We start from the raw sequence: 72,089 nt of genomic DNA, 5'->3' as shown, positions 1-72,089 counted from the left end.
TTGGTAGATTTAAATGGTCTAACTTTAGTGCAATTTCAAAAAAAGTTTCCAAATCTGGGGATCTACTGAACGATTTTTGACATTGAGTGGTAGCCATACTTACTTAATTAAAACCCTTCACGCTTTTACCTTTTTACATTTACTCAAGTATTGATTAAATGTTTTAACGTAGAGGGGGGAATCGAGACGAGGGTCTGGTGAATGTGTGTGTGTGTGTAGAGCGATTCAGAGAAAACTACTGGACCGATCTTCATGAAACTTGACATGAGAGATCCTGAGTATGGTATCTCCAGAATTTTTTTTCATTTTTTGGATAAATGTCTTTGATGACGTCATATCCGGCTTTTCGTGAAAGTTGAGGCGGCACTGTCACGCTCTCATTTTTCAACCAAATTGGTTGAAATTTTTGTCAAATAATCTTCGACGAAGCCCGGACTTTGGTATTGCATTTCAGCTTGGAGGTTTAAAAATTAATTAATGAGTTTGCTCATTAAAGTTGTCATTAAAATCGATTTTTCGCAAACAGATTTAAAAATGATTGCATCCATGGGTGTTACTCTTCCGGCTTTTGCCGGATTTCCGTTTTTTTAAAAAATCTGAAGTCAGAAATTCCGGTTTTCCGGGTTTTCAAAAAATAAAATAAAATAAAAGCTTCGTTTTGCTAAGTTGAAATAACGAGCAGCGGTTCCGATCCGACTTTTGACACCGGTTCGCGTGCTTTCTCGGTTCGCTCCCTTGGATTTGCCGCCATCTTGCTTATTATGATTTGGTTTTGTCGGTGTCCAGAAACTTTCTTTCAAACTTGAGCATTTTGGACCCCTGCCTTTCAGGTTTTTTGATTTTTCCCAGTAACACCCATGTTGCATCGTATTCTTCATCACATTCTGAATCTAAAAATATATACATATATAGCTATTCTGATGAACACGTGGGGGAATTCGGGGGCTGTGATTGGATGGTCTCTCCAGATCATCAATGCATATTGCTGCCGAAGTCCGCCATTTTACTCAATATCCAAAAGCATATTGAGAAAAATGGCCGACGCATGTTCCGGTTTACACATCTGTACCACGCGGCGATGTTTCTATCGACAACAGCATACACTGACAACTTAAAAAGCTGTTTCAACAACTGTGTTGTAAAATCGAATGCACTTGGAGTCAGTTTTTCTTCCAAAGTCAGAAAGCGTGTAGCGGTGTGCATGTCTGCGCGAACATGATGCGCGTAAGAAGTTTGTCTGCTATCAAAACCTGAGATCAACGCATCGACGCAAAAACTGTCATTTTGTAAGTTTGGAACAACAAATCAAGGTCATAACAGCTATATAATCGCTATTATGTTTTCAGCGTAGCAATAGGGTCCGATATTTAGACTCGAACAAGTATAATGCGACTCGTCGCATTATACTTGTCTCGTCTAAATATCGGACCCTATTGCTACGCTGAAAACACAATAGCTGGTAATATTATGTTTACTCTTAAAATGTGATCACAATTAACGAAAACAGATTAATTAGTCTTACGATTAAAATTTCATAAATCGATCCAAAAATGATTACATCTTATTCTTTATCATTTCCAGATTCCAAAAACATATAGATATGATAGGTTGTATTCAAAACAAGCTCAGAAAGTTAACAAGAATACAGAAAAGTGCGCTTTCCTGCTTAGCACAATACGCCACCGCGCTATTCTGGCGTGTCAATATCACTACGTTTTGCACGTGGGAGGTGAGCGATTTCCTTCACGCGGGGATTGACGAAGCTTTACTGTCTTGGTGAAAAAATACAGTGCGTTCAGTTTCATCCCGTGAGTTCGACAGCTTGACTAAATGTAGTAATTTCGCCTTACGCGACTTGTTGATTATTTTGAATGTCTAACTATATATAATCATCCCCTTGACCTAGCAGATTATCGATGACCTGACGAAATGAGGCAGTTACAGCTAGATTTAGGGAAATCCCCACACTCAAAAGCGTCAGTGTCATTGACAATTTCAAATTTGTTATTTGGAACACATTTTGGACAGACAGAAAATGTCTGACTATTTATACAAACTGGATTATGCGTACAACAAATATAAAAATATTTTTCTCTCAACTAAAATGACTGGAAAATGCCCATCTTACTCATAGTTATAAAATTACACTTGCGACATGGCACGCATAATTCATCAAGGAGATGAACGCATTCCTCCAGTATGTTATTTTAATAGAATAATGGTATACTAGGGTCTTTGAATAACCACAAAGGTAAAAATCTGGAGGGCAAAAACTACCACCACTCAATTTCAAATATCGTACTGTTGAGTCGATCCCCGTATTATTTTTTTTAAATGACACAAAAGTCAGAACATTTGAGACGACCTAAAAATTGGCCACTGTGTGAACTGGTCATGCATAAACTCAAGTTTACGTGTGCTAAATATGAAGTTATCCAGTCAACTGATGTTATTTGTATTTTTGTCTGTTTTCAGTATTTACACATCTCTAAAGGAAAGTCTCACATATCCAAACATTTTGACAGAACAAATAGATGATTTTTGTGGTTACTCTTAGCTTCTCAGTCCTGCCTAGGAAATTAATTCAAAGTATGCTTTCAAAATAACTCCTATTCTAATTCACTTTGGATCACCCATCTCTCAGAATAAGCATTCATTTTTAAAACATGAAATATCTTCTACCAGAAAGCTCTCCTGGTTTGATTCTGCATTATTTTTGCATAATTTTAACACATATAATGATGAGTAAACTGATAAAAAAATAACCCAAGCTAATGATCTCCCATTTGTCCATAATGTTTCACTTGGATATTTATGAGGGAATATTAGTCAAGGAATTTAGAACAAGAAGGGCAAAGCCCATACGACTCACATGCTTGACCTCGACCTTTAGGGTAACTAAACCTAGCAATGACATCATACACTAAGAACTGCTTTACACATTTTTCCTACCAAAATACATGTGACCTTGACCCAAGGTCAAGGTCATCCAAGGTCATGCAACACAAAGCTGTTAATTCAAGACATAGGAAGTACAATGGTGCTTATTGGCTCTTTCTACCATGAGATATGGTCACTTTTAGTGGTTCACTACCTTATTTTGGTCACATTTCATAAGGGTCAAAGTGACCTTGACCTTGATCATATGTGACCAAATGTGTCTCATGATGAAAGCATAACATGTGCCCCACATAATTTTTAAGTTTGAAACAGTTATCTTCCATAGTTCAGGGTCAAGGTCACTTCAAAATATGTATACAATCCAACTTTGAAGAGCTCCCGTGACCTTGACCTTGAAGCAAGGTAAACCAAACTGGTATCAAAAGATGGGGCTTACTTTGCCCTATATATCATATGTAGGTGAGGTATTCAATCTCAAAAACTTCAGAGAAAATGGGAAAAATGTGAAATATAGCTGTTTTTTAGGCAACATTTATGGCCCCTGCGACCTTGACCTTGAAGCAAGGTCAAGATGCTATGTATGTTTTTTGGGGCCTCGTCATCATACACCATCTTGCCAAATTTGGTACTGATAGACTGAATAGTGTCCAAGAAATATCCAACGTTAAAGTTTTCCGGACGTCCGGACGTCCGGACGGACGGACGGACGGACGACTCGGGTGAGTACATAGACTCACTTTTGCTTCGCATGTGAGTCAAAAAGGGGGGAGGGGGAACATTTTTGGACAAGACTTTCATGGAAGCCAAGGAAGAATATATCGCTGATGTATGTTTACGGCATATTGATAATTACTAACCAAAAAGAATCAAAGAAAGTTTCGCTAAATCGATTGACTTAAGAAAATAAGCAATATTTTTTTCTGAACCATGAAATAAACTAAAAAAACTCTGTTTCATCTTCTATTTTGATAGACTAAGGATAAGAGCATAAAGTAAAGGTGCCAGATAACATTCAAGTGCATTAATAAGGTAAATCAATAAGATTATCGTTCCTGGCTTTGCAGGTTCGTTTAACGGTGAAATACCATGTGAAACATATATTATTTTTCTCAGTTCGAAAGTATTTTAACCCTTAGGCTGGTTGTCGCGACATATGTCGCGCTACTTTACGTATACAGTCTCCTGGTTGTCACGACATATGTCGCGCTACTTTACGTATACAGTCTCCTGGTTGTCACGACATATGTCGCGCTACTGGCTCAGTCTGTTTGGTCGGTTCCGATTACCTCCCATGGATGTGAAAACCTATATGACCGTTTTTCTTTATTTTTCTCTCTGTTAATTCACCAGTGGCTATGTAACATGTGTTACAGAATTGCACCAGTGTAAAGGTTAAGCCATATTTTATATCAAATGATAAGTTTGCTGAATGATTTATTTTTTATTTTTGCTTGTAATTACTCTTTTATGTGTCGGAGCTACCTTAAAATACACTGTTTTTCTTTTCAAGTCATTTGACCACAACATTCATGAAACAGAATTGTTTGTGTTAAAATTTGGTGTGCATTTGCTTCATGTAATCTACTTTATCCTACATACGTGAGAGAGACACCCGTGAGATAATAATCGTTCAAATCACACGTGTGTATATCATGTAAATGAGGTCATGTCAAGCAAGTCTGGCAGGGACCTGTTTTTCCACTGCTTATGATGCCAAAGTCACCGAGACAAACGTCATTATAGAAACACAAATTGCGCTCGCTAATTACCCTCGATGAATCTTTAGAACTAACACGTCACGCCACACTTTCAGAGTGACGTTTCTTTGCTTTGACGTAATAGATTGCACGAGGCTTTAGAAGAGATCGAGGTTCTAAAACAAGCGTCTTCAATTTAGCTGCCTCGAATGCAGGACATTTTCAGTAAAATACATGGAAGTACAGTATGTAGGATAAACAGAATACTACATGGCTTGCTGTTCCGAACCAGATTTACACTCGTTGCTTTTTCAAATAGTGAACAGCTCGCTTTCGCTCGCAGTTCAATATTTAAAAAAACAACTCGTGTAAATCTGGTACGACACAGCAAGCCATGTAGTATTCTCTATGTGGATAGTCTTTTCAGATTGTGTATGCTCATTTTCGAATTTAAGATAGCTTAGCATCAGTGCCAGGCATCAGTATTCTGTAAATCTAGGATACGGATACACATAAGATTTTTTTAACAGCTATTCTGTTTTCAGCGTAGCAATAGGGTCAGATATTTAGACGAGACAATGAACCTAATTTTTCAACCTCAGTTATAAACGACTACATGAATGTTAGTGCCATGGGTTGTACATCAATACTTCAGAGGGGAAGTGGGGTATTTAGTGCGGAGTTACGAGATAAGAAAAGCCGAATGCGAACATTTGTGTCAGTCGGCAACTGTGAACTAAGCTCACAGGCACAAAAAAATGGATGTTCCGTTGTACTCCCCTGTTTGTACTACATCTTTCGACTTTGGGCATTTTGTGGTGTTTAGGGACAGAAAATAATAGGTTTAGTCCTGTTTCATCAGGAAGTTAGCAGAAAAGGGTATGCTATCGACATTTGTAAAGCTGAAAAACATTCCCGAGAAGAATTTCAAGTTGTCGGTGTATGCTGTTGTCGATCAGTGAAACATCGTGTGGTACAGGTGGGTAAACCGGAACCATGCGTCTTTGTTATTGACAATATGCTTTTGGATATTGAGAAAAATGGCCGACTTCCGTAGCATTATGCTTTGATGATCGGAAGAGACCATCCAATCACAGCCCCCGAATTCCCCCACGTGTTCATCAAAATAGCTATATATAGTCCTGTGAGGTTACCCTCATGGAAATTTGGGCTGCTTCCTCAATGGGAAAAGCGAGCTGCTATACGGCGCTACACAATTAACTGTCAATTTGGGTTCTTTAGCGTGCACACAGGGGTGTTCAGACACCGAGGAGAGTGCACAAAGGTGAAGGTCATAGTGACTTAAATGTGAAGACATACCTGTGCAAAAAGAATCGTTTCCAGCTCGCGAATGGCCAGGCACTTCAGCGGCCACCAGGGGTATTGAGACATGATGAGTAGGAATGTTGTGCCTGGAAGACGTTTTCGACGTGTCAAGAAAAGACCCTGCCAGGCGCAGGATTCCTTTTTTGTCAGGGATTATTTCAAAGGGTATATCTGCTGGCTGTTCGAGTTCTCTGATGTGCTGAAATATAACGAGAGCAATCTGCCATAGTAATGTACAAACAGACAGTGTTTGTGAATATATGTGCACATGTGGAGTGTAAACATATGTGCGTACATGCAATGACAAGGATGCTGGCTGTTTGTGTGCTTGCAGGATTTAGCGAGTGGAACATCCTTTTCACTGGTAAATAACTAGTTGATAGATACATTCTGTCGGCTGTTTTTAGCACATGCAATTCAGTAAGTAAGCTACCTTTAAGGGACACGCTGCGCGATTTTCCTCCAGTTAATAAGGAATCTGAATAATCTAACACTTATTTACACATTCATACACAAGAGACTGCTTGCATTCCTCAATACAGTCAATGGAATACAACTAGTGTTTGCAAATAAAATCAAAAGTACAAACATTGTTACCATTTTTTATCGATAGTATTAGTTAGCACAAAATCAAACGGGGCAGAGCTCTATAAATCAGAAATAAAATACAAAGGACATTACCGCTGTAAACATTACATGTTACTTGGTCCTATGGCTCATGACATATGTATTATTAGAGCGTAACGGGGGCGCAACTCGTGTGCGACCCTGACACACCTTTAACCTGCCTCTAGTATTGTTTGTTTTTGTGACTGGTGAGACTCTTTTGCAAGTGCTGCGAATGTAGGTAAGGATGGCTGCTACCTGTTTTGTGAGTCTTGTGGTGTTGTGTTTAGTATTGAGACCAGTGGAAGCGATTCTTGATTCGGCGACAGGGACAGGTGTGTTCTGCCATGGTCCCGCCATTACTCCGCTCGAGTACAGCCGTTAGTTTTTGCTGAGTTTGAACAGTGACCTGCCAGTGTACATTATTGATCGAGTGAGGGCTCTTTGCAGTTTACACATCCTAATCTGTGATATTCCTAATGTGATTGCTCTGCTGTGAAACTCAACTCTTGTGATATGAGAGGGTAAATTTACATAGTGCAATATAATATTTGATTGTGAATGTGATAGACGTTTGACCTTATTTAGATTGTATCTGTAATTTATTCAATTTAAAGATGACACAGAAAGCACCTTAGGTCAGTATTATTGGAAATATGATAAATATGCTTGTTGTTACATACGTGAACCTATGTGTCATGTGTGTTGTCCTATACAATTGTTGTTATAGGCAGGCAGAGTGTGCCGAAGAAAAATGTCCATTTTTATATATTTTAATGGACAATAAAGTGCTGTTATTGTTATTGTTATTAAAGAAGCGCTTACCTCCCTTTTTTGAGTCACTTGAGAAAAAGTGACTCTATGTAATCGGTCAGTGTTAGTCTGTCCGGCCGGCCGTCCGGCCGTCCGTAGACACCACCTTAACGTTGGACTTTTCTCGGAAACTATCAAAGCGATCCGGCTCATATTTTGTTTAGTCGTGACCTCCAATGACCTCTACACTTTAACGATGGTTTCGTTGACCTTTGACCTTTTTCAAGGTCACAGGTCAGCGTCAAAGGAAAAATTAGACATTTTATATCTTTGACAAAGTTCATCGGATGTGATTGAAACTTTGTAGGATTATTCTTTACATCAAAGTATTTACATCTGTAGCCTTTTACGAACGTTATCAGAAAAACAAGGGAGATAACTAGCCTTTTCTGTTCGGCAACACACAACTTAACGTTGGGCTTTTCTCGGAAACTATAAAAGTGACCGGGCTCAAATTTTATGTGAACGTGACTCCCAGTGACCTCTACACTTTGACGTCTGCTTTGGTGACCTTTGACCTTTTTCAAGGTCACAGGTATGTCTTGAAGGAAAAAAATTGAAATATCATATCTCTGAAACTATTCATCGGATTTGATTCAAACTTTATAGGATTATTCTTTACATCAAATTATTTACATCTGTATTGTGTTGTGAATAGCAATTTCTTCCTGTCCATCTGATGCCTCATATAATATTCAGAACTGCGAAAGTGACTCGATCGAGCGTTTGCTCTTCTTGTTCTCAAATGTTATTGTAATGCTTAGTCTAATTTGTTTATGATTCTCGTGTAACATATTGAGGCAAATCTGTAACAATGTTTGTATTTATGTGTTCATTCGTTATAACCAGTATTGATTCGAGGGCTATGTTCAGTCAGTGATAAAAGCAGTTTCTTCTCTGTGACTGTGTACGTTATTAGTGTTGGACTGCCTTGGAGACTGACAAACATACTAGCTTGCAACAATCATCTTGAGTTTCGCTACAAATTCGCCTTTTCATTGCTATGTTTGATAATATTTCATGTGCCAGGATATGTGTTTCATACAACCATGATGTATACTTGTTATACATTTAGAGCGATTACGTTTCAAACTTCATTGTTCTTGTGTTGATATGTTATCAGCAAAAAACTTTTTCAACAACAACAAAATAAATAAAAAATAAAAATCTCTACCTGCAACGTCCATAGTCAGATCCACTACCTTTTCTTCCATCACTTCTTCCATCATCGTAAAAGCATTGGAACAATCTGGAAATGTAACATGAATTGTAATGTTGATTCAACACTACAAAACTATAAAAGACAATATAAACAAATTTGAAAACGTTATGACGATTTATGATACTATGTATCGATTGAACACTGGATTTCCCTTCTTTGAGCCATGTCAAAAATACAAATGACGTTAAATATTTCTGAATATATTTATATATAAATAAACTATGCAAAAAAAGTAATTCACCCTTGTTAGTACCACAACTAAATCATTCATGGCTGTGTTAATTCATTCAGACGTTCAACGCCATTAAAGGTGCTCCTCTTGGCTATCTGGAATATTTTAAATAAAAGATCTATTTCTTTTACAGGGGTCAAGTGACAGCTGCCCAAATAAAGGTACCCCCAAAATAAACCTCACAAAAAAGTAACGTACCACTTTAAAAATAAAATACAACTCATATTATGTACAACGTGTTATCCTACATACGTGAGAGAGACACTCGTGAAATAATATTCGTTCAAATCACACGTGTGTATATCATGTAAATGAGGTTATGTCAAGCAAGTCTGGCATGGACCTGTTTTTCCACTGCTTATGATGCCAAAGTCACCGAGACAAACGTCATTATAGAAAAAAAATTGCGCTCGCTAATTACCCTCGATGAAATTTTAGAAGTAACACGTCCCGCCACAATTTCAGAGTGACGTTTCTTTACTTTGACGTAATAGATTGCACAAGGCTTTAGAAGAGATCGAGGTTCCAAAACCAAGCGTTTTCAATTTAGCTGCCTCGACTGCAGGACATTTTCAGTAAAATACACGTACGTACAGTATATAGGATAAACAGAATACTACATGGCTTGCTGTGTCGTACCAGATTTACACTCGTTGCTTTTTCAAATAGTAAACAGCTCGCTTTCGCTCGCAGTTCAATATTTAAAAGAAAAAATCGTGTAAATCTTATACAAAACAGCAAGCCATGTAGTATTCTCTGTGTATGTTTAACAACATACGAGAAGAAAGCCAAATCAATTGCCTATGCAGAAAAAATTGTTTTATTTCTATATCTTGTGTATTTCTCTTGTAATCTCTTTGGAACTGATGCATGCGTCTATCACATAATCAGTAAAATAAAATAAAATGTGGGAGATTGATTTGGGGGGAACCCTTTTATTGGCCTGCGGTCAAGTGACCTCTGTAAAATACACATATAACTCCGAAAAGTGAATGAGACAGCCAAATGGACAGCATTTTATGGCGTACAAAGTCTGAGTGAATTTACACAGAAATGAATGCTTTATTTGGGTTGAGAAAATTGATTTTTTGCCGATAATATGTATGCATAATCAGATGCGATAATGTTGACATTTGTTGTAAATTGTGAGAAAAAAATGCTAACATGATCTTATGTAACGCTATGAAAAATAAGACTTTCATCAGGTAATTAATACCAGATGTCAGTAACAAACTTCATGACAAAATGAATTATTTATTATTCATTGAATAATTTTCTTGAATAATTTCCAATCTTTATTAATCCACATGATTATATTCAAATTTGTTGTTTTTTGAGAAAGAAGAATATAAAAATACTAAGAAGTGTTTGTGTTTATGATTTTGTTCATCATTATTATGATTGAGATATATCCATGACCTTCGCTTACCGAACGACGTATCATATTTATGATTGAGATATATCCATGACCTTCGCTCACCGAACGACGTATCATGAAGGAATGCATCTTCTGCCTGCTGTTCAAATTCACTGATGTCAGTGGCATCTGAAATAAAATAACAATATGATAAAACCTACAGAAACAGACCATATGTGCACTCACACCTGGGGCATCTGCAGATGTCTTGAATATGGTGTTGCAGAATCTGAAAATGTTTTATTCAATTGAATTTGTGCAAATATAAGGACAACAATATTATCACATGAATTGGTCTGGTGATTAAAAACGTTCTCATTCGCAGTAGCGAACATCATAGTGTCCAGGTTCACCGTTTGCCTGTTCATCGTATGCATTCACAAAAATGTACTGTCAAATGGTGCCCCCTTCCCCCCCCTCCCCCCCCTCCCCCCTCCCCTCCCCTCCCCTCCCCCATATAATCACACTGACATGACATGCGCACAAACAAAATGATTGAGTATATGGCTGTGCTAGCCACTAGACTACTTGTACTAAAACGATAACATCAAACTGACTCGTAATATTATTTTGTAAAATGTTTGTAAAAATCATGTCTTCATCAATGGTGTTTATCAAAGGAACAGAACAAAATTCTCAAGGCAATGAACGCACTCACCGTGACTGAACAGGCATCATACAAAAGCAGCCACACAAATACATACAGAGGCACGCATGTGTGTGCAGATTCTTTGCAACACATGCTTTGCAGGAATAACCATTCAAAACCTGTTGTAAATAAAACCCTGCAGATTGAGCCGCATGTCAGTCCGCATGTCTTCTCAGTTCAAGTGTGACTTTGTTGAATGCTGTCCAATCTTGTGGCAGTGACTTTTCACTCTCCAGCTGGAAATGCCATGCATCCCTGTTCACAACACCAAACTCCCTACCCCAAGCAAGCCATGACCACTGAACCTTGGGAGAGTTCGCCTTTTCATTTATGTCCTGGGCTCTTCCACTTCCAGCCGACGCCAGCACCCCGCTGAGTTTAGCCAGCTCAGCCTTCCTCCACCCCCCACCCCCATCCCCCTGCTACTGCCTGTGAGCAGAGAGGTGTCAACTTGAGGCCACCTGCACTGTTCGATTATGTCAGCTTTCCGCCTCTGTCACCTTTCCGATTCGGCCTCGTTGATCAATTGACGCTTTTGTTGTTTACGTCCGACAGACAAGAAAAAATAGCATAGTGCAGTTTCATGTTGCTCTGAATACAAGAAAGTGTACTCTACCCCTGGGTACATGTGCACTCAAGTTAACACGATACTGACATCACGTACTCCTATTACGCACTGCAGCAGTGGTGACCATAGTACCAAGCAATGCAGAAGCACTGCGGCTAATGCGTTCGGCGGAGACTAAATTAATACTGTGAAACGGAAAAGGGGGGAAAATGCCAACAGACTAGGATTAAGTTTGGTCAGAGAGATTCTATCTAGTTTGGTATAACTTTAACTGTAACATGTCATTCATGCATACCAGTTGTGCCGTTGCCGATCCCAGGTTGAGTTTTCGGACCACCGTCAGTCCGAACAGCCCGCTTACACCCGATTCAGAGCCACCTTGAAATATATTAACAACTTGATAATTACACAAATGTAAGTGGATAATTAGTAAACAAAAATAAAATACTCATCGAAGATCACATGCACCAGTACCCGGTTTCAAGTTAAAGTTATATATCTGCCCTGACGACTGCATCCTAAAAGCTACCATCTGACAGAAACTACTATGTAGGTAGGAATCCAAACACATTTTTCTTCTGCATAATTCACCACACAAGTAATATAGGACTAACATAATACTATATATACACGCGATTCTCAAATTGAATCAGTCCATACAAAGTATAACATGACTCAAACGGGTCAATATTGCGAAGATTTAATTTTTGTTTTTGTGCACCAACGTCACATTACAACACAAGAAGGCTTCGGCGTCACATAAACGAAGAGATTTTGTTCTCATTACAATATTTAAAAAAGTCGCGTTAATGTGTTATCACACATCATTTCAGGTAGTATTTTCCTTTCATATAACTGAAACCTTGTACTGTTGTAAACAATCGTTTTTCTTCCTTTGTGTCTTTCTAGTATGTCAAGTGTTTATGATAATCTTTTCAATTAAGAACTAAACGTGGGGTTGTGGACAGCACATTTTGTCACTTACGCGTTCAAGTTCTTGGTAAGTTATGTTCTGGTATATATATGTAAACAACTAATGCAGTGTTTTTTGTTTTTCTTTCATTCAGTGTCCGTAAGGTCTGTAGTCTAGTGTTTACTTACTGTTTTGATTTTAAAGCAGACTTACTGTTTTGATTTTAAAGCAGACAGGATACGTGCTTGTGTCATGTATCCATGAGTCTTAGCACTTAAAAAAGATAGATGTAGGGAGGCAGTTTAGGCACTCTTTAATTGCAAAATATGTCGAATCCAATCGTACTTTTGAGGCGATTCAAAGTAATTGTTGAATCAGGCCATACACAATGCAACGTGACTCAAAAGGGTCAATGTCGCCAAGAATTACTTTGGTGTTTTTTTGCACCAACGTCACAGTACGACGCAAGAAGGCTTCGACGTCACATGAACGAGTAAATCAAGAGCAACTCGCGAAGATTTAGAATAACACCCAACCCCAAGAATGCTGAGGGTAAACAACACCCTGTAAATTCAACAAATCAAGGGAATCATCTACGGGGCACTCAAACATATGTGTTCTATAGATTCTTTTATAACAACCTCTGAGTTTGTACGATAACGTGAGTGTGTGTGTGTGTGCGTGTGCGTGTGCGTGTTTGTTTTTTGCAGTTTCAAGCTCACCTTCAACACCGTCCAAGATAGGAGAATCTCTCCCTATAACGTGGTCGATGACGGTATCGTAATACCACAATTTTGTCTTCCCCTTTCTGTTGCCAGTCGGAGGGTTTTTCTGGAACCGTAGCCACGATTTCGCGCTAGACTTCATATCGCTTATCTTCTTTTTTAGCGACTTTATTGTCCTCAGTGAACCTTGTCCGCAGGCGTTAACGGCTGTGCACAATTTCTGCCAAGCAGCCGCTTTCTTGACTTCCTTCGCTGCCGGACAGTGACGCCGTTCGAACAGGTCTATGTTGTCGATGTAGGCCATCAACAAGGCCCTTAATTCGGCATCCGAAAATGCACAGCTCCCCGATTGTAAATGATTTTCTTCCTCATAATCAAGTGAGTCTTCGTACTCGGCCATCTTGCACGTGCACGTGCATTTACCGGAAGTAACAATTCGGATTACTGTTCAGTCAGTCGACTGCGGTCGTCCGCGGATGACCGTGATTCGCCCATGAAACCCGCTTTACAGTGACCCGGCGATCAACCACAGTCGATCGACTGGGCAGTCGATCGACTGTCAGTCGGTTCACTGCTATCTTATGAAACTGGCCCCTGTAGCAGAGAGGGGGGGAAGGGAAGCATTTCGAAGAACAATCACAAGGTTTGGCCAGAGACTATAGAGTATTTGTAGGCCTATACTCTATGGAGGTCTCCCTATTGACGTCATCACTTCGTGCGCACCGGGGCTTGGAGGGCAAGAAGCCACCGCGCCGCTTTGCGAAAACATGGAAGCGTGGTGCCGATCGCGAAGTTTCGCTGCGGCGATTCCGTATTTGCGTCGACGATTTGGCTAAATTTCATTCAAGATGGTGAATACTTGTTGCATAATCGGTTGCACAAGCCGAAGCAACAAGGAAAATGCTCTTGCATTTTTCAGAATTCCGAAAGTCGACGCTGGAGGAAGACACCGAGATTTACTCAACAGCAGTATTAATTTTGCTAATGATTGAAACACCGATTCACTCGCTTTTTGACTGAAATGTGCAGTTTGAAACAAGATTCAACACTGCTTATGTTAATGCCATAGCTTTTTGACTCAAGTGTGTGCCTTAATCAATGCTGGTTAGCATGTCTGTATAGTTTATTGACAAGTGTGTGATTTAAAACAGAAACAAAACTGTTTGTGTGGATGCCAAACCTGAAACACAGTATTGATTTGACTTGTGTACAGTATCTGTATGACTTGTGCTGGCTGGCATGAGTGTAGTTCCTTTGCTTCCTGACTCAAGTGTGTATAATTCAAAGCATTTTCAAGACTCAACACTTTTCCTTATTTGATTTTGAGATCTGATGCCAAGTGTGTGTGTGTACAGTTCTTTTCTTTTTTTTTCACTTTTTTTTCAGTTTTTATATGTAAACAGTTACCGTTCATTGATTGGAAACACTAATTCACTCATTGTCAGACATGTGATTTTTGACTGAAGTGTGCAATTTGAAACAGATTCAACACTGCATATGTTGATGCCATAGCTTTTTGACTGAAGTGTGCAATTTGAAACAGATTCAACACTGCTTATGTTGATGCCATAGCTTTTTGACTCCAAGTGTGTGCCTTAATCAGTGCTGGTTAGCATGTCTGTACAGTTTATGCTCTTTTTTTTTATTGAAGCATGTGATTTTAGTAAGAACTAATAAATACATTGTTGTTGCAGTAACGTTTTTGTTCTTAAGACTTTTTTTTTAAGCTTGCGTGTGTCTTATCTGAGAAATTTCTTAATTGTGAAGAATCTGGTGAGTGATTGTCAGAATGAATGTGTATCTGTGTAATGGCTCCTTTGTTTAGTCAACAAAGTTAATATGTTGAGCCCAGCTGTCCTAAACGGAAAAATATGTGTCTGGTTTGTCTCAAAACAGTAACGTTTCACAAAATTGAACAAAACTGTTGAAAACACACCTACTGGAGCTAACATAGGCAGAGATTAGGTACAAATCAAAAGTAATGTGTTAAATATCACACTCACACCAGCTTCACATTCACAGAGTGACAGATTGGTAAAAATTAAAATACATATAATGTGTTCAACGCTTTATTTAACTGAACTGTCATTGTCAACATATATATAAAAATTAAAAACAAAAAACACGTAACACTGAATTCAGGGAAATTTTTAGTTACTGTCTTCCGCAGCACTAAAGTAAAAAGAAATAGAAAAAATAAACCCCTCGATGTTAAAATATTTAGTCAAAACTTGACTAAATATAAAAAGAACAAAAAACACACACACACATTACACATTTACAGGTTCACAATAAATGTTCTAAGGTAATATCAAAGTAAGCACTAAAGCAGACACCAGACTTGATCCGGCCCAAAAAGGAAAAAAGAATCGCTTCTCCAAACATAAACATACAAAGTTAGAAATACCATTTCTCGAATAACAATGAAATGAAAACTCACACACACTGAAGCAGAAATAATAGGTAATCTAAAACTAAAGAGCTTCACACATAAACATACAAAGTTAGAAATAGAACTACAAGTTCTTGAATAATAACAAAATGAAAACTCATGCACACACACTGAAGCAGAAATTATATGTAGTCTGAAACTAAAGAGCTTCGGTCAATTTCTCCAAGTATCGCACTTTAGCAACGTCACTCAATGATGTAATGTACTTCTCTTTTGGCTGGTCGACCGTTTTTGTTCCTGATTTTGACATTATTCAATTAAAACACTCCCGAATCATCGAGCGGCGCACTGACGCTACTAGCCGTTCCGCTTCTTGCCCTCCAACCCATTTCTGCGTATCACGTGACACCGCTCCGAAGTACGCAAAAGGGAGACCTCCATAGTCTCTGGTTTGGCTCACAATCCAAAAAAGTGTGAGCATTCTGCCATTGACTGTGCGGATAATTACATTTATTTTCGGTTTACCGCAGTAAGCCGAACACAGTGTTGGGCATTTAGGAACCTACGCTAATTATGATGACGCGAGCTTCCATTCAAATTAATTTATTTGAATGGAAGCTCGCGTCATCATAATTAGCGTAGGTTCCTAAATGGGGAGAGCATCACCGTGTTTGGCCGACTTCCGGTGAGACGACCCGCAGTCGGCCGACTGAAATTTTGTTCGTGAAACCCGATAACGTCGGATTACTGTGGTTCTCTCGGACAACTGCAGTTGGTCGACTGTGTTTCTGGCTTATTATGAAACTGGCCCCAGATCACTCAGCCACCTTGATATGAGTTTTGCAGACGTCATCGTCTAAAAATAGAACAGCAGAGCAAAAGCACCACAAAAACCCAGGATTTTTTGCTGTTTTTCAGGATAGTGGTCGCTTTCCTTTACACGCTAGATTAAAGGCACAGCTAGTAAACCTCCCGTAAACCATCAAAGATACGGTCAGGATTTTACACACAGTACAAACACCCTTTCATTTAAACACTCACCGATTGAAAACATCCTAGGTGCCCTCCGTAAAGAGCGAACAATTTTCAAAGAATTTATTTTTGCGTGGTTTATATTACCCCTGAGCCATCGTGAACCCGTGTGATCCAGTTTCCCTTTTTCACAATGTAGTCGTCAGTTAGTCATTTGAATGCGACTCGATGTGAGCTTATCTACAATAGCACGTTTTTATGCACGAAACAAACGGCTGTGGTTCACAAGAACTCTAGCGATGGCTTTTGACTGTTGAGAGCCGCATAAACCGTCGTCCGCCACGACCCTTGCGTGACCCTGCTTCCGGGCTTTTCTTTTTTTCAAACTTTCACATCTTCGAATTGCGCTGATCTTGTCTTGATGAAAAAAGAATTCTTTTATGATTAAAGAATGTTTGTGTAACAAGCTGTCAATTTATTATTTAGATTTTAAAAGTTAGGTCTAGCGCAAAAACGCACCACGGTCCAAAAACATTCTGATAATCATCGATCCACGGCTATCGCCAGTTTAAGGGAAGTAATTCATTTTTGACCTGAGTTCAGGATGGGTCCAAAAAGTGTTCGAGACAATCTGCAAAATTAATTCTTTAAAAATTGCTCGCTCTTTACGTAGGGCACCTAGGATGTTCCCGTTTGGTGAGCGTTCAAATGGAAGGGTGTTTGTACTGTGTGTAAAAGCCTGACAGTATCTGTGACGGTTTACGGGAGGCTTACTGTCCGGGCGTGATTTTCTGGGATATTCATAACAGCCGTCCAGCACTCCAAAACGAGGCGCCATTGTTGTAAAGGGCCAAGTCCACGAAAAAAATTCTTTGAAAAGTTCTCACGCTCGACAGAAAGCAGCCTGGATGTTCCCGTTCGGTGAGCGTTTAAATGAAAGTATGCTTGTACTGTATGTAGACGCTCGGGGAGTTCTGTGATGGTTTACGGGAGGCTTACTGTGCCTTTAAGCCTGACTGCGCGACGGATTTGAACGAACTTTGTATGACTTGTTAGGTAAGACACCAAATAAACATTTTGGTGTAAAAAATGCAAAATATCGTTCAGTTTAAGTCGCCGTTTTGACTGTTGATGGTGAATCATGCCGTCAAAAAACGCCATTTTTGAGGGTAGGCATGGTCACGAACATGTGACGTCATGCCCAAATATTGCTCAGATTCCTGAAAGGCATTTTTGAGCAGAAGAAAGACATATCTTAAAATACACGTTAATTTCTGACCCAAAAACTGCTGTTTAACATCTGGGGTATACCACTGAAAAAATATCCTGAACTTTTTGGGCTCAGTGTACAAAGAATCAAATGTAGCATGGGGCAACCCTTTTTTTTCAAAAATAAAAATACCTTTTTTTATTCTACGGTAATTTTGAATGATGCGAATACAAAAATGAACCTTTTTTTTTTGCAATTAGAAGAAAACCATGAATTATTACTTTTTTTTCGAAAATAAAGAGTGAGCAAATTTGGGAAGAATTATCAAAAATCTGGTTGTCGTCTCCATGAGCATGTAATGTGGAAAAGTTTAAAAAAAAAAATCTCAATGCGAAGTATTGGAAAGAGCTTTCTTGTCAAAAGCGCCACATATGTGAACATTTTCTTGTTAAAGATGTCTGCAAAGGAGCAAAGCTAACTTCTAAGCTTTGTGGGCAAAATACCAATGTATCCTTGAGTGAGATCACTCATGAGATAAAAAAAAATATCGTTCAAACCACACGTGTGTATATCATGTAATGAGTATGGCAGGGACCTACTTTTCGACTGATTATGATGCATGCATGGAAGGGCGCTGGTTCTGTGCGACGCTTAGTTCTCGAGATAGGTGTGACCACATGACGTCATTTATAATTTCGTCATCGAATATCTTTCGTATTCCAATCAGTGTAGTTTCCCAGTTCTGTGTTCTGCGGTCGTTTTGACAAGTTGAGAAAACAATGACATTTTATTTTTGCGAAGCAACTGATTACGAAAAGAAAAGCAAGCGTGGAGAAGTATGTTTGGGTCCTGCAAGACTTTATGACCAACGAGTTCTCCCATGTAAGTAAATGAAGATGTCTGCTTTTCGTCTGCTTTGAAGGTAGGGAGATTTTACAGCGCACACGGCAAAATGCAAGTCGTATTGGACAAGAAAGTTGTTATTCTTCTTTCTTCGAAGTACCGTAGATTTGTTCTTAGTCATATTTTCGAGTTGTGCATTGTTATGTTATGGGAAAAACACGTTTAAACGCAAATTCGCTAAGAAACTTGGATCGTTTGCTCCGGAACTGCAACGTCGATTTGCCGAAACAATTTTTTGGGGCTCAATATGCGAAAACAGGCAGGTAGTGTCATATTTGTTTTATGGGTTTTGAAGAACTGCTCATTATTTACATAGCACTCCGGCCCTGTTCTTTTTTTCGTCACACCCAAAACCATTATTTGTTTTGGGCAACGCAGCATTAACAAACGTAATTTGGAATAGATGAGGTTCCAAAAGAAGCGTCTTCAATTTGGACGCCTCCACTGCGGGACGTTTTGAGTAAAATACACGTAAGTACAGTATGTATGATAAACAGAATACTACATGGCTTGCTGTGTCGCACCAGATTTACACGAGTTACTTTCTTCAAATAGTGAACAGCTCGCTTTCGCTCGCATTTCAATAATAAAAAAAATTAAATCGTGTATATCTGGTACGACACAGCCAGCCCGGTTATGTTCTCTATATATCTCAGTGGTGCACTCTTTCTAAAGCAAAAAGGTTTTCTTGCCAAAAGTTAACAGGATTTTCTCTTGGATTTCTGACTTCTTCTCTTCTTTTCGATCGCCGATCACACTTGGAGTCCAGATCTTGAGATATAATTAGTGGTCCTCTGCAGCGCAGCCACTGGCCCGTACAGCTTGTTGTGCAGGGACTCCGGCAATGGCCAGATTTCCTCTCTCAGCACCTGGTGGTTCCTGCAGTCTCGTAGGATGTGGGCCGTGACCTGCTCTGCTTCTCCACAAGAACACATGGGGAAGGGCACAACATGCAGCTTCCCGTGGAGATGCTGGTTAAGTCTGTTGTGTCCCGTTCTCAGGCGGAAGATGACCACCTGCTGTGGTCTGGATAGCAGGTGGTAGCTGTCCTGTGGCTGGGGCGTCCTGTGCAGAGACTTAATGATAGTCTTCATCTCTGTCAGGCTCACAGGGTTGTTCTCTTGCTCATCTTCTGCACCCAGCTTTGCCATCCTGTCCGCCTCTTCGTTTCCTTGTACACCACAGTGGGAGGGGATCCATTGCAGTACTGTCCACAGGCTCTTGATGTTGTGTAGAGCGTGTTCCAGCTGAGGCAGTTTGCTACTGGTCATTGCTTGTAGTACTGACAGAGCGTCAGTCAGGAAGACCACCTGGTTGTCATGGTTGACTCTGTCGTTGATGGTGTATGCTGCATGGATCAGTGCTTGTACCTCAGCTCTGTAGTTTGTACAGTGGAGGCCTGTTGGTATAGCCTATGCTTGCCTCTCTCCACTGGGGTACTGGACATACACCAACGCTTTTGACGGCCTCTGGGGCTGACCCATCAGTATACACCCGTATCCATGCTTCTTGGGGGTACCTTTCTTCAAGCATGGCAAGAGTCAGGGCTTTTTTCGTCGCATTGCTCTGCTGGTCCTTTGTTGTGAGGTAGGGGACACTGTTCTGTATGTCCAGGTTTCCTTGTCTGTCTTCCCAGGGTGGGGCGTCAAGGGAGAAAGATGGTGGCTCCACTAGCTCTGGCATCTCTGTCTGATGTTTCTTCTGCAAAGCCCTTTCCTCAAGAGCGAAGCTTGATCTTTTCAGCCTGCCTAAGGACATCTTCTTGAGTCTGTCACTCATTGGATGGTCATGAGTGCACTGGTACTTGGTGGCTTGTACCATTGTTTTGCAGTCTCGCCTTTTGCTCAGTGGAGGAATGCCAGTCACCTGTTCCATCATCTGTATGGGTGTTGATTTCATTGCGCCCGTGATGATTCTCAGCGCTTGGTTCTGTACTTTGTCTAGGGCCTGCTGGTGTGTCTTGGCTGCTGTTGCCCAAGAGCTTGATCCGTACTCGAGGTGCGGTCGTACAGTCCCCTGGTAGACTGTTTTCAGGATCTTCTCGTTTGCACCCCAGTGTGATCCTGCCAGCTTCCGCATGATGTTTAGCTTTCTCCTGGTCTTTCCCCTCTGCATTCATGATGTGTTGTTTCCAGGTCATGCGCTTGTCATAGGTGACCCCCAGGTATGTTTGCTGGTCTTCAAATTTCAGGGGTGTGTCCCCCAAGGTCAGTTTGCCAGGTGTCGCTTTGGCAGAGAGTGTGAAGAGAGTGGCAGTGGTCTTCTCCCTGTTGATGGTCACACACCAGTCTTCCGCCCACGCTGCAACCTTTTCTAGGGCAAGTTGCATCCTGTAGGTTGCTGTGGTTGCATACTCTTCCGAGCACCAGAGAACAAGGTCATCAGCATACAGTGCCGCTTGGACTCCCTTGGGCAACTCTGGTACCAGGTCGTTAATGAAGAGTATGAATAGCGTGGGGGAGAGTACTCCTCCCTGTGGAACTCCTTGGCGTAGTAGCACCTTTCGGCCACAGTGACCGTCCACCAGCACTCTGGCCTTTCGGTTGTGCAGGTACGACTTGGTCCACTGGTATATGTTGCCTTTGACGCCGGAACGTAGGAGCTTTACAAAGAGTCCATCTTTCCAGACCTTGTCGAAGGCCTTCTGTAGGTCAATGAAGGTGGCCAGGGTGACCTTCTGGGCCTGGTAAGCATCCTCTATGACCTGGCTAAGGTGTGTTGTCTGGTCCTCCGTACTTCTGTGCTGTCGGAAGCCGGCTTGTTCTGGGACGATGATGCTTTCTGATTCCAGGTACAGCTGCAGGCGCTGGTTGACAATGCGCTCCATGGTTTTGCATACGCAGCTTGTCAGGCTGATGGGTCGGTAGCTCAGGGTTTTGGTCTTGTTTTTCCTTTTCTTTAAAACTGGGATCATCCTGGCTTCCTTCCAGCACTGAGGTACCTGTCCCTGTCTCCAGCTGAGGTTGAAGATGCCCAGTAGTTTCTGGAGGGCCGAGTTGCCTATGTGTTGCAACATCTCATTCGTAATGTTGTCTGGACCTGGAGACTTCTTCTTTTTGAGCTTCTTGATGGCATTCTTCAGCTCGGCCATGGTGATGTCTTGTTGCATGGCATCCTGTACGTTTGTTTCTGTTCTTTCTCTAATTTCTGTTCTGACTTCCTTTTGTAGAGGCAGGGGTATGGTGGTGTCGCTTTCTCCCCGATATGCTTGGGCGAAAGCATTGGCAGCGGCTTTTCCAGTGAGTGTTCTTCCTTCCTCCTCCAGGGTGATCTTCTGTCCCTTGTTGCCCTCTTCATTCAGTGCTCTTGTAAGTTTCCAGAGCTTTGTTGTGTCTTTTTCCATATTCAGCCCTGCCGTCTTTTCTCTCCAGCCTCTTCTCTTGCACTTTAGCTTTGTCTTCAGATGTTTTGCTTTGCTTTCTTGGAGTTTGATGTTGTTCTCCTGGCTAGGGTTCGTCTCTGCCTCTTCTCTCATTCTTGTGAGTGCATCGTGCGTCTTCTGCAGCTCATCGGACCAGTATGGGATGTAGTCCTTCCTCATTCCACGTGGGATGCTGTCCTTTGTTGCCTGGATTATGCTAGCATTGAACTCCTTTATCACGTTGTTGATGTTTCTCCCCTCTGTTTCTATGGCTCTGGTCAGCTCATTTGTTCGTATGTTGAACAGTCCCCACTTTGCCTTTTTGTAGTTCCATCTCGGGTGTTGTGGATGCTCAGATGCTGAGTCTCTACTGATGGTAAGGAGAACTGGGCGATGGTCGCTTCCACCCAGCTGTTCATCCACTTTTCTTGAGATGGTTTTGTGGATGTCATCCGTGCACAATGCCAGGTCTGGTGTTGTTGTTGAGTGCCAGCGGCGCGAGTAGAAGGTAGACGGATCTGTGGGGTCGTTGACAAGGATCAGGTGGTTGTCGTCCTGCCAAGATTCAATGTCTTCTCCTCGCCTGTCTAGTGTTTTATATCCCCAACTCTGGGACTGGCTGTTAAAGTCTTTTTTTTGTTTGTTTATTTGTTGCTTAACGTCCAGCCGACTACGCAGAGCCATATCAGGACGAGGAAGGGGGGGATGAAGGGGGCCACTTGTCAAGCGATTCCTGTTTACAAATGCACTAACCCATTACTTGTGTCCCAGCAGGCTTTAGTAAAACTAAATTAATACCTACTGGAAGATTACCAGTTTCCAGTATGTTAAAATAGGCTTAACCTATCTACTGCTGGACTTACATCAGAACACTAACAGATTAAACTATACATGAATCGCGAGACAAGCGGCAAGAGAAGAGATTTTTGGAAAAAATACAGGTGAATGAGCAAGAAGGCAGAAAAAAGAAAAGAATTCATGAAGAAAAAGAGAGCATGATGTTAAAGTCTCCAGCGATGAGGAAGCCGCTGTCAGGGACCTGGATTGTGTCAAGCGACAGCATCTTGTCGTTGGGGCAGTAGTAGTTGACGATGTTCATCTTGCTGTCATTGGTCGTTATCTTGACTTCTACTCTGCTTCTTCCATGTATCTGTTGGTTTCACTGGCATTTATGTTGTTCCTGACCAGAGTCATCACTCCTCCTTTCTTCCTCCCTTGTCGGTCACTCCTGAACACCTGGTACCCTCGGATCTTAAAGGGCTTCCCTTCTTGCAGGTGTGTTTCCTGAATGCAGCAGATGTTGATGCTGTTCTCATAGAGGAAGTGCTCTAATTCTTCCTTCTTATTGGATACCCCCTCTGCATTCCAATGCATGATGTTAATAGTGGGGTTGTTCTTGGCTCTGCTGTTTTTTCGGCCAGTCGCTTTCCTTTCTCGTCCCCTGGCTCCACAAGACGAGATGAAGGGACCTCCAGTAGCTGAGGGTGGACTCCTTCGAGACGCGGAGCCCGGCGCTGCACCTGCCTGGTGGATCCTCACAGGGCGAGCACCATTACTGTCAATTCTGTCTCCAAGTGTCATAATGGCAGTTGATGCGTAGTGTTGTGGTTTGTTGGAGTGCGCCGTGCGGCCCAACACATACGTCTTCAGCACTCGAGGTTTCTGTCAGGGTTACCTCACCCTTAGCTCATGGCCCAAGGATCTGCCCTGTGAGCACAAGGTTGGTCCATATTAGTCTGGCCTCTACCTAGCTTTCGACCTGTCCAGCTTGGGAAGCCCTGCCAGGAGTTTACAATCCCGCTGGCATAGCTCTTAGGGTCACCGAGACACGCAAACCACCACACCACGTTAAGGAATGGACCATGTGGTGGGGATTTCTGACTATCGAAGTATCCGACGACCAAGTTTTATGTCTCTACTCTCAATACTGACCGTTTTTGACTCACTTGAGTAATGGGCGAGTATTAGTATTCATCTGTGAACGGACGGTCGGCCGTGGACAAAAAATCTTTATGTTGAGGTTATCTCCGATGTTTTTCAAGCTAGACCTTTGAAACTTTGCACGCTTTTAGGGTTTGATGATCTCACGAAGTGACCCGAGTTTGTTTGATCCTCGTCAAATTGGGGTCACAGCGGGGTCATGTTCATTTCATGAAAAAATTAATGTTGATGTTATCTCGGATGTATTTGAAGCTATAGCTTTTTAACTTTGCACACGTCAGTCTAGGGTTTTATAATCTCCCGACTTGACCTTAGTTTGATTGACCCTCGTCAAGTTTTGAGGTCACAGGGGGTCATGTTCCATTCATAATAACTTAGAATTGATGTTATCTCAGGAGTTTTTGAAGCTACAGCTTTAAAACTGTGCACGTTTCAAGTATTTGTTAAACTGCCAACATGACCCTAGTTTCGTTGACCCCCGCCACTAAATGTTTTAACATAGACGGGGAATCGAGAGGAGGGTTGTGGTGTATGTATGTGCGTGTGTATAAAGCGATTCCGAGAAAACTACTGGACCAATCTTCATGAAATTTTACATGAGAATTCCTGAGTATAATATCCCAAGACTGTTTTTCTTTTTTTCGATAAATATCTGTGATGACGTCATATCCGGCTTTTTGTGAAAGTTGAGGCCGCACTGTCACGCCCTCATTTTTCAATCAAATTGATTGAAATTTTGGTCAAGCAATCTTCGACGAAGTCCGGACTATGGGATTGAATTTCAGCTTGGCATCGTAAATATTAGTTAATTTGTTTGCTCATTAAAGTTGTCATTAAAATCGAATTTTCACTAACAGGTTTAAAAATGATTGCATCGTATTCCTCACTTTTTCCTGATTTCAAAAACATATATATACATATGTCATGTTTACTATGAAAATGTGCTCAGAATTGCAGAAAATAGGTTTAAGTAAGTTCTGCTTTCGCGCACTACGCGGAGACCCGTATCGGGTATTTTGATGTGGTCAGACGAGACTATCTTAGTATAGTCTTGGCGATTACTGTTTTTGGTGTTAATCTGTTACTTTGATGCCGACAGCTTGACTAAATGTTTTTATATCGCTTCACGCGACTTGGTTTTTTGGGGTTTTTTTTTCTTCAAATTTTTAATTCTTTTTGTGTGTGTGTGTTTTTCGTTTTTGTTTTTTTCCTCCTTACCAACTGGTTTTAATATTAATATATATTGAAATGTACACACACACACACGCATTCACACAAATAAATACTATCAGATGCACTCACACACACTGACACACACACTCACTCACACACGTACATACACATTGACACACGCAGACACATGCATCCACACACAATCAAACACACACACAGAGGTTGCAACGGCCAACACATTTAAGATGCACCCACCTGTATTCAGTATAGTACAAATCATAACTATGGCAAGAAACCCAAGTCTACAAGAGCACCAAACCAAATCGTGTTAATTGCATATTTGCCAGTCCGAGTTATATATAAAGCATCACTGCGAGCATGCCGCATATGGATGTGGCCAACAAGCAGCAAATTGTCGTCGTCACGCAATTTTAGTGTAAGTCGATTTTTGGCGATTTTGACTTTTTTGCACTTTGGAGTAAGCAACTCATTCTCCCTTACCTGGTGCTTTCAGATTCTGAATGCAATACCCGGAAGTGGTGAAATCCACCTGCGAAGAAATGGTGTAACTTTTTGATGTGCAGAAATGTGCAGAAAATGGCGTAAATCCCAGAGAGATTTGTTTGTTTATTTGTTGCTTAACGTCCAGCCGACTACGCAGAGCCATATCAGGACGAGGAAGGGGGGGATGAAGGGGGCCACTTGTCAAGCGATTCCTGTTTACAAATGCACTAACCCATTACTTGTGTCCCAGCAGGCTTTAGTAAAACTAAATTAATACCTACTGGAAGATTACCAGTTTCCAGTATGTTAAAATAGGCTTAACCTATCTACTGCTGGACTTACATCAGAACACTAACAGATTAAACTATACATGAATCGCAAGACAAGCGGCAAGAGAAGAGATTTTTGGAAAAAATACAGGTGAATGAGCAAGAAGGCAGAAAAAAGAAAAGAATTCATGAAGAAAAAGAGAGCATGACAGGAAAGAGGAACCAAAAATCTACCTAACAGCAAACTAGAAAGCTCCTGCGGTTCCAAAAACAGGAGGGGCCTTTAATTTCATAACCGCAGTGCCCCACTGCGGGAATCCCAGAGAGAAAATGGCGTAAGTCCCAGAGAGAAAACGGCGTAACTCTACCAGAGAACGTGCACTTTACAGTCTCTGACTCTACTGATCAGAGAAATAGGCCACAAAATGGCGTTACACTAACAGTTGTATCAACAACAACAGTGGATTCTTGGATTTTCTTGTTACACATTTAGCTTTTGATTGTACGTGTATTAGCACCTTTGGGGATGGAGGTAAGAAAGGGGGGAAAGTTTGGGCGGATGGAGGGGGTGGGATGATGGGAACTGGGAGGGGAGGGTAGGGGAACCAGGGATGGAGGGAGGGGGAGATGATGAGAAGAAAAGGGAAGGTTTGAAAACCTTCTCCTTCACAAACGTTTTTTTTTTTCTTTCTAGGTCTTTCCCGCAATGGTACAAGAAGCCTGAAAACAATCAGAAGTAAATGGAACAAAACTTCCAAAGATCTCCTCCATCACTTGGATCATGTTTGATCTAGAGATAATTTGCCTGTCGTTCACAAAATCTCAAAAGATTTCCCTCCTCAGTAGAACCATTTTCAATCCAGACAAAATACCATCATGTTTGATCTAGACTTATTGTACAATACCTCAAAAAAGTTCCTTCATCAGTAATACCACCATTTTCAATCTAGACACAAAATCTGCCTGTCATGTACAGAACCTCAAAGATTAACCCTTACACTGGTGCAATTATGTAACACATGTTACATAGCCACTGGTGAATTGACAGAAAGAAAAATAAAGAAAAACGGTCAAATAGGTTTTCGCATCCATGGGAGGTAATCGGAACCGACCAAACAGACTGAACCAGTAGTGTGACATATGTCATGACAACCAGGTGACAGTATACGTAAAGTAGCGCGACATATGTCACGACAACCAGCCTAAGGGTTATCCCTCAGCACCAACATTTCCAATCTAGCCATAATTGCTCGTTGTCCAAATTCCACTGAAAAGACCATGCAGCCACAAAAGTTACCCCTAGCTTCTGTTGTCTTGATCGACGATTTTCAGAAATAAATCTGTTGAGGATTTAATGGGCCGCGGAAGTTCAAAATAGGACAATTTACTGTGAGTGATACATGTTGTGTACAGCAATTGTGATCATCACATAAATAAATTAGCTCGAGTGTGCCAATTTCTTTTGAAAAATATGCACATTAGAGCTCACAAACACTGCTGTAATGATCGCTTAGCTGCTGATTAAAAAAACGCCACGCACATTGGCTTACAAACATAACTGCCTTATTAAAATGCGTCTACTTCTCAGTTGGCAGCTAAGTAATCAGTGTGGCCATGATTGTGAGCTCTGATGTACATACTTTCGAAAAAAAGGGGTAGGGGTCTTTTCAAGCAAACACTGCATTTTGACAGTGTCTGCTTTAAATGACTTTTCCTTTGGCAAATATGCTTACTGGAGCTCAACAATCATGTCGATGCTCTCCGCCTGTGTACATCTTGGCAGCGCATCACAACCCTGAGCAAGTCTCCCCCCCCTCCCCCCCCCTGACACATCTACAGTGGAACCCTCCTTTTAAGTCCCCCCATTTTAAGACTTCCTCCTTTTTAGGACCCTCCTTTTTCATGTGTTCTGTTCATAGCCTCTTTTAATTTACCTCCATTTTGAGATTCCCTCCTTTTGAAGACCTGGTTTTTCTCAGATTAGTGAAGGGGATAAAAGGGGGGTTCCACTGTATTGCAGCCATCAAGCAGTACCCTGAGCACAGAATAACAAATCAAACGTCTAGTACAGGCACACGATATACAACTTGAAAACAGGCTTTGAATTAATGCAATATTTGGCACAGTGGCCGGAGATCAGCTCATCCGGAATAAAAATGATCAATGCAAAAACAAAATCAATCCCCATAAAAAGGCTTTCAGGTAGTTTCTGACTTCTAACTGGTGGTTCAAGTATCACACTTACCAATTAGCTATGTTACAAAACTGCAAACATATCATTCCTGCATAATTACCATACACAAAACAAAACAAATGTAAAACTCAAGCAAACATAGCATTTGCTAATGTATTCCTTGTCCTTGGTATTGACAAGCCGTGTCATGCAAAAGGATTTAAAAAAGGAATCTTTGTGACACTTCCTAATGAGCATTTAGAAAGCTGAAAACACACACAGACAGTATTTCCACCTAGCACCATTCGGTAACAGCCATTAAATACAGACAGAAAAAGTTACTGCCTATTGAACAAACAAAAATATAGATAATATCCACTGCCTAGCACAGACTTTCTTTCTTTATTTGGTGTTTAACATCGTTTTCAACCACGAAGGTTATATCGCGACGGGGAAAGGGGGGGAGATGGGATAGAGCCACTTGTTAATTGTTTCTTGTTCACAAAAGCACTAATCAAAAAATTGCTCCAGGGGCTTGCAACGTAGTACAATATATTACCTTACTGGGAGAATGCAAGTTTCCAGTACAAAGGACTTAACATTTCTTCCATACTGCTTGACTAAAATCTTTACAAACATTGACTATATTCTATACAAGAAACACTTAACAAGGGTAAAAGGAGAAACAGAATCCGTTAGTCGCCTCTTACGACATGCTGGGGAGCATCGGGTAAATTCTTCCCCCTAACCCGCGGGGGGGGGGGGGGGGGGGGGGGTCTAGCACAGACTGTAAAATTGGCAGTATAAGAATGAATATTCATCAATACATGTACATGTGGCACTTGAAGGAAAGAATCTTGTACTGTACCAGGCAAAAGAAATGTGGCACACTAGCGCACATTGTTGACAGTCATTTGTTCATCATTTTCAAAATGTAATGAAATACAAACCCCAAAAGATATTTCAAACCAAAAAAAAAAGAGAGTTGTGAAGCACACTTTACTGGCTGTGCGATGAGTTTGGACTTTTGTTTTACCAGTTCATAACCTGCGTAATATGGTGTCACGGTGATATGAGTCATGATTGCAGGCAAAGATGTTACTTTGAACTGCTGCCAAATTGGTAAAAAATGCTGAACTGCAATCAATATATTTGGTGCAGTCATTATACATCAAAACACATATTTTTCAACAGGATAAAGACAGTCATGCTGACAATTCATCATCACGTCTGCTTATTTATTTATTTATTTTTTTTATTTATTTGTTGCTTAACGTCCAGCCGACTACGCAGAGCCATATCAGGACGAGATCACGTCTGCTATCATTGAGTTTTCTGCCTAAGCATTATGGAGAAAATGTTGTTTAAAAAGGAACTAATTCCATCATTTGTATAACAATTAATGTTTATGTTGCAGAATGTCTACACTACCTGAACAAATCAGAAAATATTTTGACTAATTTTCTTCATTGTGACAAACATATTGAAAAAATTGTCAAAAAATATACATATCTACACTTAATGTACCTCAGCTACAAATTCAAACCTGTGATATGTTAATCAAACTTTCTATGCCATGAAAGTTGCTTGCTTTGGCTATTTACACACTTTTAGAGCGAGGGTTTTGTTCACAGGGGGCATGTGAAAGCCACTCAAATAAGGATACCACCAAATAGAACCCCAAAAAAACAAGTCTTGAATTCTTAAATCGGAAAAAATATGGAGTAGGCAAAATTCAGCAATTTTTGTATATTGAAAGAAAGATCTGTCAGTTATCTGTCAAGTGCAATTAATTTGATACTGGGATCTTGCGTACTTTTCATTGTACATCATTTTGACTGAAGTAGGCCTCAACTCGTTAGAGTTGCAACACTGGATAGTTTTTTAAGACTTTTGTGGGATTGTACAACAAAAGTCAGTTTTTCAGGACTGATCTGGCAGATACAGTGATTGATGCCCTGCCCTTCTTTATCGGGTTGAAAAATCAAAAATTTTAGTAATAAATTTTCATTTGATTAATATACTTACCCAACTCACATATAGCAATTAACCCTGGTTCAGTGCTGGTATCGCTGTACGCGTCCCCTTGGTAACAAGGAAGACGCCTCTAAAAAAGAGTGACCGAGACCCGTAAGGGTGTCTAGGCCAGCCCGGAAACGAGGCTGCCTTCCGTATGCGCGCGCATACTCCGCCATATGCATCATTCTAAAACGAAGCCCAACTCACTTCTTTTTTAGACATATATAACCCCACAGCGGGGAGGCGGGAGGGAATAAACGATGTGAGTTGGGTAAGTATATTAATCAAATGAAAATTTATTACTAAAATTTTTGATTAAATTACATATCTTACCCAACTCACATATAGCAGATTGCTACTAAAGGTTGGAGGGCACTTTACCCAATTAGGAATCGAGATTTTGTCCTGCCTCTACCAGAACAGGTAACTCAGAAACGCATCCTGTCTCAAGGCATAGACATCCCTGAGATAGACATCAATGAAGAACATTTCAAGAAAGCCAGTAAGCCGACTCAAGAACTTCTGCCAGGAGACCAAAACGAAGGACAACTAGAGTGGAAGCCCAATCTTTTGCCTCATGAGGCCTGGCTGTAGTAAAGGGCAAGACTGCCCTGACATCCCCTGCCTGACTCTGCCACCAGAAATGAGCTTGTCTAGCTATGGTGGAGACCCACTTGGCTAACGAGACTTTCGACATATCTCTAAACCGTACCATGTTGAATGAGATAAAAAGAAGTTTCTGAGTTTCCAATCGAGTGTGCACAGTCCGTAACAGAAATCTGCTGAGGGCTCTAACAGGACAAAAATGTACATCAGGATCTCCAAAAGCAATAAACTTGCTCAAGAGAGGAAAGTTGAGTCCGTGCCACCCGAAGAGAGAGGACTGACTGCCCCCCACCCCTTTTTTTCCTTGCCACCACTTGAAGGCATGCCTAAACAATGTGGCAGTCTATCTAGCTAAGGTTGACTTCAGTAAGTCATTACCTCTACCAAAGTTGATAGATATTCTTTCTATCTTTAACCAGTGTTTAACGTCGTTTCTAACCGTTCAAGGTTAAAAAGCAACGGAGTTGAAAGATAAGAACAAGAGCTGTTAGATTCAAAGATCTGAAAAGATCCGTGCGAGTCAGAAAAATCATCGAAACTCGAAATGCTCAATTGGCTAAATATGGCTCTAGAGGAGCCAGAATATTGTTAAAAGGTTTAAACTGTGAATCGAAGCTGGTTTCTCCAATTCCTGCTTATTTGACAGAAATTTTGAAAGAAACCTAAGTACCATAGATCAGTCTTTCTCCAAACAGCTGTCCATAGCAAACGTAGCCAGAAAAAACACTTCTGCATTGAACACGGAAACTCTGAACCAAATCCAGAGTTGAGGCGGAAGCCCCTGAGTATCTCAAGGATACCCTTACAGCAGACATTCATGTAATTCCAATGTGAGAAAGCAAAGATACCTTCTTGCCAGCCTTAAGAGGTCTGGAAACCAAGATTGCAAAGACCCGTACTGTGCGACCAACAGGTCGCCCAAACGATCTATAAAAGAGCCCTGTGAAAGCGAGGGTATGGAGCCAAAACCCAAAGTAGATAACAGCCAGCCTGAAGCTTTTCGTTTGGAAACGAAAAACAGCCAAGGCCTGCCTTGCGCTTTCCTTTTACCGTGAGATTCTCTTAGTTAGAGAATAACCCGCGTGCATAGAAGCGGGCTCAAAAAGAGAACTTTCAAACAAGAAAGAGATTAAACTCTCGCCAAAAGAATAATACTTTAAGGGCAGAGGCTTACCCTCAGGTAAAAAACGGCAAAGTTACATCCTTTGTATTTGAGTCCTGTCGGACCACAAAGATAACCAGTTAGAACGTAACCGCCCATGCGAGAGACTAAAAGCAAGCCTTGTTCAAAAGAGCCAATCATAAAGAAATGATGCCGCAATCTACCAGAGCTAGGAGATCTTGATCTAACAGACAGTTTCTCCTTGCTATCACCATCCAGATGGATGTTTACCAAACCCGAGGGCGGTTCCGTAGAACGAAACAAGAAGAGCAAACGCTCGATCGAGTCACTTTCGCAGTTCTGAATATTATATGAGGCATCAGATGGACAGGAAGAAATTGCTATTCACAACACAATGAGTCACGTTCACATAAAATTTGAGCCCGGTCACTTTTATAGTTTCCGAGAAAAGCCCAACGTTAAGTTGTGTGTTGCCGAACAGAAAAGGCTAGTTATCTCCCTTGTTTTTCTGATAACGTTCGTAAAAGGCTACAGATGTAAATACTTTGATGTAAAGAATAATCCTACAAAGTTTCAATCACATCCGATGAACTTTGTCAAAGATATAAAATGTCTAATTTTTCCTTTGACGCTGACCTGTGACCTTGAAAAAGGTCAAAGGTCAACGAAACCATCGTTAAAGTGTAGAGGTCATTGGAGGTCACGACTAAACAAAATATGAGCCCGATCGCTTTGATAGTTTCCGAGAAAAGTCCAACGTTAAGGTGGTGTCTACGGACGGCCGGCCGGACGGCCGGCCGGACGGCCGGCCGGACAGACTAACACTGACCGATTACATAGAGTCACTTTTTCTCAAGTGACTCAAAAAGAGAACCTAAGTTCTTAAGCTTGGAGTTAACCGAAGCCTACAGAAAGCGCTCCGCGAGTGACACGCTACTTGAGCGTAAGAAACAAGCTAAAGCACCACCGCCACAGGTAAAAAGTCGAGCGTTGTCCACAAAGGTAGTGGTGACAAAGAAGACTCGCTTGTGAAAACTCCCGCAAGAACACGAAGACCCCGCCAGAGGATCTAAGAACTTAACACTCAAAAATTCTCCTCAGAAAGCTCAAACCAACTACAAAATGCCGCGAACCGCGACACAGCTGAAGTATGAGCCTCCCCATTTCCTCCTCTTGTTCAATAGCAACATAACGAACATCGAAATGATGAGAACCAGTCACCAATCCTGATAAGGCAAAACTTGCCAAAAATCGGAAAAGTTTTGAAAATTTTCTAACGCCATAACACCATGACCAGATCACCATCCACCTGTCTCATGCCAGCTGGAAGACTGGAAGAGAAAGTGAATACAGCCTGTAAAAAGGCAAAGGAACCGCCGAAACGGAACCGGAAGCCAAAGGCCGAAAAGTGCCGACTACCAACACCACAGTGTTAACAGTAGAAGGATATCCCATTCTGTAACCAGAAGTCACAGCCGCAAAAGCGAAAGCAAAACAGGCCGTGGATTAGTAAACACCAGGACCAACCGGTTGCATAGGAACACACCGGACGATCCCGTTGTACCTCGAACCATTTCAGCCGCGAGCGCCACTGCACTTGCTAACTTGAAACGGAACCTAAATTCAGTGCTTTTCAGAAATACAGGAGCACCTTAATCTGAACAGCCGTCATGCACATCCGTGCAATCCGGAAGCTGACTCCATGCTAGACTTAAATCTCCAACAAAGAATCAGCCCTACTGCTCACTTCCTGCCCCCCTGGAGGAAGCGGAAGTCAAACTTAAAGATAATTGCCATCTTCAGGGCAATGAACGACGATTCCCGGCCACGGCAGTGAACTTCCATTCCTCCGCTCCGGAAGTCGTCGAACGCAGATAGAGGTGGAGGAAGTTAAAAATTGCTCTCAGCCACCCCTTCCTGTCAAAACTTAAATGCCGTTTTCCACCGCCCACGTCACTGCGCTGGACAACTTGAACGGCAAGATAAGCTGGGTGTCATCCACCACCGTGGACGCACCCTCATAAGCCTCTCCTTCCTGCTCGGTATCAAAGTTAGGAAAGTGACCCCCAGAGAGACTCGCATGGTCAACCCAAGAATCACCCAGCCCAACAACTTCCTGCCCCCAGGGCGGAAGCTTACGTTGCCCAGGGCTCTTAACCGCTGCTGATTGTGCGCCAGAAAGCGGAAGAACAGACATGGTTTCAGAACTTTCACCGCACAAATGCGTGCTACTTCCTCCTGCGAACGTACACCACTTTCACCGGAGAACCCGGCTACACGCGGCCATTTGCCAACTCCAGGGCAATGGACAACGATTCCCGGAAGCTGAAGTGAACATCCTGTTCCTCCGAACTTCCGGAAGTCATCAAACCGGATAGAGGTGGAGGAAGTAAAGCTTTGCTCTCAACCACCCCTTCCAGTCAAAACTTAAATGCCGTTCGCCCACATCACTGCGCTGGACAACTTGAACGGCAAGTTAAGCTAGGTGTCGTCCATCCCCGTGGACGCACCCTCATATGGAAGTATCCTCGTTATCCTTTCCTTCATGCTCGCAATCGCAATCAGGAAGGTGACCCCCGCCTTTCGCGGTCCACCGACTTCCACAATACTTAAATGCCGTTTTCCGCCGCCCACGTCACTGCGCTGGACAACTTGAACGGCAAGTTAAGCTGGGTGTCGTCCATCCCCGTGGACGCACCCTCATATGGAAGTATCATCGTTATCCTTTCCTTCATGCTCGCAATCGCAATCCGGAAGGTGACCCCCGCCTTTCGCGATCCACCAACTTCCACAATACCTAAATGCCGTTTTCCGCCGCCCACGTCACTGCGCTGGACAACTTGAACGGCAAGTTAAGCTGGGTGTCGTCCATCCCCGTGGACGCACCCTCATATGGAAGTAACCTCGTTATCCTTTCCTTCATGCTCGCAATCGCAATCAGGAAGGTGACCCCCGCCTTTCGCGGTCCACCAACTTCCACAATACCTAAATGCCGTTTTCCGCTGCCCACGTCACTGCGCTGGACAACTTGAACGGCAAGTAAGCTGGATGTCGTCCACCACTGTGGACGCACCCCTTCCTGCCCCCTGGGCGGAAGCGGAAGCCTTACAACTGGCCACTGTCTACGGACAAGCGCGAGATGCATAGGAACTTCCGTTCGCTTGTCAGGGCCCCTAGCACCCACTGCCATACCGACTAAGCGGCTGGTGACAGCAGATGGGTCGGAACTTTCACCTGGGCTTTCACCAGAGGCTACTTTCTCAAGACAACGCTCTACACTTTCGCTGGAGAACCCAGCTACTCGTGTAGTCCACATACCTTGTGAGGAAGACGGAACACCTAAAGGTGAACCAACAGACGCCGGAAACCGTGGGCTCCCCTCCTGAGAGGCATGCACATCTGCCCTCGTAAAGGTCACAGCAGGGGACGAACGAACACTGTCCAGCGACGAAACGTCAGCAACCCCGGCCGGGAGAGCACGTAGTTCTGCCTTTGTTGACGAAGTTTCGGCCGCCAAAGCAGAAACCTGTGAACTTAAAGTCAAAAGCAAAGAGGCCACGTCTACAGACGCAAGCCCAGTAACAACATGTCTATAACCGAGCCCGGACTAATCCGTAGGCTTAGCCGGCAAAAAGGGAGTTCCGGAATAGTCACCAGTGTAGTAGACAAAATGGAAGCGGACTTGTCTACCGGCTTAGCGGGTAAAACAATCAACACATCAAAAGATTTTTAGCAAGAGAATCTTCAACAGAAACGGACCTAGACCGGATTGTTTAGACTTTCTAAAAGCTTTCTTAGGAGAAGAGGGCACAGCAGCTACCTATTAACCCTTAGGCTGGTTGTCGCGACATATGTCGCGCTACTTTACGTATACTGTCACCTGGTTGTCACGACATATGTCGCGCTACTGGCTCAGTCTGTTTGGTCGGTTCCGATTACCTCCCATGGATGCAAAAACCTATATGACTGTTTTTTGTTATTTTTCTCTCTGTTAATTCACCAGTGGCTATGTAACATGTGTTACAGAATTGCACCAGTGTAAGGGTTAAGAAGCTGACCTCTTCTTAGCATTGTCAGCCATGACAGAAAAACGACTCACGAAAAAATTTCTGAAAAAAATTGTAAGTCCAAAATACGGCCAACAATGCTGCCAAAATCAAGCAAAATACAAGGAACGACCTCACCTCAACATAGTTGTGAAGTCCACATGACAAGAAGAGACCAAGAGGAACGAAACAAAGTCAAAAAGACTAAGTAACAACGGCTGAAACAGCCAGAGCGTACATCAAATGCGACCAGTCTCACTGACGCTGAGTTTTTAGAATGATGCATATGGCGGAGTATGCGCGCGCATACGGAAGGCAGCCTCGTTTCCGGGCTGGCCTAGACACCCTTACGGGTCTCGGTCACTCTTTTTTAGAGGCGTCTTCCTTGTTACCAAGGGGACGCGTACAGCGATACCAGCACTGAACCAGGGTTAATTGCTATATGTGAGTTGGGTAAGATATGTAATTTAATAGGTATTTTTACAATTTCAATTGCCATTCAAAGTTACACCTTTAGCTGCAGTCACGACTAGCTTCACCCCAACATCATATTACACAATCCCCTGCACAAATCGGGTTTTCTTTTTGAAATATCGTTTCTGGATCATATTTTACAACAGTTTAAAAACGACAACAACATTCCTCACAACAGTATGCGCAAGTGAGGCGTGTTTCTTTTGCCTGTTGCCCACAAAGCAGAACCTCAATTTTTATCTGTTATATTACTATTACTCCTTGAGATTTTTTCCAGTCCAAGAAAGATATAAAATCGCAGTTAAATGAGGTTAACATGACGTAGCAATGCAAGCAAGCAAATAAATATCCTCCAAACCGTTTTTGCCTTGACTAAAAGAAGGTCAGCTTGATATAAAAAACAAGTCGCGTAAGGCGAAAATACAATATTTAGTTAAGTAGCTGTCGAACTCACAGAATGAAACTGAACGCAATGCCATTTTTCAGCAAGACCGTATACTCGTAGCATCGTCAGTCCACCGCTCATGGCAAAGGCAGTGAAATTGACAAGAAGAGCGGGGTAGTAGTTGCGCTAAGAAGGATAGCACGCTTTTCTGTACCTCTCTTTGTTTTAACTTTCTGAGCGTGTTTTTAATCCAAACATATCATATCTATATGTTTTTGGAATCAGGAACCGACAAGGAATAAGATGAAAGTGTTTTTAAATTGATTTGGACAATTTAATTTTGATAATAATTTTTATATATTTAATTTTCAGAGCTTGCTTTTAATCCGAATATAACATATTTATATGTTTTTGGAATCAGCAAATGATGGAGAATAAGATAAACGTAAATTTGGATCGTTTTCTAAATTTTTATTTTTTTTTACAATTTTCAGATTTTTAATGACCAAAGTCATTAATTAATTTTTAAGCCACCAAGCTGAAATGCAATACCGAAGTCCGGGCTTCGTCGAAGATTACTTGACCAAACTTTCAACCAATTTGGTTGAAAAATGAGGGCGTGACAGTGCCGCCTCAACTTTCACGAAAAGCCGGATATGACGTCATCAAAGACATTTATCAAAAAAATGAAAAAAACGTTCGGGGATTTCATACCCAGGAACTCTCATGTCAAATTTCATAAAGATCGGTCCAGTAGTTTAGTCTGAATCGTTCTACACACACACACACACACACACGCACATACACCACGACCCTCGTTTCGATTCCCCCTCGATGTTAAGATATTTAGTCAAAACTTGACTAAATATAAAAACCATACATGTTGTGATAATATCAATTAACTTTACCTACATGTAAATTACATTCAACTAACTCATCCACATACTAACTGCAGCTAACAAACTAATAGAAAGAAAATTAGAACTTTCTGTTTACCCCCCCCCCCCCCCCCCCCCCCCACCCACACATTATTTGCTGTTTTCATCAACTTGCTGCTCTCAATTTTGTCAACACTAATTTTATCACAATTCTTTTCACAGAAATGTTTCTTGTACAATACAAAATACATTTCAAACTGAAAAGCACAGAATAACACTCACACTGTGTGGCATACCATGGCATTATTGCCATATTTGTTTGTTTGGTTTTTTTTTGTCGGTGGGGTTCTTGTTTTTAACAAGAAAATCTGTTCCTTTCATGATTTGTGATTTTGGTTTTAGTGAAAGTCTCCCATTTCCATATCATTGTGACTAAAATCTTTAAAAAAAAAATTGACTATATTCTATACAAGAAACACTTAACAAGGGTAAAAGGAGAAACAGAATCCGTTAGTCGCCTCTTACGACATGCTGGGGAGCATCGGGTAAATTCTTCCCCCTAACCCGCGGGGGGGGATGCCATGATCCACAGTCTAAAATGCACTATACTGCACCACAACAGCTACATAGTCACATTAGATGCTTCTGGTGTCATTCATAATTAACTCTCCAGTGAGGCACAAATAAAGGAAAATAGTTTCTAACAAATCACAACACACCATTAACTGGTGCGGGACGGACTTGAGCAACATGACAAATCACAAAAATCAAGATTCTGTCACTATTTTTTTCACAGGATTTGTTTTGATAAATTAAATATACACATATTTTAGCTCAAACAAGTGCGTTTGCTAAAAAAAAAATTCTGCTTATACTGCACAAAATATGTTAAATACGCCTCCATGCAGAATGCAAGTCTGATCAAACCTCTCAAGGTATTTTTAGTTTCATGTTTGACGTTCCATTTTAATCAATATCTCTAGTTCAACACTGATCTGAGAAAACTGGACATCCAAAACTGAGGAACGCAGAGTAGTTTTTCTGGCTGCAAAAGGCACTTTCTATTCAACTCAATCATTTGCCATAACGTTTTGCAAGGTACCTATCTTACAACATTTTGAAAGTCAGTTCTTTCAAACTCTTGTACGAACTCGGAAACCATCTTTCTGTCAAATGTTACTTTATCAATTAACTCATAGTTATCTGCTTGTTAATTAAGCATTAAATTGACCTACTTCCAAACTGATACAACATTACATTTTAAATGAAGGACAATCAACTTAGAGCTCACTGAACCAAGATCTATTTACTGCTACCTTAATATGATCCCTGAATCCCTGAGCCTCTCGTGTGAATCAAACACATCAACTAATCAATAAACAAACAAATACATACACTTATCATAAAATCAATGATCAACAATGCATGATAACTATCTCCTTTAGTCTCCGACTCCAAGGCAAAATAAATAAGTTACATAATACACAAATCAGCCAAAAGGGGATCATAGGATCAGTAATCACGTTAACACCATCAGTAAAGCCTTGGGTCTCATACATGTAGTAACAAAAAAATCAAATTAAAACCTAAATAAATATACACAGTCCTTATGTGAATGTGATCTGTGGATTTTTCAGTTTCTTATCAGAAATAAATAAATCATTCCAAAAACAACAAATATGATGGAAGCTTTTTAAATAATGCTGATGAAGGTGGAGACAGTCTATGCTGCCTTGCGACGAAGCCACCTGCATGCTACCGCCAAACGTAGAAAAGCTTCTCGTACGGTACGTTCTGAGAAAAAAAATAACAGAAAAGAAAGTCAGCACTTTTTAAAGATTTTGCTTAAGTGTGAAAAACTAAGTATTGTAATGTTTTCAAGAAATATGGGTGAATGGCTCCTTACCATAACAAATGTTTACTGGTTAAACAAGAAGAGCAAACGCTCGATCGAGTCACTTTCGCAGTTCTGAATATTATATGAGGCATCAGATGGACAGGAAGAAATTGCTATTCACAACACAATGCATACCTGAAGCATACCTGTGACCTTGAAAAAGGTCAAAGGTCACCAAAGCAGACGTCAAAGTGTAGAGGTCACTGGGAGTCACGTTCACATAAAATTTGAGCCCGGTCACTTTTATAGTTTCCGAGAAAAGCCCAACGTTAAGTTGTGTGTTGCCGAACAGAAAAGGCTAGTTATCTCCCTTGTTTTTCTGATAACGTTCGTAAAAGGCTACAGATGTAAATACTTTGATGTAAAGAATAATCCTACAAAGTTTCAATCACATCCGATGAACTTTGTCAAAGATATAAAATGTCTAATTTTTCCTTTGACGCTGACCTGTGACCTTGAAAAAGGTCAAAGGTCAACGAAACCATCGTTAAAGTGTAGAGGTCATTGGAGGTCACGACTAAACAAAATATGAGCCCGATCGCTTTGATAGTTTCCGAGAAAAGTCCAACGTTAAGGTGGTGTCTACGGACGGCCGGCCGGACAGACTAACACTGACCGATTACATAGTCACTTTTTCTCAAGTGACTCAAAAATAAATGATAACACACACATGCAAGACAGTTAGAGAATGGGGTGAGAAAGTGCGTGAGGGGGGAATGATGGGAAGTCCCCACCAAGACAATGTTCTGAAATAACTCTGTCAGGATTTGTATTGGCAGTATAAGAGTTGCGCCCCTGATAGTAAGGCAAACAAACATGACCATGCTGACCAGTGGCGACGAGCAATCGCACCAAATGATTAAATGTCCGCTGGATATGATGTCCTTTTCTTTTTAAATATGGGCATTGGAGATGATTCACCACAGTTGGCCTGCGTGATTTCCTAACCTCTTGTCACTTCAAGCCCAACTATGTGACCTCACGCAAGACACATTGTCAGCCATCACTGCAGGCCAGGGATCAATGCCCCAATGAATCCTGAAGTCCGCTGTGTATATTTTTGAGAAAAAAAGGGCATTACAGAGGAACCCACCTTTTAGGACCTCCAAAAATCTGAACAAATCCATCTTAAGGGGGGGGTCTTAAAATGGAGGTAAATTTACAGAGACTATGAAGAAAAAATCTAAAAAAAAGAAGGGTCTTAAAGAGGAAGTTTTAAATTGGGGGGTCTTAAAAGGAGGGTCCCGTTGTATATTCTTATCAAGCAGACATTACAATCATACACATCCGATTGCTCATCTTCACTGGTGGGTGTCAATCGCTGCTTGGCTTAATGTCAGGGAGTGTAATTCTTCCACATCGCATAAAAGTCCTGCATTATAAAAATGTTTATTGAACAAGCTCACTTCTCCTGTTTGCTTGCGTATATGCCTGAAGGTCACGAAGAATCGCAGGTGTCTCCTCCACTCGCTGTGGCGAAATATCTTGGCCTGACCCTGCAAGACGTCTCCTTCGTTCACCGATATTCCGGAGTCCAGAAGAAAGAGGTTCTGCTTCCAGTGGGTCAGGCTGAAAGAAGCTTAAAAATGTAATGGCTTGGCAAAACTGTAAACAACCTGAGAACCTTCATTGGATTAAGCACACACACACACACACACACACACACACACACAAAATAGAAAGAAAGAAAAAGATGTATATGTAGTACACGTACATATGCTAAGAGTGGAAAAAACATGCACACACCAACAAAACACACACACGCACACCAACAAAACGCACACACACACAGAGAAGTTGGAAAAAAGGGTAGAGGGAGATAACTGGTATCACTCACTTTGGCTGAAAATTCACAGTGATCCAGAATTTACCATTTACAAACTCTAGCTACTGGCTATACAAAGGAGTTTAAAAAAACCTGAAGGCTTTTTAAAATACTTTTTGAAAAAAACGTAAGCAGGCAGGCCTGAAAAGACATAAGGAATGATTGCAATGAAGGACTGAAATGGACCAAGAAGCAAACTTTCCTTAAAATCTTGAGTTGCTCAGAAAGACCATTTCTGCACTACAAAATGATCTGACTTCTCACAATAACCCTGACTATAGTGTCTCAGTGTTAACAAACTAAATCTTACTCATGGTCGGGTCCCGTGTTGAGCGAAACAGTTTCAACCTCTGGCGCCAGTCCTTGAAAATCCACCTGGAACCAGGTACAAAACCCATGTAGCATGCCAGACTTTGTGATTTCAAATTCAAACATGCGTGACATCTCTTCCAGACCTGTAACCTTGAGTGTGCTAATGTCAAGTTCCAGCAATTTTGTCTCTGTTGCTAAGCAGTTGTCGCGGTCCAGGATAAAGCTGTGGTTGGGCTTCTGAAGGAACTCCTCGAAGGCTAGAGGCCTGCAACAACAACAAAAAGTATGAGTCTCTTATAGCAGGCAAGAAATGCATTCCGAAATGTCCGTTTTAACTAAATATATTAACATTTAACAAAGCTGTGGCTTCAACCTACTTTTTAGTGCTAACTTTAACCAACAAAACACAAATACCTTCAGCTGGCACTATGAAATGTTACCTGCTATTCAGACTTGGTCATGTGACATGTTTTCTTCCACACGAGATTACGTTGACATCAGCTAATCGAGTGTGGAAGAAAACTCTGTCACACGACCAAGTCTGAATAGCATTTATGTCTCACAGCTTCAATAGAGAGAACAAACACGTTTTGCGTACTCACGCTTGACAAACCTAAACACAGGAGCAGCCATTGTGGAGAGATCTACTTTTTGACGGATGTGATCGAATACCTATGAATGATGTCTCGGTATATGTGAATGACGTCACAGTCATCGTCACAGTCTGTATCTTTTGAAGCATCGCATTCTTCATAACGTCTTTCTGTGTCTGCATCCGCGAAATGTTTGTTCTTTTCGGGATATTTGTCATCTATGTCCACAACTCTGTCCTTCTAGATTCAGACTAACAGGCCTCGTGAGCGAGCCACTTTCCAAGGGCAGCTAAATTCGCGTAGGGAAACAGTACTGTCGTCTGGGATGCCAGGTTCAGTATTCTCAGCGTTGAAGAATTTGTAAAGAGAAGAAACGATAACAGCTGGAGAAATGAAAGTCGTGTGTTTATTTTGGGGTTTTTGGAGGGACGATTTTGAGTTTGAATCCGTTCTTGCCATGCTCCAAAGCGTGTAACATACAATCTTGCACACGTTTACTTTAGTAGTGGCAAAGAAGGAAAGCGTGTGACATATATATCTATATATATATACGACTAGTGTCTGTGTGTCTGTGTGTCTGTCTGTGTATCTGTCTGTGTATCTGTCTGTGCGCGATGCACGGCCAAAGTTCTCGATGGATCTGCTTCAAATTTGGTGGGCATATTCAGGTAGACCCGGGACACGACACAACCTGGTCGATATTTCAACACGTGCTCTCAGCGCACAGCGCGGAACCGATTTTGGTTCCACCTCAGCTATTTTGGTTCCACCTCAGCTACCCGGGCCCCCATACCGACACACCATAGCCGCTACACCACATCACAACGCCAAAGTTCTCGGTGGATCTTTTTCAAATTTGGACACCGTATTCAGCTACACCCCGGACACAATATCATCGATGAGATATTTCAACACGTGCTCTCAGCGCGCAGCGCTGAACTCATTTTCGTTTTTGTGTTCATTTCACCATTATAAGTAACTCTTCCTTATCTTCTCCAGTGTTTGGCGTTTATCTCCCTTCCTTCGTGTGGCTTTCCCGTTCAGTTGTAAGTTACTACACTGCGCTGTCCACTGCGCTGAGCGTCTTCGGATATATTCCCGGCGTTCTGTTACTGTTACTATTTTTAGAAGGTCAACGCAGTGTACAGAACGTAAATTGGACCCGTAAATTATCCTCACTGTAAAAGTGCAAAGGTCGAATCAATTTATAGCCACGCGAAAAATACACTGTCATCTATCTCTCTATAGATACGGCTTCTCTGTGTTTTTGTGTGTGTGTGTGTGTGAGTGTGTGTGTCTCTATGTAAGCAACACCTGTGCATTGTTCAGTTCTGTTTGTGATGTGGTCTGGCGGCTTTTGTGTAATTTTAAGTACTGGCCTTCCTTTGAGAAGCCATAACTTGCTCAGTCCTGTTTGAGTGGAGTTCGCCTCCAAAGGTGATTAACACGGTTACATTCGTCGACAAGGATGGGACTCGATATGGTCAGGAATGGCATTATGGCCACTGAATCATTTTCGTGCTGTTCCCATTCCACGAATCTGGGAGGGACCTAAGCTTGGCGGGTCCATTGTTCGGACCCGGCGAAGCCGGCGTACGGCTCTAAGTACTTCTTCCCGGCGAAGCCGGCTACCCGGCGAAGCGGGTATTCATTCTAGTATATATATATATACGCACATGTATATATATATATATACAGTAGAACACCCCTTTTAAGACCTAAAAAAAATCTAAGAAAAGCAGGTCTCAAGAAGGAGGGAGTCTTAAAATAGGAGTGAATTTATAGAGTTTATGAACAGAAAATCTGAGAAAACAGGGTCTTAAGGGGAGGCACTGGTGTTAAAAGTGATTTTTTTTGTTTCATAACTCTTGGGTCAGCAATTGTTTTAGAATTTAAGTACTCAGTCTATCTCCTGAGAAAATGGAAAAAAAATAAAAATTGGACCATCGGTTGCCATGGTAGCAATCCAAGATGGCCACCAAACTGCCCCTTTTTAAAACCCTAAGGCTTTTTTAAAACTGCATGAAATTTAGTTTTGATGCTTGTTATTTATACTTCAGCACAATGCCGAGAAACTGATTGAGGCTTTTTTTGATATCTCAAGTCATTTAAAAAATATCAATGATGAAAGTGAGTGATGTTGAATTTCATGAAAAAACGCCCCCAAAAAGGGTATAACTTCTCAAGAAAATTTTTTTTCAACAAATCCCTCAATCAGTTTCTGCAAAATAACACACTCAAGATGTACGCAAAGTTTCAACAACGCAAGTTTATTAGAAAAAAAGCCTTAGGCTTTTGTAGTGACAAAAAAGTAGTTTTGAGAAAATGCACAAAACATGAAGAAAATGATTTTTTTTCACACAAACGTTTACAAAACATGTAACAAAACAACACTGACAAAACAACAAGTCTTGCTGAGTTCCACAAGAAAAACGGAAACTAAATTCAACAAAATGTTAAAAAAAAACAGCCAGTGTTCTGCAAGCACCAAGGAACCTGTTCCAATGTCACAATGATCAACTCTCATCCGTTATGTGCACGCTGCATAAATTATGCCCATCCATAATTCCCAAATTGTTACCAGTGAAGCCTCTTATCTTGGACCTCTTTTGGACTTACTTTGATTTATCAGGGAAATTTATAACAGTGTCCTTTACTTTTTATACTACGATATTAGGGTTGACTTCTGTGAATTGCCATGCAGTGCCATGGGTACTTTGGAAGCTCCTCTCCAGCTTCCACCTCACCATCTGTAGAGAACATAAATTCAAAATTAATAATATGATATGTCTATTACAAACTCAATACGGCTTTTCACATTTTCCCAACAATGACACCACCCCCCCCCCCCCCCCCCCCCCTCCTACACACACATTTGAAAAACAGGTATTGTAATATGTGATAACACGGTATTTCGGCGCATGCTTATGTCAGTGCTAATAGTCAAGCAGTGAACAAAAAGATGTTGAAAAATCATGTGAACGGTGCTAAGGCAGTGCTGGTCTGGTCTACAGCTATTGCACATTCTTCATGCGAGCGGCCCTCGCTTCGCATCTCTGTATGTATGTCTCTGACTGCATGCAGACACCATATGTTCTGCATGGGAAGTATGACCACAAGCAATGTTCACTCACTGGTCCATGTGAATGCATGTTTGTTTGTGCCACAAGAAAACTTTGATCACAGGAGGAAGCTATAAGTAATATGCTCAAGAAAATAAATGAGGAAAGAACAGATGTTTTGCCCCAACAGGACAAACCTTGTGACAACCAAGCTTCACAGTAGCCGCACATTACTGACTTTGCATCCTATTCAGTTTCTTTGCATCAGGGTGTTGTTAGTAAGATTCTCTTCTTCAGCAGTCACACACAGTCACACACATGAACACACAGAGCCAGAGCCGCAAACATAACCAAACTTATGTATAAACTTCTACATTTCTGTCAAAAAAAAGAAGAAAAAATGCATACCTACTACAAGCTTTATCAGCTGCTTGGAATCTTTACTGCTCTGCTTGGGCTAGTATTCAGCTGCAGCAGATTTCCCAGGAGATGCATGGTGTTGCACCATGGCTGAACAAAGTCATTTTTGTATTGATTGTTCTTTTTTTAAGCAGTTTATTTGCTTTTTTCCCGAAAAAAGATATAGGGTCTGCCTTTTCGTTGCCATAAATGGCGAACTCCGTGTTGTCCTTACTGCCGTACACATTCCGCTCCGCAACTCTAAAATAAGTCGTGGTTCAAAACACACATGGAAACGTGCTTCAAACGTACACCACCGATGGTGATTTCTTGCTCCAACCCAGCTGTTGCAAGGGAAGCAGCATAGTTTCCAGCCAATTTTCATTCTGGACGAAGTTGAATGCACAAACTTGATCTTCCGATTCGTTCGTAGCAATAGCAGACGACACTATCGACTCGCACTTTCTTTTTAAACTTCTGTCACGCCAGCCTCTGCAACTGATCTGATTTTACCCAATAATCATCTTTTGCGTGTCTAGCACTGAAATCGGGGTAAAACGTGTGATAAACTGAAGATTCCACAAAGATATCCAAGGAAAATCGCAGCTGTAGATGTTTCACATCGCCTTTGGCAAGATCTGGCGGAAATTGAAGAATATTGCATTCTGGGAAGGCCGAATCGAACCGAACGAGACCGAGCATAAACGAAGTTTAATATCCGCGATTCGATTGGTCAGTAGCGAAAATTGTTCATACGGAATTTCCCGGAATCTTCATCGGTTCTCTTCGGCTCTTTGGAATGTCTTCTTGTTGCTGTTACTAACGGCGCGAAACCAGTAAACGGAAATTCCCGTTGTCCGCGGTATGAACTGATCCTAGCAAAGAAAAGACAACTCATTCCAGTCATGCAAACGTGACTACCGTTCACGATTTGTTTGACTCACAGTCACCACGCAAACATACGCATTTTTTTTTGCTGTTTTGTGTGTTTTCAATACACAATTGCATACACATACATTGTTCATTTAGCCGTTTTGACCGTTTATGATTAATTCTGATCTAAAATCAGTACATCAGAGTAACCAGAAGAGGTTCAAAATCCAGAATCAGAAAGAAAACCGAAATGACCAGGGAACAAAAAAATCACTTTTTTCACTGTGGTGTCTGCCCTTAAAAGGGAACAAGTCTTAAATTGGGGGGTCTTAAAAGGGGGGTTCCACTGTAATAGGAAAGGAAAGGGGGGGTATGTGTGTGTACATGAGTTTATGTGTTCGTATGTGCACACATTGTGTTTGTGCACATGGGTAGCAGGGAAGGAATGTTGAACAGCATGTATAAGCAAATGTATGCATTCAATGTTTGTGAGTGTAAGCATATATTTGTGCACAAAAGGAAGCATGATGTCTCTGGCATATACTTTCTACTATGCTCAAGCAGTACCTACTGCAGCCAGCCTAAACATTTCTCAGTATCGAAACATACACTGAACTCCAAATTAGTATTAGAACAGACACATTGCCCACAAAGACACACAAGTCACGAGAATGAGGTTTTGCATGAACAGTTTACATGCTTGTATGAATTTTCATTTTCACTTCCAATACTTTATTGTCCTATTGCTGGGAAATTCATGTAGCTTCCGCCCAGTAGAAAGGTAGCAGCAACAGAAATGTGCTACCCAGGTATGTGGGTGTTTAGGTGTAATTGGCTACCTGCACTTCTGTCAGAATAACCAGGATGTTTTACATGCCACAGTGACATGGGGTTGGGACATGGACACCATCTCTGCATCTGCATATAAAACTGACCCATGATCGTCCCAGCTCAGATCTGAACCCATGACCAACGGACCACGAGTCCAGTGATCTTGCAACCTACTACCGGGCCCGGTACAAAAGGCCATGAAAAGTGTTTGTGAGTAAAAGCAAACTTACTTGAGACAAGAGAGGTCAAACCCATACTGCGCAGTCCAAAAGTCTATGGAGTCACTGTACTGTTCCGCTGCTGACACTGGAACCAGAAAGAGGCTGGCGGCCGATGGCCAAACAATCCCACCAGGCCGCAGGAACTTGTCACGAGCAACCAGCACCGATTCTATCATCATTTCGAACTGAAAACAGTTGGATAGATCAGTACTTTTACGGGTGACTAAGATGAGAATGGCAATAATTTGAACAAAAAAGAGCAGAACCATTCCCATGAATGAGAGAATATATGCTAAATGAGGGTAACCAACCGATCTACGGTGATATTACGAGTAATTTTCTGCTGCTGATATGACAAAGTCACCATTCTCAAAACTCCTTGTCAGTTCCTTGGAAGACCGGCAGCATAAAATAAAGATTTTTATGTGACACCATTATTCGTATTATGACATCTTCTGAAAGTCTGCTTGTCTTTTGACATCAAATAATTCACTTTGGAAGAGAGGGCCAAGAGCAGGCCTCGGTTTATCAATTCAGGGTCGTTTCTTAGACCTGAACTAAACACCCTGCTTAATAATAATAATAATAACGATTACTTATATAGCGCGTAAACCTCGTGGTGACAAGCCCAGAGCGCTTTACACTTACATAATCATAATACAAACAAGGAAAGAGAACTAAATCCGAATAAACTCAAACATGGTCACACACACCCACACATGCACGCACACACACACGCACACACACACATACACACGCGCGCGTGCACACACACACACACAATCTTTCTTTCGTCATTGTCAATGTTCAGGTAACCCGCAATGTCATTCCATGTACGCATACGTTATACTAGTACAACACACACTAGATTTAACACACGCGCACACACGCACATGCTTGCTCGCACACACTCATCCTCCCACACACACTAACAAAATGTAGAAACAAGCAAAAACAAAACAAAAGCTATACCAGAAGCAGTGTGCCCATCCACTCAGAGATGATGAGGTCAACAGGCTGGTCCAGGGTCAGGTCCTCTACATAGCTGTGCACAACTGTGATCACATGCGAAAAATGATTGCTGCTAACTACCTCTGAGGTGTGGTCTGCCATATCACTTGCCTCCACTGCATACACCTGCACAAAACACATATCAAGGTACATCACTGCTCAAGTTTTCTTTCAATTCAAAGGTGTATGTGAATCAAGAAGGCCACAGGCATTCTGTCTTTGATAATAGGACTTCTGGCATCTGTAACAATGGGACACAGAGAGTCGTTTGGTGGCAAGCAGGCGGCAAAAGGCTGCCTTCAAATAGCTGATAAACTTTTCTGCAGATCTAATGAACTTCAAGATTTAGCCCCACCGCACAATGCGCACACACATACAGTGTAGTCCGGGTACAACAAATCTCAAGGGAGATACATTTTAGTTCATTATATCAGTAATTCGCTGTAGAGTTTTCAACCCTAAATGGCCTCAAGACAAGTTTTCCCAATCACCTTCAAATGATCGTCCCATCGATCTTTCCTTGGAGAGTACAATCTCTGCATGTTTTTAACAGCTTCATAATATAATCCATAGAGAGAGGCAAACTAACAGCAGGAGGTGCATGAAAAGCATCAGTTTTCACGATAAAACTTTGACTCGCTCATTCACGGGACATAACTGCCCTCCGGACTGTCCACAGTGTTGAGCAATTTAGGAGACTTCACTGCCTGAGGAGAGTATTGATTCAAATGAACGCGTGGTTCTATATCGCGTCACTCGGTCACGGATCGGAGAAAACAAAAAAACAGTTCCAGATTTCGAAACCATGTTCGTCAGCCATTGTTTTTAGCAAGACAGACCACATGTGCACGAGCTTCGCTGACGTACATCGCAAAATGTCATGACGTCACCACAACTTTCGGTTTTGGTTCGATCTGTTCCGTGCACCTCCCGCTGTTAGTTTGTTCAGAGTTCGCTCATCACGCGATGTGCTCTTGTGTTTGTGTATTTTTGTGTATTTTTGTCTTTGGAGACAATTATTGACATCAGTTCGTTGTAGCCTTGTGACTTTTAGAGACAAAACGGCTCTGGGGTGATGAAAACGTGTTTGTTAAAAGAGGGGTTCGTTATGCAAATGAGTTCAAAAGGTTCGATGCAGCCGGAAAGTAACAAGTAAGAAATAGAAGGCTGTCTGCCGGGAAATCAATGGCAGTTTGTTAAAAGAGGGATTTCGTTATATCCAGGTTCGTTATAGCTGGACTTTTGTTTGTTTATTTGTTGCTTAACGTCCAGCCGACTACGCAGAGCCATATCAGGACGAGGAAGGGGGGGATGAAGGGGGCCACTTGTCAAGCGATTCCTGTTTACAAATGCACTAACCCATTACTTGTGTCCCAGCAGGCTTTAGTAAAACTAAATTAATACCTACTGGAAGATTACCAGTTTCCAGTATGTTAAAATAGGCTTAACCTATCTACTGCTGGACTTACATCAGAACACTAACAGATTAAACTAGACATGAATCGCGAGACAAGCGGCAAGAGAAGAGATTTTTGGAAAAAATACAGGTGAATGAGCAAGAAGGCAGAAAAAAGAAAAGAATTCATGAAGAAAAAGAGAGCATGACAGGAAAGAGGAACCAAAAATCTACCTAACAGCAAACTAGAAAGCTCCTGCGGATCCAAAAACAGGAGGGGCCTTTAATTTCATAACCGCAGTGCCCCACTGCGGGATATAGCTGGACTCCACTGTACACTACATGGTAGAGTGAATTAATACATGGCCTACACTTACACGAGCAAAAAAAAGAGCTTTTGTGAACAGCAGTAACATAAAAAAACATTATACATTACAAGTAGTTGTATTTTAGACAAAATCTGACATTTGACACAGATCGAGACAGTCATTAATTTCTGAGACCACGCTAGCAGTCAAGGTGAACAATGACTGTCGAGATCTGTGTCCAATGTCATATTTTGATCAAAAATACAAATAATATTTATGTATCAATCTATTTTGGCTAGAACTCAGTTTATTTTTGATTGAATGTACCCAAACATGCACTCTTTCGCAGTCTCGGCCGGCTGCCTAAATATGAGTTTTAACCGGCCTTCAAGTTCAACGTCAAATGGCTAAAAGAAGGAAAATCCAGTGTTAAATTGATACATACCTGTTTAGGCTGACCATACTGTGCACACATCAGGCTCAGGATTCCAGTTCCACAACCGACATCCAAAATAACCTGCAAAATCACAAAACAGACTCAGATAATACTTAATAGCAATGCATTTGTACCATGCTTATCTGCTTGTGACAACATCAATGTTATCTGTCATTTACGTTACTATGATAATTTCCTAGTGGCAGGTTAGTTATTCACTCACTCAATTTGTCTCACTTTTGTCACTTTAGACTAATCTGAGTTGTTGAAGTGATCGCACAAAATTGGAAAAGGGCGTTTGTAAAAAATCCTGCATATATCGCTTGTCTTAATTTTCACAACACAATTTTTATGCAAAATTCACCAGTCACCTCTCTCTCTTTTTCCAAATTGATCTAATAAATTGATTTCTGCGTTGGCTCTTTACTTTCTTTTTAACCTGAAAGAATAGAGATTAAAGGCACAGTAAGCCTCCCGTAAACCATCACAGATACTGTTAGGCTTTTTTACACACAGTACAAACACCCTTCCATTTGAACGCTCACCAAACGGGAACATCCTAGGTGCCCTCCGTAAAGAGCGAGCAATTTTCAAAGAATTTATTTTTGCGTGGTTTATCTTACCCCTGAGCCATCGTGAACCAGTGTGATCAAGTTTCCCTTTTTGGCTCACGTAAGTGTAGCCTATGCGATGGTAAACTTTGTCTGTCTGTGCGTGCGTGCGTGCGTATGTATGTATGTATGTGAGTTGTTCTTCAGTACTGGTGACAGAAAGGGGGAAAAGTGGTCAAAATTCAAATCTCTAGTTTTGTTTTTGAAATATTGCTTTTCATAAAGCAGAAATACTGTAGTATCTGTTGTACATAAGAAAAAATCACTGGTTCACATGGTTCCTACATAATCTAACTTTTAAAGCTGGTTCTTGTGTGTCTGTGTGTATGTTTGTATGATGACGATAGGACCCGAAACGGCTGCACGGACTGAGACAGGAATTGCAGAGAATGTTCTTTGCCACTCGAGTCGTGTCATAAGGTACTTTTGGAATAGCAAATTTGAAAGGATTCTTCAAAAAACGGCGGAAAACATTATATACCCTGTGAGCTATCGAGGATCCTCCCCGTCTGGGCTGTCGAAACATGGTCTTGTTAAAAGACGTTTTCAAATGCGGTTAACGGGGAGATACACTCGAAGCACATTTAGCGAAGTTATGTTGCCAAATTTCACTACACGGATCGATGCACACAGTCGAAATAGATGTGACTTTCACACGACCGAAGACTACTTACTAGCAGACTAGCAGACGACAAGATCTAAATATTTAGATCAGTGAGAGCAATCCGTTGAAGAACAGTTACTCCGCTTATTCGTCTTCAGTTAAGCTTATTTCCCCTGCCATAAGTTTCCTTGCAGATCTGCAGTCACGTAGTGAAATGAACTAGTGTCATCGGAAGATTCTTCTCAGTCAATGATCAAAGCACAGTAAGTTCTATGCTGACAAAAGTCACTTTCGGACAACACGACGATTGATTTAATTTATGAGCCCAAAGGTAACAATATCGACAAGAATGTACGCATTTGACATTAAATGAAACATTCATAGACAGTTTCCAACTCACCAGATCTGCCAAAGAGCCGTCATTCGTGAAAAAACGATGATTTTAATCAGACAGGTATCGGAAACAAGCCTTGGTCACCTGCGTTATTCTTTCCAAGGCGACGTGACGGCGCCACATTTGTTTGTTTATGGCTGTTTATCGCGAAACAACACAGTTTAAATTTGTGTGTAAAATACCACAAATTTGTGGTGAATCAGTTCGTCATCTGCGTTTCGATTGTAATTAAGTCAGATTGGAGTTACTTTGAATCGAAGGCGAGGGTAACCTGCGTTATTTGTGGGACATCGTGAACAAATTTGATTGCAATATTTTATACAGAAAGTAAATTTCAATGATTCTGGCTCAGACTTGTAGATCTGTTATGCAGTGTGTTGGTAGTGTATCTGCTTTTCTGCTATGAAGCTCATTTGGAGTGATACGCTGATCGAAGTGGGGTACCCTATGTGGGACATCAGCCGTATGCAGATTACGCCTCAGAACACTCTCGCATTTCACAAAGACAACAATAATTTGCAACATTTCAAGAACTGCATCAGTTTTATTAGATACTATTTCAACAACAACAGCACAAACACGACTATTATCAACAACACAGAACGGGAGGTAAGTCTTCAAAGACGCACCAAGTGTGCGTTCCCGTTTTTGGACGCCATTTTTGCTGGCATTTTCACAGTAAATCTTAATATTTCCATATCTATTGAATAATTTTGGTATTTTCTTTGATTGTGCCGATTCTCCTATCTCTCTGGCATGTACTGGGTGCTTTGTGACCAGTTTCTCCCCTAGACTGTATTGAAAAATGCGTCCGTGTGAGCTGACCCCCACTTGTGATCAGTAGCAAAGAACAACTCATGTATGTCTGTGGTAGAAACTTTAACATTTTTGGCTAAACACCGAAATACTCATTTCACGTGGTTAATTTTCAAGCACCATCTTCAAATTATTGAAGCAATGATCAACATTGTGTCGGCATGTGTGTAGTTAAAGCGTGTATCCAAAGAAAACGGGTGGTGGGGGGTTTTGAAGGGGTACAAGCAGTTGACTGGTTTGTGTCGTGTTTGGCATGTAGACGGCAGGTCAGGTGTCAAGATCAGGTCAGGGGTCGCGCGAAGGATTGTGGTCCAGTTCTCACCTCGCTGATTCGCCGGGGAAGACGATTTCATGTTGTTCGGTTTCTAAGCTCCAGAAAAGTAAATAAAGAAGATACCAAAGGGAGATTTCCTACAATTTGATCTGCACAGCGTGTTTCCAATGTCCACGCGAGGAAGAGCTGTCGAAAGCGCGGCAGTCAGTGTCGATCTTGCAGCCGTATCCCGGTAAGTTCAGAGACAGATCTAGTGTCTCCCACTCTGATAACGTGTCACCTACTGTTAATCCGTTTTGTTTTAATTTCTTTTTATTTCAGCAGACACGGATGTCAAACACAGTGCTAGGCAGTCACCTCTAGTGAAATGAGTTGATCTAAAGTGCCTGTAATGTTTGGATGTCTTTGCTCGTGGTTCGATTTATGTGAATTTCAAGACTTGCAGTAGAGTCTCAAGTTAAGTTTACTCTGCCCGAAAAAAACTGTCCACCATTTACTTGAACATGCAGATATAAGGAAACGGAATGAATCTGTTCTCAAAGTCAAAATGATCACGATTTTTTCCTCAGATTCAAAACATGCACTGTCATGGTTTTGTCTGTACAATTTAGTAAGTCTTAAGTACTTTGCAACAACTTCCTTGAACGTGAAAGACAGTTTTTGAATGCTAGATCTGTATCGCGTTTCATTCCAGACTCGATCCTCTCTTTGATTGTAGATCTATTTGTTTGCTGTTTACGCACTATCATATGATTCGCTATGTAACGTTTGGTAAGCTTACCTTGCAACAGCTTTCTTGTCTTTGTTGGCATTTCTGGCTGTGTTGACCGTCAGAATTATTTTAAGAACCAGGCTGCTGCAGTCGACATGTTTCGCATATTGTAGGGTTACCATAGGTAAAGTGGCTTGTATAACCTGACTATTCTGTTTCAAAACACTGTTTATATTTGTGTAGGTTGTAGTCATCATAACTAATCGCATTTTGCCATTTGTTTCAAAAAGGAGGTTAACCTACAACAAGATCGACGCTATGTCAGATATATGCCTCAGCCACATGAAGACTTCCGAATTTAGATCTACTCGGCATGGTGACAAGTCTTGATGAAAAGTATAGGACTGAGGACAGCAGTGGAAAAAGTGCCCACATGGCAGGTACCTAACCTATTACCCTAGTCATTTTATCTGTTTGCCTTCTTTTGAAAATTATACATGGAGTTGATATGATGCGTTAGTTTTAACTGTGTGTGTGTGTGCGTGTGCGTGTGTGTGTGTGTGTGTGTGTGTGTGTGTGTGTGTGTGTGTGTTTGTGTGTGTGTGTGTGTTACGGAGTGAGTGAGTTTGTGTTATGTTACTGTTTGTTGATTTCTTACGGGAGCCTTGAAGGCTTCGCCTCTTGTTCACAATGTAGTCATCAGTTAGTGATTTGAATGCGACTCGCTGTGAGCTTATCTGCAATAGCACGTTATTAAGTACCTCTGACTATGCACGAAACAAACGGCTGTGGTTCACAAGAACTCTAGCGATGGCTTTTGACTGTTCAGAGGAACTGGCGATAGGTATAAACCGTCGTCTGCTACGAGAACCTCGACCTTGCGTGACCCTGCTTCCGGGCTTTTCTTTTTTCAAATTTTCAAAACTTTGAATTGTACTAATCTTGTCTTGATGAAAAAAGAATTCTTTTATGATTTAAGAATGTTTGTGTAACAAGCTGTCAATTTATTATTTAGATTTTAAAAGTTAGGTCTAGCGCCAAAACGCACCACGGTCCGATTGTCTCTGACACTCTCTCCGCAAAATTAATTCTTTGAAAATTGCTCGCTCTTTACGTAGGGCACCTAGGATGTTCCCGTTTGGTGAGCGTTCAAATGGAAGGGTGTTTGTACTGTGTGTAAAAGCCTGACAGTATCTGTGATGGTTTACGGGAGGCTTACTGTGCCTTTAAAGTGACCAATTGTTATTCAGTCGAACACGCATTTTAAGATCACAAAAAATCTGAGAAAAAAATCAGGTCTCAAAAAGGAGGGAGTCAACGGTAAAAAGAAGAAGATAATAAATGGAGATGCATTTACAGAGGTTGTGTTCAGGGAATCTGTAAAAGCAAGGTCTCAAAAAAAATAAAGTGTTAAACTAAAAGGGGGGTGGGGGGGGTGTCTTAAAGGGGGGTTCCACTGTTATCTCCAAAACAAATGTACAGACAGCAAAAAGAGTTTGTTTTCAGTTATCACACTTCAGCAGCAGAGCCAGGAGCACAAAGGAAAGAAAAAATCAATCCAGAAATCGCTCTTCTATCAAACTTGTGCTGTTAAAGGGAGATAACTGCTTTTCAAATGGGCATGCTGGCTTCTCTTCTGCAAGTTACTGCGAAATGGTGCAAGTATGGAACCTACCAAGTCTTTCATCAAGTGAGCGTTGTCTTTGATTGCTTTCTGGTATGCTGATGTTCTTGGCTTGTCACTAAGCATTTCGTGATGAAGTTTCTGAAAAGTAAACAAAAGACACATTAATTGAGAAATCTAACATATTGCGCTTATATTTTGAGAAAAAAGTACCCGGTACTTGATATGGCTGTACATGTGAACCCTTCTGCTGTATTTGTTAACACCAACAAATTATGTCTGGCCACTGTAAGAGGGAGTTGTTATTTTGTTTGATGGTTCCTCTGTTAAAGTTGTTTTGTCTGGATAAGGATACATTGGTTAGGCCAAAAAAACTCAAATGTTTGTTTCCGATGACAAGTCTAAACAAGTCGCGTGAAGCGGTATAAAAACATTTAGTCAATCTGTCGGCATCAAACAAAAAGATCAACATCATAAACCAGTCTTCGCCGAGACTCTAAACTATAGTTTTCTCTGAATCGCTCTACACATACACACACACAGACATGCACCACAACATCGTCTCGATTCCCCGTCTATGTTAAAACATTTAGTCAAAACTTGAATAACTGTAAAAAAATTAGGGTCTGTAGGTTGGTTAAAAAAAAAATTTTTTAGAACTAGACGTAGTCTTTTTTTTACATTTTATTTTACCCAGGTGCATATGTTTTTTGTATTGCCCCGTATTTGTTTGAGCTGTGTCCCATGGATGTCACAGAAGAGTAGCTTTTCTTATACAGTCTGCAAATGACATTCATCATTTTTTTTTACATAAAGTCCCAGACAAGCAGTCCATATTATTACTGTCAGTGTTAAACATGATTCATCAGTAGAACATAATAACGACATTAACAACCAAACATGGTTACATATTCCCAAAAGCATACAGTTTTAGATTCCACATTGAAACAGCAACATTAATGTTCATAATAATTAAAATATTCGTTAATAATAGCAATGAAAGCTGGTACATCATGAACATGGTTAAGCTGAAATTAGTCAAACAAAAAAAGCTCTTCAAACTTAATGGCTTACAAGTTTTCCATAGCTGCCAAAATACTCATCATCTTGCCAACACATCTGCTGAAAGGAATTGTGGGTGAGGTGATTGACAGGGATGTATCCCACGTTGCCCTTTGACTCCGCCCACCACCAGTGCTCTGACATTTTTTGCAAGATCTTCAGTGGCTCTCCTCTCTTGAAACTTAACTGCAAAACACACAACAACCAAAAACCATCAGGGATATATTTTGACTACACGTACATGTTCATATGTTTACATTCTACAGCTTTGCCTCTCAGTAGTTTACCAACAACTCTTCATGTAATCCCCAACATATTTTCCCATTCACAAAAAAAGTCTATTATGCCTATAGATAATACTAATAGGAATAAGTAGATCATTTGCTACAGTATACAGATTTCCATGCACGCAATTACGCACGAAAACACACACATACGGATGATACGTACAGACACTTACACTTACAGAGACACACTTATGCAAACAGAACACACACAAACACAGGCACGCACACACTTATTGTAGTGAATTACTTTGATAAAAACTTGCATGACGTCGAGTGCTCAGAAAAAAATGGGGGGCAGTTGTCCTCCCATGGTGGGGGACAGTTGTCAGGGGGGCAATTGTCTGGGGCCAATTAGCCTGCTACAATATATATACGTATGTGATTTCTCTTACAACTCAGTGTAGGGGAAGGGCCCCTAATATGGACCACTTTTTGTTTATTGCTGATAACTAGCTTGTTTTCATGCGAAGAAGTTTCATTTTGTGGTTGGTAGTCCTTCTCTCTTAGTTTAACCGTTAGGCCTAATTAGAGTGAAATAGCTTTGATAGACCTTCAGCAAAAATTAAATACAGAAAAAAATCACAAATGGTCCATATTAGGAGCCTGGGCGCCTAATATGGACCAGTGAAGCGGCCTTCACGAATCACTGTAAAAAGCCCCCTAAACTTCAAAATAACATGATACACTTTAGTGTGCAAGTCAGACAAATTCAAATATGCTTTAGATTTAGCTGTTTCGGGTTGATGAGAGCATTATTTGAAGCACACCAGGAAACTGAAGAAGCTTATCAAAAACAGAGTGAAAATAAGTGAAATTATCAACTTCCACAAAAAAAGACTATTTGTTATATTTTTTGGAAATCTCGAGGGCTAGTTATAGGTTATTTTCAGCAAGGTTTTTAATGAATTAATTAAAATTGCCTTTAGTTTTTATTTTCTTCGATTTGTTGAAGGTGGTCCATATCAGGGGACTCACACATACTTTGAGGTTTTGCTATTATTTTTTGTTTGCAGTAGAAACTCGGGTACACACTGTTAAGGTGGCAGTACTACCTGTACGTGCGTACCCAAATTGTGATATTTACTGTTTGTAAACTGTTAGGATTTTTCAATTGAAATTTTGCATGATTACTCATTATACCACATATTTTTCATAAAAAGTGTTGATTTTGGCCTAACAAACATTATTTCTTGGTGAAAAAAAAAGTTTTTGTAGGATGAGCTGTGGCCGACGTAAAACAAAAAATCATTTATTTTTGAACTCATAACTCATAGGTTTATGCACAGATTGTCTTCATGTTTTATAAATTATGTAAGCAGTAGATTATCTGGATTATGTGCTAGAGGATTTCTTATATCTGTAACGGTTGTTGTGTGATCGCTGTGTAAAAATGTGCCTAAAATTAGGTCATAAAAAAAGTTTTAAAAAATTCTTAATCAATTTCTAGGACAGATATCCAGAAAATGCTATGACAAAATCCAGATACAAGCATTTTAAAGCACTCCACAAAATTTTATGTGAGTATCTCCAATAGTTCTTGAGATATCAGCCCCAAACTGACCCGCCATCGCCATTTTTTGCTAACTTTTTAGCCGTCAAATTGGATATCTGACCACGACTTGATTGATGTGCAAGATGATGTGCTTGATGACATAGACCTTATGAATGAACAATTGAATGTTGATATTACAAAGGAGGAGGTGATGATATGTGTAAACAGTTTAAAGAATAACAAAGCTTGCGGATACGATGGTATTTTAAACGAGTTTTTGAAATATTCCTCACCAAAACTATTAACTATTGTAACACGTTTATTTAACTTGATATTGCATACTGGGAAAATGCCTAAAGCTTGGACAGTGGGGTATATAAGCCCAATCTTTAAAGGTAAAGGCTCAACAGCCGACCCTGATAATTATAGAGGAATCAGTGTACAGTGTAGTCCGGATGTAGTGATAGCCCTCGGGATCAAAATTTGTTATCACTACATCCGGACTATCATTACACCAGGACGTCCGGTTATAGTGATATTTTTGTAGGTTTTATCACTACATCCGGACGTCCGGTTATAGTGATATTTTTGTAGGTTTTATCACTACATCCGGACGTCCGGTTATAGTGATATTTTTGTAGGTTTTATTACTACGTCCGGCCAATCGCTTGTAGTTGTAGTGATATCTTCAAAGCTTTTATTGCTACATGCGGCGGCACATTTGGTAAACTGCCTCAAGGCAGTAACAAGGTGATTTTGGAACCACTATTGATTTCGTTTTGTGACGTTTCTTCTGTCGTCTTTGTCAGGCTTGCAAATGTGTTAACCTACCCCCGTCCTGGCAGTTCAACAGCCGGTGTGTGTGTGTGTGTGTGTGTGTGTGCGTGTGTGCGTGCGTGCGTGCGTGTGTGTGTGTGTGTGTTTTAGAGAGAGAGAGAGAGAGAGGGGCCACTTAGAAATAAGGGTTAAACGAAAAATTGTCAGATTTTTTAGGAATGAAATGTAGTCTTTAATCAGTAACAAATGAAACCAATCCAACAGTGCACTGTCTACTTTCGGTTCCCCAGGGCATCTCTCGCGCTTCCTTTTCGCACTCGTCTCACCACTATAAAACTTCTGCTTTAATTGTTCACCATTTTTCACAATAGCGCATACTGTTGACTGTGCAACCTTGTACTTCTTTGCAATTTCCGTCTGTGTACCTTGTTTTCTTTCAATGTCTCTCAAGAGATCAATTTTCCGCTTCAGGGTAAGCACAGTGCGTGGCTGGCTTTTGCTCGCCATTTTGGTAAAGGGAGATTACTCTCGAACATTATCACTACAGCCGGACTTTAGCTTCCCCGGGACTTGAAAATAGTATCACTACAAGCGGACTATCACTATATCCGGACTAAGTTAACAAAGAACATGAACAACTGGGACCGGGACCCAGAAATTCTATTACTACAGCCGGACTATCACTATATGGGTCTATCACTACAGCCGGACTTCACTGTACCAAGTTGTTTTGGACAACTTTTTACAAGTGTGATAAATAAAAGATTGCATGCATTTCTGGATGACAATTCTGTGATCGGCAACAAACAAGCTGGATTCCGAAAAGGCCACTCTACTGTAGACCACATTTTTGCACTGCATTGTCTTATTGATATATTTTTACAACAAAAGAAAAAGTTATATTGTGCTTTCATTGATCTGCGTAAGGCTTTTGATTCTGTGCAACGCAGTCTCCTGTGGCAGAAGCTGATGCAACGGAATATTAATGGTAAGGTATTGAATGTAATTAAGGACATGTATGATAAGGCAAAATTGTGCGTGAAGGTGAATAGTGTATTCTCCGAGGCGTTCACCTCAAACATCGGGCTTCTCCAGGGCAAAAATTTATCACCGATTCTTTTCTCACTATTTTTAAACGACCTGAAGCAGTTTTTGATTGAATATGTCTATATGATGTCAGCCTAGAGTTGCCCCTGAAAAGAGCCCAAGAAATAGATGTTGAACGCATTACTGACTATATGTATTTGTTCCTGTTAATATATGCTGATGATACTGCTATACTCGCCGAAACGCCTGGCGAAATGCAAAAAGCCCTGGATGGACTAGATCGTTATTGTAAAAACTGGGGACTAAGCATAAATATTGAAAAGACAAAAATAGTTGTTTTTTCGAGGGGGAAAATACGGAATATCCCAAATTTTGTCTTGAATGGAGTACCTGTCCAAGTAGTTTGGGACTATGTGTACTTAGGTGTACTATTTAACTATAATAACAAATTTCATAATGCCATGAAACGTCAATGTTTGATTGGTAACCGTGCAATGTTCTCGTTAATTCGAAAATGTAGAAAACTAAATTTACCAATTGATGTGCAACTGGATCTTTTTGAGAAGTGTGTACATCCAATTTTGCTGTATGGTTGTGAGGTGTGGGGATATGATTCATTAGACATATTATCAAGGTTTCAATTGCGATTTTTAAAAATGCTTCTTGATGTATATAAAACTACACCCACCTGTATGGTTTACGGAGAGCTTGGTCGTTATCCAATTAGAATTGAGGTACAATGTCAGTTACTGGTTTATTGGTATAAACTGATGAAAGAAATGAACGATGGTGTGAATAAGATGTCCTGTTTAATGTTAAAACTACATTTGAAGTTGTACAAAACGTTAAATTGCCCTGGTTGTCGCATGTCAATACTATGTTAAATAATTTGGGTCTATCATATTTATGGACAACTCAGAGTCTTGCCGTCTCAGGTTTTAAAAACGTTGTAAAACAAAGGCTAAGAGATCAATTCCTGCAGGAATGGAACGCTGACGTGAACGCCAACAGCTTGTGTTTTAATTACAGAATATATAAAAAGGATTTTTGTCTGGAAAGGTATTTGCTTTGTTTGCCTAGGAAATTCCAAGTTAAATTAGCAAAATTTAGAACAAGCAATCATAAGTTGCCAATACATCAGCACAGATTTTTTAATGCTCCTAGAAATGAAAGATTGTGTGATATGTGCGATACAAATGAATTAGGTGATGAGTTTCACTATTTGTTCATTTGTACCGACGAAAGTATAGTGTCTGAAAGAAGAAAATTAATTAGTCCTTATTACCGATCTCACCCAAATTGTTTAAAATATGAACAGTTATAGAAAATTTTGTAAATCTAAGATAAAACTAATGAAGCTAGCAAGATTTGTAGCCCACGTTATGATTTTGGTATGTTAGCGTTACATCTAGTTTCTTTATTGGTATGTATATATGTATGTAATACATGCTTTTGTTTTGTTTTGTGTTTTTACAGAAGATGCATGGCATAATGGTATTGCCAATTTATTTTGGCTGTATATTATCGTTGTCTGCTTAATGTATACATATTATCTGTCTGATCTCTTACCTGATTTTGTTAAACCTATATTTCTTTCATTTTTGTTTGTATGTATGGAAGTGTATATTGCCAATTTATTTTGGTTGTATAGTATTGTTGTATTTGTCCGCTCAATTTGTATACATGATATATTAACTGTCTGATTTGTTACCTTTTTTTGTTAAAATTATATCTTTGTTTCAATGCCCTATGGGCCCAAAACAATAAAATACTTGACTTGACTTGATAAAAATTTGCTTTCCTACCTGTCTGCCACAAATGCTTCAAAAACTACAAGAAAACTTCAAAATATCCAAACAAAATCAACACAGGAAGTTCCAAACAGGGGAAGTAATCCGGGAGTAATGCTTATTCGCCTTGACTGAGGGAGTAATCACTGTAACACAATGGCTCAGGGGTATAAACGCAAAGAAGAAATAGGTCGTTTTCAACGTGGAAATTCTCGGAATTGACCTCAAATTTCTCGAAAACTACTACGTTTTGAATAAAAACACTTACAGATTATGAAATTTCAATCATATTTACATATAAAAAGTCTTACATCATGTAATGTCATGAAAAAGTGAATTTTTGACCCACATACAGGTGGTACTGCCACCTTAAAATGTAACAAATACTATCTCAGCTGTCATAATTATATTGCCATTTTTGTGTTATAAAAGCTTTGGCTGTGGACAGAAACGGGTCCGTTTTAGGCGGCAAATTTAGAGTGAACGCTGCCAAAAGTGAAAAAAAACGAAAAAGCCTAACGGTTTTGAGGTTTGTGTTTCTGCAACTGTTTTGACATGTGCAACTTATCCAGAGAGAGCGAATAAAGCGCATGAAATTGTTTTGAGCGCTCTAGCGCGGTTAGTAGTCAGAACAGGAGGTGGTCCATATTAGGAGCCGGTCCATATTAGGAGCCTTTCCCCTAATATTACAATTTGTTCAAGGTTACCAGCTGCATTATGTAATACTAGAGGAATACCCGGCTTCGCCGGGGTGAATCGCGAGACAGAGACAGACAGCGTGGTGGTTCATCACAATCACCTCTGCAAGCGAAGTCCTGTCAAACGGGATTGAGAATTTTAGAGCTTATTTCTTAGCCCTATATTATCTGTTGTGGCTTCTCAAATGCCAGAACATACAGACAGACAAAAGCCGCTAGACCCCATCACAAACAGAAGTCTACAATCAACAGGTTTTTTCCCACACACACACACACAAACACACACACAGAGAAGCCGTATATATATATATGTATATCTATATCTATAAATATATAGAGATAGGTGAGAGTGTATTTTTCGCGTGGCTATAAATTGATTCGACCTTTTCACTTTGACAGTAAGAACAACTTACGGGTGCAAGGGAAGCGTTCTGGACAGCGCAGTGACATTCTAAAAATAGTCACTCTCAGAAACGGGAATTTGGGGTGAACGGCGCGACAGAGACAGACAGCGTGGCGGTTCACCACAATCACCTTTGAAAGGCGAAGTCCTGTCAAACGGGATTGAGAATTTTAGAGCTTATTTCTTAGCCCTATATTATCTGCTGTGGCTTCTCACATGCCAGAACATACAGACAGACAAAAGCCGCTAGACCCCATCACAAACAGAACTCTATAATACATAGGTTTTTGCCTACACACACACACAAACATACACACACACAGAGAAGCCGTATATATATATATGCATATCTGTATCTATAAATATATAGAGATAGGTGAGAGTGTATTTTTCGCGTGGCTATAAATTGATTCGACCTTTTCACTTTGACAGTAAGAACAACTTACGGGTGCAAGGGAAGCGTTCTGGACAGCGCAGTGGACAGCGCAGTGACATTCTAAAAATAGTAATAGTAACTTAGAACTGAACGGGAAAGCCACACGAAGGAAGGGAGATAAACGCCAAACACTGGAGAAGATAAGGAAGAGTTACTTATAATGGTGAAATGAACGCAAAAACGAAAATGAGTTCAGCGCTGCGCGCTGAGAGCACGTGTTGAAATATTTCATCGATGATATTGTGTCCGGGGTGTAGCTGAATACGGTGTCCAAATTTGAAAAAGATCCACCGAGAACTTTGGCGTTGTGATGTGGTGTAGCGGCTATGGTGTGTCGGTATGGGGGCCCGGGTAAGCTGAGGTGGAAGCAAAATAGCTGAGGTGGAACCAAAATCGGTTCCGCGCTGCGCGCTGAGAGCACTTGTTGAAATATCTCATCGACCAGGTTGTGTCCAGGGTGTACCTGAATATGATCACCAAATTTGAAACAGATCCATCGAGAACCTTGGCCGCGCATCGCGCACAGACAGACAGACACACAGACAGACACTAGTCGTATATATATATAGATGACACAGAAAACTCAACTGTAACACTTGGTGAAAAGAGACGAAAAGTGTTGCATATTTATATTACGACACTAAAAGTAAAACTAATGCATACTCGGCACATAAACTAGGACAGGTAATGGCACTCTAGCTGTGAATGTGATGTCAGTTATTGATTGAAATCACACACACACACACACACACACACACACACACACACACACACACACACACACACACACACACACACACACACACAAAGTTTGACATTTTTCACCATACTGTCAGTGGTCAGCATGTGCACATGCAAGGTTGCTTACATGAAGGTTTAAAGTATCATTAACTGATTTAAGTAAATATAACACATGCTGCTATATAGGAACGACTTCAACCTGGCCTTGTTTTTCACACATAAACACCATACTGACATCAATCCCCTTCCCAGTACAGCTGTTCAAACTTTTGACCCCTTATCCCACTCATGGCAGGGGTCGACACTAACTTATTTGGCCTGGGGCCACACTGGCCCCGGAGATGGAAATTGCTGGGGCGGAAAACAAAAATCTGGGGCCCACTGTTATTCATGCTAAGTATATATTATATACCTTCAGAATCACCACTTTTTCCAAGTGGTTCTACGCTATAAGATCTGCACGGGCGGCAATGCATTGTCTGTTTTTCTTCATCGTACTGAAGCCAGGGAAATTCTTTCAACCACTTGACATTGAAATTACGACAGCGCTTCGCGCTTTTGGCTGCATCGGTCTCCTTTTTTACATTTAGTCAAGTTTTGACTAAATGTTTTAACATAGAGGGGGGAATCGAGACGAGGGTCGTGGTGTATACATGTGCGCGTGTGTGTGTGTGTGTGTGTGTGTCTGTCTGTGTGTGTGTGTGTGTAGAGCGATTCAGACTAAACTACTTGGCCGATCTTTATGAAATTTGACATGAGAGTTCCTGGGTATGATATCCTCAGACGTTTTTTTCATTTTTTTGATAAATGTCTTTGATGACGTCATATCCGGCTTTTCGTGAAAGTTGAGGCGGCACTGTCACGCTCTCATTTTTCAACCAAATTGGTTGAAATTTTGGTCAAGTAATCTTCGACGAAGCCCGGACTTCGGTATTGCATTTCAGCTTGGTGGCTTAAAATTTAATTAATGACTTTGGTCATTAAAAATCTGAAAATTGTAAAAAAAATATTTTTTTTATAAAACGATCCAAATTTACGTTCATCTTATTTTCCATCATTTGCTGATTCCAAAAACATATAAATATGTTATATTTGGATTAACAACAAGCTCTGAAAATTAAATATATAAAAATTATTATCAAAATTTTTTTTTCCAAATCAATTTAAAAACACTTTCATCTTATTCCTTGTCGGTTCCTGATTCCAAAAACATATAGATATGATATGTTTGGATTAAAAACACGCTCAGAAAGTTAAAACGAAGAGAGGTATAGAAAAGCGTGCTATCCTTCTCAGCGCAACGAATACCCCGCTCTTTGCCCTCAGTTGGGCAGCTTCGCAGTCGGTGATCCTGCTGGCGGTGAGCTCACCACATCCTGTGACTCAGTGTTAGGTGGTGGTGGTGGTGGTGGTGGTGGTGGGTAGGGGGGGGGGGGGGGTTGAGTGGGACTTTGATGTGTGATTTTTATTTTTTTCTATATTTTTAGCTGCATTATTTTAGTCATTCATGAGTGGGTGGGTGGAGGGGATGGGCTAGTTCTAACTATGCATTAGATTATAAAATTGTATTCTGTGTAGACCCTTCCACCAGCATCTTAGACCACTCTTTGTACTTTTTATTTTAATAGATGATTGTCATTTGTTTTACCTCATGTCTGCCCTGTGTGTGATGGTGTGATCGTGACTGCTGTAGTGTGGGCGTGTGTGTGTTGGTGTGTATGTCAGTGAATGTGTGGGCGTGTGTGTGTGTGTGTCAGTGTGTGTGTGCGTGTGTGCGTGATTTTACCAACACTACGCTAAATTCCTTGTGCTTTAAATGTTTTTTTAATGTCACTTGGCTCAATAAATACTGTATTCTGTATTCTTGTCAATTCCACTGGCGCTGCCTTTGCCACGGGCGGTGGAGTGACGATGCTACGAGTATACGGTCTTGCTGCGTTGCGTTGCGTTCAGTTTCATTCTGTGAGTTCGACAGCTACTTGACTAAATGTTGTATTTTCGCCTTACGCGACTTGTTTCATTTCTCTCCACGCTGTTCTTCATCTTCATTTCCATGTCTTTTTACATCAGGGATGTGTCGCCACATTTTGCGTTTGGCATTTGAAGGCGATACTTATCTCTCACGCTAAAGAGCGCAATCTGGGAGTTATTTCCCTTGCGGCATTGTCCTTCGACGATTTCAATGTTGTTTTTCTTGACTGCGGCATTGATCGTTACGCAAATTTCAGTGACGACTTTGACTGGCGATTTTTAGTGATTGGCTCTGGCATTAGAATTTTCGGTTTGTCATTGTTGGAATTTATCCTGGGGCGGAGTGGGCCCCAAGCTTCGGCAATGTTTGGGGCGGAACACAAAACTCTGGGGCGTTCCGCCCCCCGCCCCCGCTAGTGTCGAACCCTGCATGGGGTCTCAATTCTAATTCATGATTATTCATGAAATTCGTTTCATCGCAAAATCCCTCAATTAATTCTCATGCATTCAATTTCAAGGGATATTTATATTTTATAACTGCTCGGTGCATTTCTGAATGAATTTAAATGTTGGTTAAATCTATTGCATTTCATCCCGAATTTGCTTCACTTGCAATTACGAACATCCTCTTCTCCCTCTAAATACCCCTTGAATTTGGCGGGGAAATATTCGATCTTGAGTTTATTTTGGCAGAAGCCTGGATGACGTTCTACCGTTGTGTATTATTATTTAGCCATAGTAGTACTTTGGTAGATTTAATTAATCCCTCTTTAGGGCAATGGACATATGAATGAAAGCAGAACACTGCTTATTCTACGACCCTCGTAATATGATAATAAAGAATTATCTTATCTTATCTATCACTATCAGATATATTAAGTATAGATACCTATTGCCGCATACATACTGTGTAAGTAACAAATAACATACCTGAAAAGCAATTAATGTCCATATATCATCATATGTCACAGTGGTCTCGAAAATAACAAGCCGGGAATATGGTACGGGGAGAGGGATTGACAGAGTTGGGTTGGTGTGTATATTCCTAAATTTGGCATTCTGAGTCTCTGTTTCTGTACCCGAATACCGACCTAACTGCACTCTAAAGTTTAGACTTGCCATAGTCTAGTCTCAGCCTACTTGAGCAAGTTGAGGTACTTCAGTACCTGATCTTCCCCAACACCAACGTAATCGCCCACGGCGTAGAGAATCTCTTCCTCGCTGTCATCATTTTCTTCGCCGTTCATGGACAATGCTTCCAGATGACCAGTGACCTGACTGACTGGACAGCAGCGACTCTTTGAAGTCGCATCGTTGGTTCCCGGCGACACTTCTGCTTCTTCCATGAGAAGTGTGTTCCACAATCTGTACAGCAAGGGACGTCACTCACCAGGGAAAAATTGTTACTCTCTATACAGATACAACAACAACAAAATTTAAAATAATAAAAAAATCAGATTAAATCTCGCCTTCCTCATTCCATCATTATATGCTTGAAGGGACATCAAATTGACAAAATGACTGACTTACTGATATGTACAACATTAACATAGATTATTTATCCGAGTTTTTCATTCAGTTATGGCAACGCCTGTGGATCAAAATGGTGGGAAAAGTTCGTCTGCAATCACCCCCGCCGGCCCCAAAAGGCAAAACACACACGCACGCACGCGCATGCACGCACTTTTTAGTTATGGCCCGTGATTTGGATCATTGACATTGTGCACTTACACATTAACACGCTTCCATTTGAAACTTCGAGGTCGTCATCGTGGATTGACATCCACGACTATGATGAACCAAAGAAACTACAATGGGTTCCTTATGTACAGTGTTTGGATGAACTCAAGTTGAGACCGAGAAGTTTCAAATGGAAGCATGTATGGTTAATGTTATTGTAATTCAATCTGACGACGATCTCTTTCCTGCTTTCATGCGATGGTAAACAGACAGAATGGACTGGGTGGCCGAGTGGTAACGCACTTGCGCTCGGAAGCGAGACTGAGGTTGCGAGTCACGTTCGACCCTGGGTCAGGGCGTTAGCCGCAATGTTCTCCCCCCCTTTCCTAACCTAGGTGGTGCAGGACCGGACTACCGGGGGGGTTATGGGGGTTGCGCAACCCCCCCCCCCTCCCCCCTAGCCTAAACATGTACCTTACTTATTTAATTTTTTTTTATTATTGCTTATTTTATGCCGTTTCATGCAAGGAGCGACCATTTTCCTATCTCAGAATATGACCTACCCACAAGGGGCTCTGCCCCTTGACCCCGCCCAGGGGCGGACGACGGGGGGGGGGGGGGGGGGGGTTCTAGGGTTTCCGGACCCCCCCTCCCCAGCCAAAAAATAAAAATATTGAATGAGGTATGCATTTCTTTATTTTACATTGAGTTTCAATTTTTGGGGTATTAATCAGTGACAAAATCTGCTGCCTGAAACTGGTAATGATCATCCTCAGAATGCACCAGATTGCACCATTTTGCATCCTTTTTTTCAAAATTTTCCGGGGGGCCATGCCCCCGGACCCCCCTAGCAAGCTAGGCAGTTTGCGCCGTCGGATCGGCGCTTCGCGCCTTCACACCCATATCTTCACAATATACTTTTGAACCCCCCCCCCCCCCCATAAAATGAACTGATCCGCCCCTGCCATCCCCCTGGACCACCACTGGCAACCCCCCCCCCCCTCCTCTTAGCCTAGTCCGGTCCTGTGGTGGGTTCAAGTGCTTGTCTTTCGGATGAGACGAAAAACCGAGGTCCCTTCGTGTACACTACATTGGGGCCACGGTGTGCACGTTAAAGATCCCACGATTGACAAAAGGGTCTTTCCTGGCAAAATTGTATGGGCATTGATAAAAATGTCCACCAAAATACCCGTGTGACTTGGAATAATAGGCCGTGAAAAGTAGGATATGCGCCGAAATGGCTGCGATCTGCTGGCCGATGTAAATGCGTGATGTATTGTGTAAAAAAAATTCCATCTCACACGGCATAAATAAATCCCTGCGCCTTGAATATGTGCGCGGTATAAATTGCATAACTGAATAAAAAATTAAAATAAAATAAAAAATAAATTTCTGCGCTTAGAACTGTACCCACGGAATACGCGCGATATAAGCCTCATTGTGCGCGCCTTCGTGAGCGAGGCTGGTACTACATATTGTTCATACGAAATGACAAACACAGGTTACAAGCGATAACGCGCAAAAGTACTGGTTTATTATTTTACATCTGACACTAGGGATCAGTAATGTATAGATATATAGTTACAGTACCACGTAATGCGGTAAAAAACTTATGAACAGAAAGAAAAAGAAAACAAATTATTAGACATGGCAAAAGTATCAAATGCATTAACAAGACACGAGAAGTAAAAACAAGAAAAATAAACAATCACAAGACAGGAGAAGACAAACAGACAAGAAAGTTACAATTACCAAACACTCGTTGGTTAGTCCTTCAACAACAATAAAGAGTTACGTTCTGTACGTTCAACAACAATAAAGAATTACGTTCCGTACGTTCAACAATACCATAAGCACTAAGAATACTCAAGAAACTTAGCATACATACGTTTAAAACCAAAATGGCTAGTTTCAGAAAAATACAAAACGTTGACTCATCAGGCCAGGAATACAAAGCAAACTGTCATACCAAAAAAGTCTAACGACAACGTTCCTGCGTTAATCAAAGTCACAAACAAGATATTTACTCATCCACTTTCCCTCAATAACGTTACAAGAAATAAGCCCGTTTACAAACGATCACCACAGACCGCAAGCTTCTTTTACCTAAATTCTTTTAACGTAAGGCTGAAAAAGTCGGAGAAAACGTTTCACTTCGAACTTCGTTAACCACAGAAAACACAAGTTATCATTATAAACATTAGCGACTTTCTAGCGTCTACAAAACATTGCTGTACGTTCACAACACTAGAACAGTTGAACACACAATAAAGAAACACTACAACAAGTCAGACTTTCAACTCACGTTATACATAAACAACTCACAAAGTCATTACAAAATGGCGACCAAAAACACAACACAAACAAGTAACAACAAAATTACCTTATGCGCTGTGTGGGTTGACCAGCAGTACCAAAACGTGTTGCCTCACAAACGAAGGGCACAAAACGATTCACACTTGAGAAACAACTGTCTCCAAGAACATTACGTTGACGTTAAAACATAAGAAACACTCCGTTGGTTCACTTGATAACCTTCATACGTTTACATCAAAACCAAACGCTTCCTAAAACCCTCAGATCGACTGACGAGACAGGAGTCAAGCAGCGGTATTTATGGAAACAAAAACCTAACATGGAATAGTTATTCAAAAGTCAAAGGTCACCGGATTGACCAACCAACAACATTCCTAAGACAGAATCGGGTGAAACTACTATTTTACAACCAATCAGTAACCGATCACGCACTCCGTGCATGCCCAAAACTTAAAACGGTATATTTAACAGAAAGAACATCAAGGAACTAGCTGACATCACAAAGCTAAAAACACGTGAGTCACACGTATTCTAAAACTTGCAACGCAGATTCGCAGGGCTCACCTCAAAATCAAAACACGGAAAAGAGCACGTGAATCTCACGGTGTTCTAGAACTAAACGACGCAGTTTGTGACACTCCGACCAAAACCAGGTCACAACAACTGAACAAGGAGCACGTGAATCTCACGTAAAAATATTAACGCTCCACAAAACGGGTCACAACAAAGTGACACAATAAAAACACGGTTTACTTCTTTTTACATCGTGCAATGGCTTGAGCAAACGTAATTACAACAAAAGTAGGTGACTGCATGCCACATCGGCATGCACACTCCCACCGGAAATTATATTAATATAATTTACTTCAAAAAACCTTTGTACAAACACATTCCTTATATCAAAAGAAGAATAACGCAGATTTAGACATTTCAAATTTACAACTCAAAATCATTGTGTTGCAAAACATTTACACAACAATATTATGGTTCAATCACTTTCAGGGTTTCAACACATCACGTTTCAACTAAATGCCGTTAGTCATTTACTCGACGGCATAAAAAGAACGCACCACTTAAACCATAAATGTCCGTTACATCATCTGGTATAAAAACAAACCGCAACAATCTACAACTGTCAAATTGGAAACACACTCCAAAGTTCAATGTTCTTTCAGTTCGCTTACACAGCTTTGTCTTTGTGATTTTCACGATCTACTAACACAGTCATTTTGTGAATAGGTCGCTCTAATATGCGACTATCACCAGTGGGACGGCCGTGATTGTCTAGAGCCTTTGTTCCAACATGCACTTTCACTCGTCTGACCAGTCCATCAGATCCAGGCATCACCTCGATTACACGAGCCATGCACCACTCTGATCTGCACAAGTTCTGGTCATGCAAGACAACAATGCGTAGGGCGTTGATGAAGGAATCACTTGACATGTCATCCAGGGTTTCAATGTGGATTGCCCTAGAGGCAAAACACGTCACGATCAGTCCGTACAAGATTAATGTCATGAACTTGACGCAGTCATCACGGTACCCTTGTTTTTTCTGGCGTTTCAGGCCCTTCAGATGCTTGACTGCGGCACCTCTGTTGTCGGGGAGGGACGGTTTCTCTGGTCGAAATGGTAAGAGCATCTCGTAGTGACCAGCTTCGTTGACCTTCACGATCTTCTTGAACTTTACAT

At 41.0% G+C, this 72,089-nt stretch overlaps 1 protein-coding gene and 2 long non-coding RNA genes across 5 annotated transcripts in view; 1 reads left to right on the top strand and 2 right to left on the bottom strand.

Annotated features, from left to right (window-relative positions):
• LOC138959569 (uncharacterized) overlaps window positions 1-12,469 on the bottom strand; it is a 14,525-nt gene extending 2,056 nt beyond the window's left edge. Inside the window, exons 1-4 of one of the 2 annotated variants that reach the window (XR_011453746.1) lie at window positions 10,873-12,469; window positions 10,278-10,343; window positions 8,518-8,592; window positions 5,919-6,123 (exon numbers count right to left, since the gene is read on the bottom strand). This is a non-coding gene — a long non-coding RNA (uncharacterized lncRNA). The remainder of the gene's footprint in view (window positions 1-5,918; window positions 6,124-8,517; window positions 8,593-10,277; window positions 10,344-10,872) is intronic. The other variant, XR_011453747.1, reaches the window with a different exon arrangement.
• A 25,179-nt stretch (window positions 12,470-37,648) lies between these two features.
• On the bottom strand, window positions 37,649-67,757 carry LOC138959568 (protein arginine N-methyltransferase 2-like). 2 transcript variants are annotated; one of them, XM_070331105.1, is made up of 9 exons: window positions 67,568-67,757; window positions 56,772-56,945; window positions 55,749-55,838; window positions 50,672-50,743; window positions 48,484-48,648; window positions 47,521-47,696; window positions 41,531-41,797; window positions 40,802-40,964; window positions 37,649-39,292 (listed from the first exon to the last, which is right to left on the bottom strand). In XM_070331105.1, exons 1-9 carry the CDS (start codon window positions 67,745-67,747, stop codon window positions 39,254-39,256), a joined length of 1,326 nt encoding a protein of 441 aa, XP_070187206.1. In that variant the 5' UTR covers window positions 67,748-67,757; the 3' UTR covers window positions 37,649-39,253. The 2 variants fall into 2 exon arrangements, with proteins under 2 accessions (XP_070187206.1, XP_070187205.1); XM_070331104.1 differs by lacking the exon at window positions 37,649-39,292 and having other exon boundaries at window positions 40,050-40,964.
• On the top strand, window positions 53,442-54,580 carry LOC138959566 (uncharacterized). The gene is made up of 2 exons (XR_011453745.1): window positions 53,442-53,593; window positions 54,364-54,580. It is a non-coding gene; the product is annotated as an uncharacterized lncRNA (long non-coding RNA).
• Window positions 67,758-72,089: the final 4,332 nt, after the last annotated feature.

The sequence above is a fragment of the Littorina saxatilis genome, linkage group LG2 (assembly GCF_037325665.1).
Source record: "Littorina saxatilis isolate snail1 linkage group LG2, US_GU_Lsax_2.0, whole genome shotgun sequence".
In the NCBI taxonomy this organism is placed as follows: domain Eukaryota; kingdom Metazoa; phylum Mollusca; class Gastropoda; order Littorinimorpha; family Littorinidae; genus Littorina; species Littorina saxatilis.
The sequence above is the reverse complement of the archived record's forward strand: the minus strand, read 5'-3'. Positions and strand labels throughout refer to the sequence as shown.

Coding starts and splice junctions, on each gene's coding strand:
- LOC138959568 (XM_070331104.1), bottom strand. CDS start 67,747: ATGGAAGAAGCAGAAGTGTCGCCGGGAACCAACGATGCGACTTCAAAG. Junction 56,946..67,567: donor TTGGTGTTGGGGAAGATCAG/GTACTGAAGTAC, acceptor TGTGTTTTGCAG/TTAAGTTTCAAGAGAGGAGA. Junction 55,839..56,771: donor TTGGCAGCTATGGAAAACTT/GTAAGCCATTAA, acceptor TTTACTTTTCAG/AAACTTCATCACGAAATGCT.